This window comes from Chionomys nivalis, chromosome 12 (assembly GCF_950005125.1).
Source record: "Chionomys nivalis chromosome 12, mChiNiv1.1, whole genome shotgun sequence".
Classification (NCBI taxonomy): Eukaryota; Metazoa; Chordata; class Mammalia; order Rodentia; family Cricetidae; genus Chionomys; species Chionomys nivalis.
In genome coordinates, this window is record NC_080097.1 from 55,788,618 (window position 1) to 55,860,166 (window position 71,549).

A 71,549-nucleotide genomic window follows, 5' to 3' on the forward strand; every position below is an offset into this window, starting at 1 on the left:
TGATGCTCATTTATTGAACCTCTTCACCTAGTAAGGAAGTTGTCGGGTCGGTGTTGCCCTCAAAAAGGGAATAAAGAAGTTGGCACACTATTGGTTACTTGTGATCAGAAACGAGAGAACATCTTCATAATGAGCGTACCTTGTCAGAAAAACACATAGTGGTTGACCAGCTAGGCAGCTGAGACCTGCCCAGATTCGCACGGCCTTGTAACTCACTGTGGTACTCATCGGTTAATTCAGAGGTGCCTTCCGCTAACTCGCTTTGCTCCTTTTCGTCTGTTTAGGAGTAGACCTGCGCCATGGACTGGGGGGCCCTGCACACAGTCATCGGCGGCGTGAACAAGCACTCCACCAGCATAGGGAAGGTGTGGATCACGGTCATCTTCATTTTCCGAGTCATGATCCTCGTGGTGGCTGCCCAGGAAGTGTGGGGTGATGAGCAGGAGGACTTTGTGTGCAACACTCTGCAGCCAGGGTGCAAGAATGTGTGTTACGACCACTTCTTCCCGGTGTCCCACATCCGGCTCTGGGCTCTGCAGCTGATCTTCGTGTCTACCCCAGCGCTGCTGGTGGCCATGCATGTGGCCTACTACAGACACGAAACCGCCCGGAAGTTCAAACGCGGAGAGAAGAGGAATGAGTTTAAAGATCTGGAGGACATCAAACGGCAGAAGGTGCGCATCGAGGGCTCGCTCTGGTGGACATACACCAGCAGCATCTTCTTCCGCATCATCTTTGAAGCCGCCTTCATGTATGTGTTCTACTTCCTCTACAATGGCTACCACCTGCCCTGGGTACTGAAATGCGGCATTGAGCCCTGCCCCAATCTTGTAGACTGCTTCATTTCGAGACCAACCGAGAAAACGGTGTTTACTGTTTTTATGATTTCCGCATCTGTGATTTGCATGCTGCTCAACGTGGCCGAGTTGTGCTACCTGCTGCTCAAGCTGTGTTTCAGGAGATCCAAGAGAATGCAGGCGCAGAGAAACCACGCCCTGAAAGAGAGCAAGCAGAATGAAATAAATGAGCTCATCTCAGACAGTGGTCAAAACGCAATCACAAGTTTCCCGAGTTAAGCATTTCAAGGCAAGTGTAGGTGAGCCCTGACAGAACATATGTCCTGTCTGTAGACAACAGCAATCTGACCACTCCCTCTAGGGCGAGAGTTTGTCTATAAAGACTCGTAGCAAATAGATTCTCGAGTTCAATTTTTGTAGAACACCTGAACTATTCACACACCACCTAAGTCGAAACTGTGGTCCGTCTCTGAAAACAAAACCCTGGTGACAAATGAACCTTGAAGTCACCTTGACAAGTCCTATGCGGACGTCTGACTTAGTGGATATTTCCTGAGAATTTATATAACTTGTCATAGAGAATGATTTATCTAGAAATTAATAGTTTCATCAGTAAGATATTTTTATAGGGTTGAATATTTTAGTTCTGACCTTTGAACTTATATAAAGTATTTTTTTATGACTGGCCTTCCTTACCTGAAAAAAAAATACGCAAAGTTAGCTTTACAAGTGCACCCCAAGTTTCTAAAGTTTGAACCTGTAAAGGGTCTAGCATGCATCTATGCTGTTTCACACTGTCCGGGGACAATTTTATGAACTAGAGTGTCCTTAAGGTGGGGTGGGTTCATTGGACAGTATGTGTTGCTGCTTGCCAAATACAGATGGAATTGAAGAAAACGGGACAATTTTCTAACTGGCCTTCTCTACCTATGGTGAACAGTGCAAGCATGAATGTGATCACCCCAATAAAGCTTGACCTTGTCGCTTAAGCCTGTGTACACTGTGAGTTTCTGTTCCCTCCAGCCCCCCCCCATCATCACTAGAGGTGATGGGTTTTTGCTGAGGAGGTACCAGTAGCTATGGGTGTAGGTACCTGGATTCCAAGAGGCATGCTTGTCTGTTAGCACCCTCAGCTTGGAGAGAGGAACTAATTGTAGGAATTGGGAAATGTCTTCATGGTCAGTTCAGCCTTGGTGGTACTGTAATCCTAGCACTTAGGAGGCAAGAAAAGGTCAGCATTGGCTACATAGTGAGTAAGTTTTTGGCTAGCCTGGGCTATATATTAAGACCCTCGTGTCATAAAACTTATAAAGAGAAGTGGGGGAGGGAAGTCCTATACAAATATCTTGTTCCATTTTGTGATATTGTAACAAAATGCCAGAAACTGGGTGACATGGAGGTTGGAGGGTTCTAGCATCTGCTGAGCACTCGTAAAAGTCTTCTTGGCCATCAGAACATGGAGGATAGCTTCATGGGGGGAGTGGGTGTGAGAGGGAGGATCACACACAAGGCAGAAAGCAGGCCTGTGAGTCAGGGGTGTGTCAGGTTGTGATAAGCTTAACGCAACCTCCTCTAGGGGTTCCCAGAAGACCCGAATCCATCCCTTCTGAGGGCGTGCTCCCGTGACCTAAGTGCCTTCTGATAGGCTCCTCCCACAGTTCCTGCCACCTCACCATCACCCACCAGCTACCCATGTGCAGTGCTCTCCAACCGCACCCAGCCTGTGGCAGCCTCAGAGGAAGCTGACCTTGTAGGACTGGTCACCCGAGCCCTTTGGTCCTCAGTGACTGGGCACCGGAACCTCACACCCAGGGATGGGGAAATGTCTTTCTCCCAGGGATTTCCAGATTGGACACACAGGCCTCCCAGTGGGTGTGGGTGAGTCAGGGCAGACTGGTCGCTCTGGAGAATAATGAAATATGAGCACAACCTCTCTGGCAAGGGCTCGTTAGCACGCTGCTCAACATGTCACCATCCCAAATGACTAATGGCATTGACTGGAGGTCACCTAGTCAATGACAAAACAAGCATAGGAGGGCTTGACACGACACTCCAATTCCTAAAAGACCTGTTTTGGAGCCTCTCTCTAGAAGAACAAAGGACTAATTCTCGGATTCCTCATGGGGTAAAATAGATCCTAGACGTATTCCATCCATAAACTAGTTAGTGCTGATATAGAAAACAAGAACCAATCTTTCAAAACAACACCACCATCCCATCATTGTGAATAAGATCTAGTGAGCTTGTATACGTCCTGATTCCCCTCTGGTATTCCTTTCTTTTGAATGGAAGAGGGGTTTTTCAGGGACAGGCACTACAGCCTTGGGCACAATCCCAGTCTGCGTGGAAGAAGGGCTTCCCACCTTGCTCTTGAGACCACCTTTCTCCCACACGACAGTCTGGTCCTCCCTCCTTCCCTCCTCTTCCTCCCCTTCTCCCCAGCTTTGAGGTATAATTGATATGCATAGATCTGCATATATTTAATGTGTCTACTTTGGTGTCCTTTGAACTCTGTAAATAACTTAAGATTCCATCACCGATTCAAGGTAATACATGATCTAGTCTTCCACAGATTTCCTGGTGTGCCTTTATTTTTGTGCAAAGAGAGAGAGAGAAATTTAAAAAACAAACATGAGGTCCACCATCTGCACAAATGCAGAAGGGCACAATATCACCTTGTTTTGTTTTGTTGTTTGTTTGTTGCTTTTGGTTTGAGGGGGGTGTTTTGTTTTGTTTTGTTTGAGACAGGATTTCTCTGTGTTGCGGTAAACTAATCCTCTTGTACACTGTAAAAAATTTGTCACCTGAATTGGTTTAATAAAACACTGATTGGCCAGTAGCCGGGCAGGAAGTATAGGCAGGGCAGCTAAACTAAATATGATGGGAAAGAGAAGGGCAGAGTCGAGAGACGCCAGCCAGCCAGGAAGCAAGACATGCCACTTGGCAATACAGAGATTAATAGAAATGGGTTATTTTAAAAGTAAGAGTTAGCTAGTAACAAGCCTGAGCTATCAACCAAGTATTTATAAGTATTATTAAGCCTCCAAGTCAATTATTTGGGAAGCCACCATAGGGTATTTGGGAACAAGAAGGCAAAAAAGAGACGTCCAATCACACTGTGTAGTCCTGGCTGTCCTGGAACTCATGCTGTAGACCAGGCTATCCTCAAACTCAAAGATCCACCTGCCTCTGTCTCCCAAGTATGGAATTAGAAGCATGTGCCACCACTGCCTGGCTATAACATCACCTTGTTAACTGTAGGCACACAATGTGCCATAAATCTCTAGTAGAACTAAATGTCTATGATCACTGAACCTTCATAACCATTAAACTATAGTTTCCTCAGGTCTCACCCCAGCCTTGGATACAGCCCTCATCCTATAAGACTATTTTAGCCACCTCATAGAAGTGGGATTTCATGGCACATGTCCTTTTGTTTCACTGAATATAACATTCTTCAGATTTGTTCATGTTGTAGCATAAGCTAGGGTTGCTTCCCTTTTAAGGCTGATAATATTCTACTACACATATACGATAAACATACGTACCCCATATTTTCCTTCATTGATGTGTCACAGCTATGACAAGACATCATCTGACATCTCTTAGGTCGCCTGTGTCAACATAGCAAATCAAAACCACAGGTGCTAGAGAGGAAGTGGAGAACCTGGAACCGCTGCATTGCTGGGGAATGTGAGCAGCGCAGCTGCCGTTCTGTTTAGTGCTCAGCTTCCACCAAGTATCAAAAACAGACCTGCTGTCTGGTCCCGCAGCTGTCCTGGAGTGTGCACTTCTAAGGGCACACCTGTCAGGGCAGTGGAATATCAAAGATATGTTTGCACATGGTCCCCAAGAACCCAGAGATGGAAACAGCCCTCCCTACCAGTCAACACCTTCCTCTCTGCTTGTCCGTGTCCTTAGAGTCCCTCCCCTCCAGCCATTGTACCTTCCTCCCCCCCCCCCACCTTTGCCACTGTTCTGAGGGGAGAGCATCGTTCCTCTTCCTCGACCTATTCCTCGGCATTGAATCTGCACCCATGCCCTCCACCGAACCAAAGCCAATCTGAACACCAACTCTAAGGGCTTCTCAGCTGGTCTACTAAAACCCTTCAACCTTTTTCTGAATTCTGGCACGCTGGCCCACGGGCAACTATGCCTCTCTCTTCTATTAACTTTTCCTCCTGTCTCTCTCTTCCCACCAAGGGACTGCTCAGAACCTCCCTTCCCTCACCTGACATTCTTCCTCTGCAGTATCAGATGATTATAGATTCTGCATCTGGTATTTGCCCGACAGGGTAAAAAGTTCAGCAGCTTTGCCCAGGGTCACAGTGGAAATGAGCAGAGAGGAAGATTCGCACCAGGTCCCTGGTCTGTCTGCAAAGTGCGGAGCTGCTCACAGGTCTGGAGAGACAGACTGAGGTGAGAAGATCGGTTCCAGGTCGTCCTCAGCTACGCCGCAGTACAAAGCCACCCTGGGCTAAGTGTGTCCCAGTCTCAAAGCAGAAGAAAAACAGAGCCCACCTGACGTGTGACCTACAGCTGGCTAACCTTCTTCTACGTGGCCCACCTGCTTTTCCCTCTCTCTGGATAGCCCTGAGGGAAACCCAGACACCTCATTTCATTTTTATCTTATTATGGATCTTTTATAAAACAGGAAAGCAAGCCATAAAATGACCATTCTCTGCTCCTGAGAGCTGTTACAATTGTTTCTCAGGGCAGTCTTTACATCCCATAGTGTTCAGTTATATCCCCTGTGCACACATTGAGGAGTCTTCTTTGTGGGTACTCTTGCTCCATTCCGACACCCCTCTCTTCCTCTGGGAATTTTCCTTGTTCTTTATTAGCACGGCTGGTACTACCATTTTTTTAATGTTTGTACAATCTGACCTTTCTGCCCTTCACTTTCAGCTCGCCTGCATCACTAAGTGGGAGTCATGTCTTATAGATAGCATGCTACTGGGACATTTTAAAGTGCATCCGTCAATCCATCTTTAATTAACAGACTTAGACCAGTTATACCCAATAACATGGTTGATATTTAAGGCTGAAGCCTGACATTTTTTTTCTTTTGTTACATCAGTCTTTATTTTTTTTTTCAATCTGTGCCTTCCTGCAGTCTGCTTATGTGCTTTCAGACTCCCATTTTGATTTATCTAGTGCTTTTGTGTGTATCTCTGAGTCACTTTGTAAGTTACTCCACACGCCCCGTCATATACGTGAACGGTGTCAGCATCTTAGCAGCCTGGGTGACACACAGAGGCACCGCTTCCCACCACGTTCCTGTCCTCCTCCCCACTGACAATTCCTCTTTTCTCTCTTCCACGTTTAGAGCCACGTCAGAAGGCATTATTCGTTTGGTTTCCACTACCAAACATAATTTTAAAACCACGAGGAGAGCCCTTCACGTTTCTCCGTTCATTTGCTTCCGTGTTTGAAGACTTCTTTTGTCGTTCCCTTCCTGTGTGGAGAATGTCATTTGGTCATTATTTGCTGTTTTTAGGATAGGGCCTCACTATGTGGACCAAGCTGAACCGGATCTTGTTGTACGGCCCAGACTGGCCTCAAACTGGGTACTCCCACTCCAGTCTCTGAGGTGCTCAGATTACAGGTGTGCGCTCCGCTCCCAGGCCTGCTTTACCTTCTTTCAGGACATCTTTGCTAATGACAAACTTCCTCTGATATGTCTCCACTACCTCTTCATTCATAAAGGGTTTTGGTTTTTAGATAGGGTTTCCGGACATAGTCCAGGCTACACTCAAACACTCAAACGTGTTTCTGCCTCTACCTCCTAATTCCAAACGTGCACCACCTTGTCTGGCACCCGAAGACATTTTTCCTAAGAAAGGAATTGTATGTTTTTTTTTTTTTTTTTTTTTGGTTTTTCGAGACAGGGTTTCTCTGTGGTTTTGGAGCCTGTCCTGGAACTAGCTCTTGTAGACCAGGCTGGTCTCGAACTCACAGAGATCCGCCTGCCTCTGCCTCCCAAGTGCTGGGATTAAAGGCGTGCGCCACCACCGCCCGGAATTGTATGTTGAGTTGGAAACAGTGCCACTGCTTGTGACCCTGTCACCTCTTACAGGAAACCCTATTTGCCTGCCCCGTCCCCGTCCCCGCCCCCATGAGGTGGCTTCCCTCCTGGTTTGTTCAAGATTCTTTATTCTTGATCTTTAGTTTGGTAAGTTTAATTATGATGTCTTAGCATAATTTCTTTGGGTTTATTCTGCTTAACTTTTGCCTCATGGCTCTGAACTTAAGCCTATTGCAATAGGTTTCAGCAAATAATTTTTCCTTGAACTTTTGCAGTCCTGCTTCTGACACAAAAACACCGGGGCATGGCTTACGGTAAAGAAGGTGCCTGGAGCTCTTTTTCCCAGTCCGCATTCTCCCTCCTTTCAGGTGGAAGACTTTCTACTCTCCCAGTCCTCTAACTTTTCATTCGAGCACTTCACGGTCCTCCGCTGAGCTTCCCAACTGCTGCTGGGAATTGAATGGACCATACCAAACACGTGGGGCCCGCCCTCCACCAATGAGTTGCTTTGCCCATTTCTTTGGGGGAGGGTTTCTTCACCTGCTCCAAGGATGTTTGTAATTGCTCACTGAAGCATTTGCATTCCAGTTGTTTCAATTCTTTGGTGCGTGTGTGATGTGAGTGTGCGCGTGCACCCTTAATTTTTACAGAGTCTCTCACTGAACCTGGAGCTCACTGACTACTCAGTAAGCCCCAAAGATGTACCTGTCTCCGCCTCCCCAGCCCTGGGATTGCTTGACTTTTTACAGGAGTGCTAGAAATTGAATGCAGGCCTTATTGATTTTTTTTTTCCCAATTTATGTTGAAAACTTTTGGATCGTAGTATGACAAGAGCGTCCCAAAGGCATTTGGAGTTATTTTAGCCAGCGTTCTCCGAGATCACTCTGGAAGGCAAGGACAGGGGGCTCCTCCACACTGTCAGTTGGAGGGACAGGGTACTTTGTTTGCACTTAGCCTCCACGGACAACCAAGGTGGTTGGGGACTCCGTGCTGCTGCTGAGATGAAACTAGAGTTCCAGCTCGTCCTGTGGTCTCCACCAGCACCATGGTGGAGATCCCAGCTCTCACCAAGCCCACCCGTAGTCCAGACTGACCCGGGAACGTGGAGCAGAGAGGCCTGGGTTCCAACTGGGATGAAAGTCCAAGCTTGTGCATCAGCTTCCCTGGCACACTCAGGGTGCAGAGAGCACCCGGGACGGTTTCACCCAGATCCTCTGGCCTTAGACTGCTGGGCTGGGAGCTTTTCTGGAGTAACTGGTTCAGCAGTAATATCTAAAACTGCTGTATCTCACGGGAGCCTGGTCGTGTCACTAGAAGCAGAAGGCTTTTCTGAGACTATTTCTAATTAGTTCATTAGGAGTTTGTGGGGGGTTAGTGCCTTTGTCTTCACCCACGGGTGTTTTGGATCGCTGACTTTCCTGCCTCCCTGTCCTCAGCACAATGCTCTCTGATCTCTCATTCAACTCCCCACAGTCACTGTGCTCCAACTTCTGCTGTCTGCTGCCTCCAGAAGCCACTTACTCTTGCCTCTGGGCGTTGCAAAAACTCTTTCTGTCCTTGGAATGTCCTGCCTGCCTGCCCCCTTCTCAGCCTGTCCTCTGGACCAGTTCAAAGTCTGCACTGTGGAGGCTTTTCCTCCGCCATAGGAGGGCCGGCTCCTACCTCCCCATCCTTCCTTCCAGGCTGTTCCTAGGCTATGTGCGCATTCTGGGGCTCTCCCTGCTACTTGAGGGCCCTCCTCTTTGTCCCCCAACATGCTCTTCACAGAATGAGCAGCCATAAACACGTGTTGGACCGATCTGCGCCTGGAATACCAATGCTTTCGCTCCCAACTTTGTGACTGCCTATTGAGCAAGGAAGAAGGCTCATTAGCTTCCTTACCATAGACTCCAAGACCAGTAAACAACTTCCGTCTGCCAGCAGCACAGTCACCATGGTTTCTCCCACCCTCTAGGAGTACTAGGTGAATGCTGATTGACAAACAGAGGAGGATTGGCCAAGACCTTTTCGGGCTGTCTTAATAGGAAGGGGGGAGCGAAAAGTTGGTGCTGCAAAAGAATGCCTTGAAACTATTTCGAGGGCAAAGCACAGTGGGAAACCAGGCCTGGCAGCCAAGAATCTCTTCAAAGATAATAACGTAGGAGCAAAGACTCCATCATCCACCATCCTGAGAAACATGAAGATGCTTGTCAGCCTAAACTATGTCTTTATATCATTTATCAGACAGGCAATAAAATAACCTTTCTCACTTTTCCTAATAATTTTGTATATTTATGGACTTGGGGTTTACTTGGGGTTTTGATTTTTGGTTAGCACTAGCTGTGTTGTAAGAAATTTTTATAACTCTTTGCAGTGTTCCTGAGAGGCTATTCTCCTATTCAAGATTCATTTTTAAAAATCTTTACTTACTTCTTATTTTATATATATATATATATATATATATATATATATATATATACTTTTTTCTCTTTTTTTCACCCTACAGGTTCTTTGCATATACATGTGGCTTCCAGTTTTGAGTTTTTATGGGACTCCAGTGTGCAAATGAATGGATCTCCGTGTCTATATCTGTCCCTTGGCCCTTCTCTTGGGCCCTTTTCCTGCTGCTTGTTTTGTTCTGTTCTGATGCGTTAGTTTTTGTTTTATCTAATTATATTTTGTTTTATCCTTATCCCTTATAAGCCCGTTTGTTTTCTAGTGAGAAACAGAAAGGGGGTGGATCCAGATGGAAGGGGAGGTGGGAGGAGCTGGGAGGAGTGGAGGGAAGGGAGACCATGATCAGGACATATTATATGAGAAAAAAATCTATTTTGAATAAAAGAAAAAAACTTAAAAATGAATACACCTTGAGCGTCTCTCCTGACACTCCTGACGCTCCATCAGACAGCCCATGCTCAGGAAAGGGGAAGGGGAAGTCGAGCATGTGGCTCATGTCTGGAATCCCAGCACCTGGGAGGCTGATCAGGACTGGGCTACATAGTGAGTTCCGGAACAAGCTAGGTGAGAAAAGAGGGGAGGAGAAACCCAGAGGGAATGGGAGTTGCTTCTGGAACCTCTGAATAGTCACAGGAGAGAGACGCTCCACATTAGTCAAAAGTGGGTCTCTGAGCTGGTTATGATACTGTGCACAAACCTGTAATTCCAGCACTGACAGAATGATAATGGGTTCAAGACCAGCCTGGCCTACAGAGCGAGACCGCATCTCAAAAGCATTAGTGTTTGAGTCATCCCAAGTACCAGAGATAATCTTGGCTAAAAACGTGTCACAACTTCTCATCCATGTACCAGAGATTTGTGACTTTGCGTGGGAGGAAGGGGTCGTGGTCTTACGGGTTCTCCAAGGTAGCTCTGTTACAATTGTGCTGACTTGGTCTAGGGATGCTCTAATAGAACACCACAGACTTCAAGGCTTAAAGGCAATGAAGATTTGTTCCTCACAGTTTGGAGACCTAGGTGGTTCATGATAAGGCACCCTCAGATTTCCACTAGTCTCTGGTGAGGAATGTCCCTTACTTCAGTGATTTGTGCCTGTGTCCTCACATGAGGGGAGGGATGGGCATAGGATGCTAATTCCTTTCCATCTTAATACCCCCTAAAACTCTCACTTTGTTAGGATGTCAACATGTGGCTAAGGTGGGGGGGGGGCTGGTCACAAGGCACTGAGTCCAGTCACCAAATCACAAGAGTCATGTGAGCAGAGACACAAGCCAGAACTTCCCAGATCTCCTGATCAGAATTTCTAATCTCACAGCCAGAAATGCTCAAGCTCCCCAGGGCCATCCTCCTGCGGGTGTTAAACAGACCCAGACACCTGCAGTTTCCCGTAAGTTCTATGAAACAGCGGCCCCCTGAAATGTCCACTCTGGAAATGTGTCTTGTTCATCCCCAGGGTAACAAAAACAACTGTTTAGACTTAGACACTGTAAAGTGATTCCGATCTTCACAGCCCAATGGACTCAAAACATTAGTTTGATCTCTCACAACTTAGCCCCTTCAGGGAGGGGGGTTGGGAGGCGGCATGTGGCCACCAAGAATGTATGTCAGCAGCATTAGGCTGGTGATAGACTTCCAGCGATCAGGAAGTTCTTTCAAACACCCTGCACGGTGCCATCACTCTCTTCCAGAGCGAGGCTAGGGCAGACTGCTAAGCTCTCCTGGGCCTCCTTTCTCCTCGGCTATTTATCTTACCCCATTCTGTGTCCTTTGCTGCCCTGGCCCTTGTGGCTTACCTGCCAGCAGCCGGCTTTGTTTTTAGGGCTATCTTCTTTCTCTTTCTTTCAGAATGTTCTCCCTTATCTCCTCTGGTCCCACATAAGGTCAGGAACCAAACTCATCACCAGACAAGAACTGAGTGTCCCCATTTGCTCTGTGTCTTAACAGGAAGTTAGTCCTGCCCCCGCTGTGGTGCGGAGAGAGGCAGGGAGAGAGCACAAGTGCCTCCTTCTCAACAGAATATACAGCCCTGCCACCTGCCCCGTGCTGCTGTTACACCAAGGTCTCTTTCTCAAGCGCCCACCACGATGCTGCTCCAGGTATCATCTACCCTACATGGGTAATGTATACAACCTCAACTCCTGAAGAGCAGATACAGGTGGCCAAAGCTGCCGATGGTCATCAAGTTAACAAGGGGAAGGACTAAAGACTGATGAGAGATGGAATGTGGGAAAGGGTGTAGCCAGCATGCCTTGGTTTTCCCGAGGAAGACCTTCCAAGGTGCTGTTTACGGTTGTTAAATGCCACGTCCCAGTGTCCTGGTCTGCTGAAGAAGGCAGAAGAACGCTGAGAGCAACCTGCCAGGCGGCTCAGAGAAAGCCCAAGGACACTTTCTTTCCCAGTCTGAGTGCTTGCCACTAACTCCTGATCCGTTATCAAAAGTCCATTCTTCTTTCCTATACTGTCAACACATACCCCTTTTGATCCTGTGACCTCATTTAAACACTTTTATCTTTACTTCCTGTCTATATCAACATTGAGTTTCACTCATTCTTTGTGTGAAATTTCTTAAGGTAGAAATGTAAAAAAAAAAAATTTAAAAAAAAAAGAAAAAAATTAAAAAATAAAAAAAAGAAATGTAGGTGACCACTGTTCTTTTTTAGATACATACATGTAAGACAACATTTTATTTCTCTGCATTCTTAAAGTGCACCCCCAGATTTTTTATCCCCGTTTTTACTTTTATCCATTTGAAATATTAATCTCAGCTATTCTGTAGAGTGAAGCAAAGGATTCCAATATCAAGGCCAGTATGTGCAACACAGGGAGGTCGTGGCTCAAAACAAAATAAAATAAAAATAAAATACTTTAAATTTCTCTTATAATTATTTCTTTTATTCATGTGTTGTTTCTTACTCAAATGTTTGATAACTTCTAGACACATAATTATCTAATTTGGTTCTAAACAAATCTATATGGCTTCCCTTCCTTATAATGTATTGAGATTTGTTTATGAATCAGAATTTTGGAGGAGGACAGATGGAGTTTGTGGGAGACAGTTATGCATAGATAGGCTTACGAGAGTGGCACTTACAATGTTCCACAAATATAAGTGAGGTCGTGTTAGTTGATCGGGTTTAGATATTCTATGTTCTTAATAATTTTTTGTGAATGTTTCCTATGAATTCCGATAGTCTATGAACTCAGATTTGTCATTTTCTCCTTTGGTATTTTCAGTTTTGCTGCTAGTGTTTTACAGCTTTGCTACGCAGTGAATCCACTCAGGATGGGGGTCTTCATGATGAAACAGCCCTTTCCCCATCTGCAGGACCTTTTCAATTCTGTGTTTTACTAATCCAGCACTCCAGCTTCCCTTTGATTTGGATTGATATTGTCCTCGTTCTCCACCCTTTTAATTTCCATGCATCTGTGGATCTACTTCTATTGACTATGTCTACTCTTGATTGTGGATTTCGTTTTCTGGCTTCTTTAAACACCTTTCAGTCTTACAACAAATGATGGATATTTCACATAAAACATCTCCAGGGTGTTTTGCGTTTTGGTCCCAGTGAACACAATTCTTTTTTTCTGTCAGGTATTAGAATGAGAACCTGGGCAGTCAGATTTCAAGACGAAGGTCGAGTTGAGGCTGAGTCAAAGTGATAAAGTGAAGGCATCACTGAAGCCTGAAGCAAATAAGGACCCTGGGGCTCCTAGCCAAGCTCACTATTCCGTCCTACACACACCCCGTGGAGTGATTTATCGCTTTTGCCTCATCGGTGCTTGAACGAGAAAGCGGTTGACACAGACTAAATATTGCTTGATGCTTACTGCACAGTCAGCTCTAACGCGGTTCCGGAATTCAAGCACCTTCAAGTTGTCTAATTCTGTTTCCCAGTCAGATACCAACTGCCACTTTTCCTGTGAAGTGGGAGACGTCACCATTGCATTTGCGCCTGGTTTCTGTCGTTGTGACAAAATACCTGAGAGAAATAGCATACAAGAAGGAAGTGTCTCTGGGCTCATGGTTTCAAAAGAGTTATTTCAGGGAGTTTTGTAAGGTTTCTATCAGCATATATAAATTATACGTAACATTGTGACTAAGTATGATTTTGTATATTGTATATTTTGGTAACATTTACACACCCCTTACCTTCTCCTTGTTCCTGTCTCACACCCACTGACCCTCCTCTTCTGAGCTTAGTCTTCCTTCCACTTTCAGGTCTCTTTGGTGTTTTTGCTTTGGAGAGGGGTTGTTGTTGTAATTGTTGTTGTTGTTCTTATTGTAATTGTTGCTGTTTGCATGTGTGAAGAAATGAACTTCATTAGAGTTACTTACAGGAATATTTATAAGGCTGATCACAGGAACATAGGAAACTTACCAGTAGCTGTTCCCTTAAAGAAAATGTCTCTCCCTCTCCATCAGTCATTAACTGTCATGAATCCTGAGGGAAGGGAGAGGAGTTTGGGAGGTCTTATCAAGTTGACTGCATTGCAAACAGAGCATCATGGCGGTGAGCACTAAATGAGGTCACTTCTTAGGGGCCAGGAAGCAGAGAGAGATGGGCAGGGAGAGCTGGATGTCAATTCAGTGAGACTGGATAGCCAATGAGCTCTGAGGATTCACCTTCTCCCCTCACCCATGCCCTGGAATTACAGCTGTCCACCGCCACCACCAGTGGGGGTCCCAGCTCAGGTCCTCTTGCTCTCGTGGCCATTCTACTAACCAAGCCATCCACCCTGCCCAGCTCTTGGATTCTTAACTTTGTTTCTGCTTCTATTGAAAGGAATCAAAAGTACTTTTTTGGCTAGACTGGTAACACCTGCTTATTATCCCAGGATCTGGGAGGCAGAAGCTGGGGTGGGAGGCACTGTAAGTTCAGGGTTAGCCTGGTCTACATGGTGAGTTCCAGGCAGTCAGGGATACCATAACAAGGACTCATCTTAGAAAAAAAAAAAAAAGCAAGAAATCAAGCAAGAAAGAAGAAACCTTCTCCATGGACTTCTACAATGGGGTAAGCATGAAGCATCTGCACACGTGGGAATACCCAGCTGTGCTCAAATGATTGGCTCACTAACCTGCAGCAGTTTGCACCCAGATATTCCTTCATGTGTATGCGTTCCTGTGTGTCACTTATACAATCTAAATTTAGCCATGTTGCATTTGCAACATTGTTTCCTTCGATAAATCATAAGCACAAAAACTTCTTTCAAAAGCCTAGCAGAGGCCAGTCATGATGGTGCATGCCTTTAATCCCAGCACTTGGGAGGCAAACGCAAGAGAATTTCTGTGACTTCTAGGCCACCCTGGTCTACACAGAAAGTTCCTGAATATCCAGGGCTACATAGAGAGACTCTGTCTGAAAACACAAAATCAAAATCAAAAGTCAAGCAGCCCAGTAGCCTGGACTACTATCATGGAATGGTCCCATCTAAGAGTAATGCCAAGACTCTGCCCACTGCTCAGCACCATCTTCATGTATGTAAGCTACATGCACACAGGAGCCCCGCATCACCACCACCAGCAGCCTAATTCTCCAAATTTCACCAACACATTCCTTTCACATTCAGGAGATGACACAAAGGGTCAACACTTGCTCTCTTTTCCCAGAGCTCAATTATCCAATGCAAACCTAGATGTTGAACATCTCCAAGAAGGGGTTGGGAAGACAGTCCAGGGGGTAAAGCACTTTCTGTGCGAGCATAAGGACCTGACTTTGAGTCCCCAGAACTTATGAAAGCCCAGTGTTTCCACAGCAAGTAGGAAGCAGACAGGAAAATTGCTGGAGGCTGCTGAGCAGCTAGCCTGCCTCAGCAAGGTAGAAGGCAAGGACTGAACCCGCTGGCTGCTCCTCTGCCCACACAGCTGTGCCACATGTATGCCCACACACACACAAACTCTCACATGAATGTGCATATATACACTTGCCCACATCATATGTATGCACATATTTCCATGTAGTTCTTTACATACATAAATCCACTAAACTGTCTGGCGGGTGACAATGCTATTTATCAAAAGTACTACTTAAACTCCTTTTAAGACAAACTTTTATTTAGTAAAAGACCTAAAGGCTGGGCATGGTGACGTACACCTTTAATCTCAGCATGAGAAAGCAGAGGCAGGTGGGTCTCTGCTAGTTCTAGGCCAGCCTGGTCTACATAGCAAGCACCAGGTCAACCCTGTCATAAATAAATAAATAAATAAATAAATAAATAAATAAATAAATGTGGGGGTGGGGGGGGGAGAAAAACCTAGCCATATGTTGCTGTCTCTCAGCACAGAATAGGGAGTCCTGGGGAAAGAGGTCTAGTGGTAGACCAGATATCCTTTTCGGACCTGAAGAAAGTCCTTAAGCTGTCTGCCCACAGCACATCTTGCCATCTAGGGGCCTGTTGGGATTGCCACCTGTGAACTTAAGGTACAGTCGAGGTGGGAGGTAACATCTGGAGCCTCCAGGTCTCTCCTCTGTGTTATAAGTCTGTCTCCTTTGCAGTTACTGTCATATATCTTGTGTCCCTGGAAATGGAACAGAACAGTGGCTTTCCACATTTGCTTGTGGCAAATACTGACAGCAAAAAAAAATATTCACTTTACACTGGATCTGGGAGTCTGCATGCACAAATATCTCTCAAAGCATTGCTTACCCTTGTTAAGAGCAAGGTATTCTGATAGTCTCTTTTTATTTTCTCATGTCTGCGTAAGGAAGAAGAGGGGGAGGGATAGGGAAGAGGAGAGGGTCGAAAGAAATAAATTTATTTCCCCGTCTACTCATAAGATCAGGACCAACAACACTAGAGAAAAATAAATGTAAAATGTTCTCCGAGTTCAGGGTTTCCGAGTGAGTCTTTTTAGTGCCATCTACTGAGCATTCCGGGTATTACAAGCATTTGTGTTCGATTCTTTACTCTGGCCTGAGATTTCTTTTCCCCCTTTTCTTTTAAGAACATTTCTCCCAAAGTGGAAAGGCCTCTCAGTTTAAGGAGAAGTTTAAATGAATGGCTACCATACACAAAAGCTCTATTTCGAATCCTCAAACCAAATACTTCATATTCAGTCCTCGAAAGGGGGAGTTTTCAGGTTGCAGAACACACCAGCAAAACCATGGCCTTGGGAAACAAAACCTTAAATTTAGAACACTGAATTGCTATTGTCTATCCAAACAATCAAGAATCAATAATCCATTATCAACCCCGACTATAATTTTGTTCTACAATAGCACATGAGCCCCCCTCCTCCCCCCCACTCTAGCTTGTTCCAAAAACAATTCAAAATACTGTAGGACACAATACTGTTGTCAATACAAAGTAGAATACAGAAATCTCATTGGCTCCTCTGTGGGTGATGCAGAATTTCCACGCGGACTAGCCACTGTAACACGGAGAATCTAAATTTCGGCGGAAAGGAATGTTTCCTACTTGCCAGCAAAGGTAGTTATGGTTGCTTCATTTCAGAGTAACGTATGTGTGTGCTTTTGACCCAAACCTGTTTGGAAGGACCTTTGCGATTCTTCCACCGTCTGCTTAATCAACCACAGAGGAGCCCCATCGGTGTGTTTGCGAGTGAGTCTGGGCCCAGCCATGCCGCTGGGCCTCTCCCACCACACTCTTGCAGCTGAGACACAGGTATTTCGATTTCACCGGAACATCTGCGCCAACATTAAGACAATAAGGAAAACAGAACTGCTTACAGCAGACTGCGCTGCTCAAAATTGGAGATTTAAATGTCTTCATTTGGAAGAGGTCAAACGGTTGAAAGCCTGCAAGGCTTCCTATCTTTACACTGACTGTAACAGCTGGCTTCTTCCTCCTAAAGGACTTCAGCTTCATCCGTTTTAGAAAGCACAGGAATGGCCTGACTCGGAGATGAATATAGAAACAAGGCTTGAAGATGCAGCCCTGTAAGGCCAGCCCTGAAGACGCGGAGACAGGAGTGTTAAATCATGTCATCCTTGGCTGATAGGGAGTCCAGGCCCAGCCTGGGCTGCAGAAGTTGACTCAAAACAAACAAAATAACAACAACAGAAATTGTAGTGAAAGTGTGTCCTATATAATAATCGCCCACACAGACTGGCAGGGTCCAGAAGAGCCACCCTTGCCGTGACAGTACATTATCAAACGTAAGTCGTTATTAATTGTCCAGGGAAGCCAGAGGCCCTTCAGTTTCCAAATGCTCTTTTGGGAAGAGCTGGATATGATTTACTAAGCATGCTCATAGGATTAATGTTTCAATAACAAACTCAGGAAAAGAGCATGCAGCCCAAAGGACTGATGTCTCTCCCAGAGATGACTGATGGGCCCAGTTTGCCTGAAAACTCGTCAAGTGGTGATTCGGGGACTCCAGACACTCACAAGGCTTGTCTTGTTCTGAAGCATTCTCTGCCATCGCCTTCATTTGTTTTGTAAGTCAGAAATGTGAGGCGTGTGTGTGTGTGTGTGTGTGTGTGTGTGTGTGTGTGTGTGTGTAGAGAGAGCATTCTTCCCAGGATTCAAGACACTGCCCCGGGAGGGAGCTGACAAGCAGTCATTCATCAAAACGACAAGATGTACAATTTATCTTGCACTGATTCCTTGAACAGTAGCGAGTTCTTTGGAGTTTATTTACAGAAAGCAACTGTAGAATTAAAATACCAAGTAGCCTAAACACTAGCCTTGCCACATTTCAACATCATCAACAAAGTCCAGCTGAGTGACAGCAAGCTAGGGTTCGTGTTCTCAATGCTAACCAGACAGAAGAGCAACACTTGCCTGTCCTGACACGTGGATGTGACAAAGTGCAGTGCTCAGAGCTCCCCACTGGCTAATCATGCATAGCTGCTTCATAGGCCTCTCCTCACCCCTCACCCTTCACCCCTCACCCCTCTGGCCTTGCTGGCCCCTTCATTCAAGACCAACCTAGAAGATATCATGAGATTCTGCTTAAAGCCAAGTCAAAAACTGTCCTCTGTCTGGTTAGTTTCTGCACATGAATGAGATGAAGGGGAACTTGCTGGCCGCTGGTTAATAAACTCCCGTTCCCTCCCCACCATGTCATGGGGCTGAGCTTATCACAGGCCCATACGCTAACAGGAAAACACGAAAGCCAGGGTGAGCAGAGGGGGATTATTTCCGATGCTCACTTTTTCAAAGCAATGCTCGCCATGATTCATTGGATGCACATCTAGCTTCATTTAGAGATAATCTCAGCCAAACCTGTCCCAGCTCTTTTCTAGCCTCCCCTCTCTTCCCCCCTCCTCTCCTCTCCCCTACTCTCTCTCCTCTAGGGTATGCGCATACACAAATAAATTTAGCATTCCCTGCCCTAGAGGAGCCTCTGGTCCAGTTGGGAAGAAAACATAACACAAAGAAACAAGAGAAACTGGATGAAACAAAATAAAATCAAGAGCTGAGTTCTCCGTGGGGACTTTAGAGATGAACTATAAATCCTAATAGTCCCAGCGACTGTGACAATCAGCCAAAACAGAGCCATTGTGCAAATCTGCAGAAGCAAGCTAAGGAACTAGAAGTTGACCCTGTAATCATAATGTAGACACCAAACCCGCAGGAGAAACTGCTCAATGGGGAACGTGAGTCAATTCTCATCTCCAGCTTATCTTTTTTACCAGCTTCATACAGTGATGCTAGACTCGCCTCTCATTCTCACTGACCAAGAGTTCCTCTGGACTGAAAACTGCTACCCATGTGAAGGTACAGACACCCTTCCACCTGCCAACTGCCACCACCTCATCACCTCTTGGCTTCTGTCTAGATGTGCTCAGGCCAAGGGAGTTGTCCCACCCCAGCTGGCTTGGCCAGTCATCTTCAGAAGCCAATTCAGCACCTCTCTCAGAAGAGCAGTCTGAGGATGGGGTTTTGTCTCTTCAGTACACACTCCCTGTTAGGTTAAGACTTATAATTGGGGTAGGAGTAGGAGCCTCAGGTAAACCCCTCATCTGCCCCCAAAGGCCCACAGCATTGAGCCAGCTTTGCAAACAAAAGCATGCACCTTCAGCTAAGGTTGCTATTCCTTAGAGCACATGAGCCTCGTCAGAATGAATCACTACCACTTCCCATGTACAACTGATCTGAGGAAACTCTGTGAGGACGTGAGGTTCGCACCCCAAACCTGGCTGCTCTAGCACTCAGGTCGCTGGTAACTGAGCAGGGTGAAGTTGGCCTAGGTGTCCCCAGCACAGCCTGCCCTTATCTGAAGCTTTGTGAATGCCCACTTTGTTTCCTTTGCCTCTCAGAACTATCCAGAGAGTCAAGCAACGTGAACACGGACCTCACAATCGGCATCCAGTTTGGCGGGGAGAGAACTGAGGTGTAGACCCAGGCTGCTCAGAGTCTTCCCAGCAGCCTGGGCTCCTAGAGGGACGGGCTTGCCTGCCTCTCTTTCCTTCCTGCAGATTCTGGACGACCCTTCCTTGCAATGATCTCAGGTGTGGAAAAGAAAACACAGCACCCTCCAGAGGCTGGGACACGTCCACTTCCAGGCCAGGCTGAGACTTCTAGGCCAGTCTTGGAGACTCACCTCTACACCCACCTGGCCTAGCCGCTGGCACACTGTACAAAGCGATCAAATTATATCGGAAATTCAGGGAAACAGAAGCCAGAATTTGGCCAGCCCTATTGGCGCCCCCTGTCAGTCTGCCTTAAACACAAATTCCAGATGCTGGTTGTGCTGCGGGTCCCCTATGGGAGAGGAGCCTCATGTGCCGCTGGAAGCTGCGGGCCTACAGAGTTTCACGTCCTCGGAGTGCCCCTTTTTTCTAATATATATTTATATTTAATATATTTAATAAAATTATATTTAACATAGATAATAGATTCATATTTAATATAAATAAATATAACATATATTTATAGTACAGTGAAGTGTCGAACACAATAGCATGCTCCCACTATGAGAGTAGTAATCAACTCTCTTTCAACACCACCCAGTCCCCCAAAAACCAGTAGCCGGGGCTTGCAGCTTTGCGACCTAGGTCCTGGGTGGCGACGCGGGGTCTGCAGGCTCCGTTCAGGACGTGGCACTAAGAAAGTCTGGAACGCTGGGATCGGGGGAGGGGTGCTGGGGCTGAGGCTCGAGGAGAACCTGCGGCTCCCGGGCCCGGACCGCTCTGGGTGCCCGGAGAGCCCCGCCCGCGGAGCTGGGGGCGGTGGGCTGCTCGGTGCCGCCTCCTCCGCAACTTTCTCAATCGCTCCGGGGTGAGAGAGGCGGGGTGAGGGGTGCGGTTAAAAGGAGCGGCGGCCGACAGGTGTCCAGGATCGCGGCGCTCTGCGCGCTCAGCTCTCCCAACTCGCAGCCAGCCGGCGGCGCTCCCGCCTACAGAGCGCAGCCTCCGCCGGGACCAGCGGCGACCAGCTCCAGTTCAGCCCGCGACCCACTCCGGACCAACCCAGGACCGGCCCGAGACCCACGCAGGACCTGCTCCTCCCAGGCAACAGCGCCTCGCCTCCTCTCGCCACCCAGCGCCGCGCGCTCCTCGGGACACAGGTGCGACAGCTTATCCGCGCCCCGGAGTCCCAGCGGTGTGGCCCGCGCTTGATCGCGACGCCCCGCCGAGTCTGGAGCGCGAGTCTCGGCCAGTAGGGACGCGTGAGGTGTGAGGCCGGGTGCGGGTCGCCGGGTCCTGGGAAACCGAGGCCCGAACGCCCTACGCCGTCCCCACGGGTAATCACCACCGGCGGATAGGGACCCGAGTCGCGATCGCGTTTCTGTGGCTGGAGCGGCTGGCCGGGCTGGGGATTGAACCCGGCTGCTCCCGCCGCGCTCGCTGCAGCGCACAGGGCAGGAAGCGTCAGCACTGCCTGAGCCGGGAGGTCCCGCACCACGCGGGGCGGGGAGGGACGCGGGGGCCAGGCCGTTCCAAGCGCGACTGCGACGTGTTGCCTGTGGTCCTTTGCTAGAATTTCCCACGAGGCCTCCTGGCCGCGTTGTCTGCCGCCATTGAAAGTTTTTAACTAACCGAAAGCTTAGCAGGAAAACTCGATTTCATTTGTTTAAGCTGGAGGCCTCCGTGGGAAGACACTGACCTTTACCACCTAAATCACTGGGGTGACGCGGGCGACCGCCCAAAACGAGCGTCCTGTAGCCGCTCCCGTGGGCTAGGGGACCCCAGCCTGCACTTGACGGGTGACTTTGATTGCTTCTCATTTTTCTTAAAAGCTTTTGAAGGGCTTGCGTTCAGGTGGGGCTCTGCAGCTGAAGGGAAGCGTTCCGACACAGACTCGCAGATGTGTGCTGCTGAGAAACGTGTCCATTGGGACTCTTGCATCAGCCCCATGGTGCTGCCTCACTGGAAGGGAGCATAAGCCTAAATGGGGCGAGTTGCCCCGGACTCTGGGACTGTCCTGAGAAGCCTGGCACAGTCCTGACTTCATTTACCCCGGAGTCCTTTGGGAACTATGGGCAAAGTTAGTTAGATTGTGAGAAAGTTGGAGGCTGAGATGGGGACAGCATATGGAGGTGTTCCGCCAGCTCCCCAAAGTACCCTTCAAAGCAAATAAGGGTCTCTCATATAAACATAATACAGATTATAAATAAGGAGAAGCTTAGCTTCTCCTTTTCAGGAGTTAGTTAAGGATTGACGATCCCCCACACTCTGACAGTGCTCCAGGAAATCTGCAGGTGACCCAGGCCAAGTGGGGACCTGCCTGTGACCTCTCTAGTCAGAGGCCAGGAGATCACCTCCTACACCACAGTTAAATATTGACAATTTCAGCCTGCTGTCTAGTACTGCAAGCCCCTTGTGAGATCAAATTTTAACCTCTCCCTTGTCTTGAAAGGGCCATTAAAACAAGCAGCTTCAGCCAGATGTGCCAGGGTCCACACCTATGACCCAGCAACTTGTTTTTCTCATGGTGTTTTCTCCTGGTCTTGTTTGTTCAGTCCTGCCAACCTTTTTCCCTGATTTTACTTTGTTTTGTTTTGTTTTTTATTTGGGTTTGCTTTGTTTTTCTCTCTTTTGGTGCTTTGTTTTTGTTTTTGTTTGTTTGTTTTTTGAGGCAGGATCTTCCTCTGCAACCCAAGTTTTCCGTAAGTTAGCACAATCCTCCTGCCTCAGCCTCCAGAGTTCTGGGATTATAGATGAGTAGTACTAACCTCGGTTTCGTGGAGTTAGAAGCCAACCTGAGTACCATAGCAAACTCAAACTTAGCAAATACTTTAAAGTAATTTTTATAAACAAGTGAGGATTTTATTCTGAAGTTCATTTTTCTCCACTGATAATAACTGGGTTAGTCTATGGATGCTATACGCAGGCAAAGGTCCTTGTCCCACTCACCCTTGAGTTCTGTATTTTGGGTCAGGTGTGTGGATGTTTATTTCAGTCAGTGTCCTGATCTCGACTCAGCGAGTAGACATGAAGAATAGAAGGTCTAATTCCAATCTGATTGTTTTGTTAAACTTAGAACACTGTTGTTTTTAATACTTTTGCTTGTTGGGGACAGACTACATGGAGCTGTGAGACCGTTCAAAGAGCGACCAGCTTCCCTGAGGGACTCGGAACAGTCTGGGTATAAATGGGTCAGGGCTCAACCTGCTCAGCCACTGTTTCTTCCTGTGGTGTTTGCACTTTCCAAGCTGCCTAGGACTCAATGTCTCACCAGTGTGTGTCAGCTCCTCTGACCAATGCACAGTTGAGTGGGTCCCATGAAGACCTTGGTGTTCTGCAGCAGCAAGTGGGACTTTCACCCTGAGCCGACTTAGGGGAGACAGGATGCAACCTGCCTACAGCAGGAGGGCAGGGAAGCTTTTAAGTAAGAGCAAGAGGGTTCATTACAGTTTGGAAGGGGTGGAAAGCAAGTGACTCATCAGGACAGTAGGAGGGTGGGATCTTGTCCGAAGAGGGGTTGATTGTGACAGGCAGGGTGGAGCCATGAATCAGTGAGGACAGCTCCTTCCCTGGGATGAAACAGAAGATCATTCCTTCATCCAGGACATAGTTAATACACCCCGTGTCACCCACGGCAGCTTTGCTTCTGAGCTGATGGTGAGATCTTTGGACCAGTAGCTGGGGAGCCACTGAACTAAATTCCCTGCCATTTTTCATAATTATTTATTTTAGAATCATGTCTAAGTTAAAACCAGAGTTCATAGTAGCGAAGCTCGCTTGCCACATGTATCAAAACAGATACAGAACATTAGTCAAACAGTTCCGACCTGACAGCGGAGTCATCAACCTGCTTGTAAAAACCTAAGCGCAAAGAGTTTTTTTTTTTTTTTTCCCTAATCCTCTTACACAGAAGAGGAGAGCAAGGTTTGTAGTGAGAGGTTAAGTTGAAGAATCTCAACTGTAAGTGTAACCATTAGGAATGACATATCACCTTGCCTCCCAAACCCGTGCATATTCAAATATTTTAAAGAACTGGTTTCAGCACTGGGTCATGTGGAATTTCACAAATCCTGTCATCTGAACTGGGCAGCTGTGCTCCTTGAGGTGAAGTTGGTCCAACCTCTTATCTATCACTGCAAAGCTCGGGGCTGCCAACACAGCCCGCTGAGTGACCTGTACGGAGATGGGAACATGTGAGGTGAACTTAGCCAGAACACAGTTTTGCCTTTAGACTAACAAGTACTTAGCTTTGGTGTACCCCTGTACCCACATCGTGGTTACGTGCTAAAGACTGGATGAATCCCTCGGCTGAACAAGTGTATTTTAGAGAACTGTACTAGAGAGCACACAGAAACATGTGGGAGATGGTTTGGGAACCACACCCTTAACCCTATGGCAAAGTAAGTTGTATTGTCACCACCCTAGAGGAGACTGTACCCAGAACAGAGCTAGGACCTGGCCAGACCAGTGAGTGATTCCTGTCTTGTGTTCATTTGTCGTTTGTAGTGCTACCTACCCAGAGGACAAGATGGATTGGGGCACGCTACAGAGTATCCTCGGGGGTGTCAACAAACACTCCACCAGCATCGGGAAAATCTGGCTGACCGTCCTGTTCATTTTCCGCATCATGATCCTCGTGGTGGCTGCCAAAGAAGTGTGGGGGGATGAGCAAGCCGATTTTATCTGCAACACGCTCCAGCCTGGCTGCAAGAACGTGTGCTACGACCACTACTTCCCCATCTCCCACATCCGACTCTGGGCCCTGCAGCTGATCTTCGTGTCCACGCCAGCCCTCCTGGTAGCCATGCATGTGGCGTACAGGAGACACGAAAAGAAACGCAAGTTCATGAAGGGAGAGATAAAGAATGAGTTTAAGGACATCGAAGAGATCAAAACCCAGAAGGTCCGTATCGAAGGGTCCCTGTGGTGGACCTACACCACCAGCATCTTCTTCCGGGTCATCTTCGAAGCTGTCTTCATGTATGTGTTTTACATCATGTACAATGGCTTCTTCATGCAGCGTCTGGTGAAATGCAATGCCTGGCCTTGTCCCAACACAGTGGACTGCTTCATTTCCAGGCCCACGGAAAAGACCGTCTTCACGGTCTTCATGATCGCAGTGTCTGGGATTTGCATTCTGCTAAATATCACAGAATTGTGCTATTTGTTCATTAGGTATTGTTCCGGAAAGTCAAAAAGACAAGTTTAAAGTAGTCCTGGCTGCTAGAGCAAAGATTGAGCAAAAGGATGAGGCAACCTGTGCTTAGCTATCAGAGCTCAGCCACCAGCATTTCCCAAGACAAACTTAAATGCCACCATCTGAAGTCCCCCATAGGCCTCACATGAAACTCCAGAGGCCTCCATGGGGCTCCCTTCCCCCAAAGCTCCAAACAAAGGCCCAATTCTACGCCTGTATTAGTCGGTTCTAAAGTTAGTTCCGCTGAGACCCCGTGCTGGTAGCGACTATTCTGGTAGGACACATTCACAGTTTAAACAAAGGATCTCACACTGTCTGTCTTCCTCAGAGGACAGGAGAGACAAGCCCAGTCCCAAGGAAGGTGCCCAGAAAGTTCACTGTGCCTCGCTTAAGGCTCCCTTCCCCAAGTTGCCCCCAGTTAATGGTAAAGAATCTCCACTCTGTCATTTGCTTTGATAGTTTAAGTCTGCAATAGTGGACAAAGTTATTTAATGCTTCAAGCACTGTGTACTTTTTTTTAAAACAAAAACCTTAAAATAAGATAGGTTCTTTTGTTCTCAAAGTGATCTGGAACCCATTATACATTCCTCCTATTTCAAAGGTTCAGTTTGTGATATGAGCGTGTAACCAGATCTCACAAGGTCTTTAAAACGTTGGTCTTTTGGTTATGGGGAATCTGCGGTGTGGCTGAGAGGCCATCTATGGTGTTCATCTTTTCATCTTCGGTGTGTTGAGTACAGGGCAGCAGTCTCACAACCTTCTCCCATGAGACAAACTGAAAGCTTTCCTGCTGGCTACTGACCAGAAGAGGCCTCGCTTAAAAAGCCCAAGTGTCATTTTGCATAAGAGACAGATAGGATATGCCAACCACTGCCACCCGCTCTGAGCCTAACCCAGCCCCTCCCTCCCTCCTGGCATTTGCCCGCTCTAGCTGTGGGATGTGGCCGCCAGCATCAGGAGACATTGACTTCATGAGTTCGCTTGGGAATTTCACTGCCATGGTATAATTTAATGGTGCAGAAACAAAATGGGGTGGAGGCAGGGAGATAACTTTTTTCAAAAAAATCAATGGAACTTCTAGACTCTAAATTCTGTTGATTGAAACTGAATTTTTCTACTTTGGAAGTCTGTTTGCTACCCTCTTCGTCATTGGCTTTCTTAACTGGAAACAGAAGTATGGCTATCTGGAAAGACTAGGAACTAGAGTTTAGGTCACTATGTTACTCTTCTAGGGCAAGTTGAACCTTAGCATTGCCATTATGCTTAATGTGTTTCCCACAAGATGGCACTCAACAGCTCCAACAGGGGGCATTCTTACTGCCAAGAATGGCATTGGGAAGACATTTTGTAACAATGAATAAGAGTTGTGGTTTCATGCTTGTCACTAAAGTAATTTTGTAAACTCTTAAATGTCATTTATTAAAATATGATTATTTTGTATACGTTAAAATTAAATAAGGTTTTTAACAGAATGCCAAATTTTAACTTAATCAATAGTAAGTCTTTCTTTGGGGGGGGGAGTTGCTGTGTTTTATCTTTGTTTTATCTTTATCACTGTGTCTCCCTGGCTGGCCTAGAACACAAAGATCCACCTGCCCTGACTCCCAAGTGCTGAGATTAAAGGTGCACACCTCCATGCCCAGCTATAGTAATTTGTGTATACATACATTTCATAGTTTATATTTTGCAGTATCCCCTGAGTTACCTACCCACTGTCCTGGGGTCCTTCTGCCTAGTTACAGAAAACTCCCTGTGGCTTGAAACATTGGTAAAGGTGGAGGGGCAGAGCACTGCTGCTCAAATCCTTTGCACCTCTAAGGGGCTCAGTGAGCCCCATCCTAAGGACTGTGAGGGGTGGGAGTTAGAACAGAGCCTGCAAATGCTAAGCCCCAGGAACAGGATCAGTCCAGAAGAATCCAGTTTAAGAGGTTCTTGGGCTCAGTGTGTACTTGTCGCTAAAGCACCTGTCTCCCATGTGTGAGTCCCCAGATTGGAGTACCAGCACCGCAGAAATAAACAAATAACACTCTTCATGTTTAAAAATTAAAATAGCATCCACGGTGAAGTCTTCAACATGAGAACCGTCCTCTGTGGAACTTTCCCAAGATGTCCTTTGTGTCTAAAAGAAGGTGGCCCATGAGACAGCTTTATGTCTCCTCGGTGTCTCTTCCCATGGGACATACCTTGTCAGGCAAGCCTGTCCCAGTTAAGTGACTGCCTACAAACAGTTCTCCCTGGACAGCACCAACACTTCCGTCCTTTAAGATACAAGCTTCCTATCGGAGGTTGTCAAAGACATTTTAAACATCAATAATTTTTTTATGGGGGACCATACACTCTTCACATAGCTTGAAAAGCATAAAACTCACCCCACTTCCAATCAAGTAATAGACGTGAAGAGTCTCCCACATGCCAGCGTGCCCTGTCCATACCCTGTTAAAAGAGCCCACAGCTTTTTAAATGGCTAGTTCCACTCCCACACATTATGAAGATTATCACTCTTAAGGTATTAAAAGACGGGGCCTAAATAATTACAAACCACCAGCAACCACTTCATAGGACAGACAGAGGTCTGGCCACAAGCTTGGAAATTAAAGCTCGACTTTTGAAATACGATTATCCTGAACTAGCAGTGGGCAATGCGTCTGTGGGGAGCAGCACTCTACGAGAGTGAGCTCTGAAGGTCAGAGGCGGTGCCCCTAACCTGTGTGGTATTCACTGACAAAGGAAACATGGTGCCATCTGCTGAGGGACAGCTTAGGCCCTGTAAGTGGGGCAGCGGGGTTCTGTTGGTTTCCTGGGCCTACGCTGCCTCAGGTAGCAGGGTTTCTAAGATGACTCAGCAGAGAGCAGCTTGCCCATGCTGAGAAGATCACAGCCCGTAGAAGGGAGCTCCCTGCTTCCCCTGGCCTCGGTTTCCTCACTCATAGTGGGCTTCTCAAATACTTCCCAAGCCTGGGGAAATCAATGGGGTGATTTACATAGACGCTGTCCTCCCCCTAGGACAGGAGTGTGATACTACCATAGTCTCTCCCACTCAATAGACCCTGAGGGAGATGGTGAATGACGTCTTAGAAAGGAATGTCTCCAGCAAAGCTCAATTAACTGGGTGCTTGGGAAAGTGCATGTTGACACTGAAATAAGCATGGCATGGTGGCCTCAGAGACCAGTCACCCCAGGAGGGGAAGGCGGGCTGGGAGCACACACTGTAGCAAAGACAAGTGACAGCTGTGTCGTTCCGTAACTCAAGAAAACCAATGGCTGGAGAGTAAGCAGCTTAGTGCCAAAATGCCTCACACGGCCTACCACGCATGAGCAGTAGTTCCAGTTCCAGTCTTGGATAAAGTAAATCGGAATGGTGGGTGGAGATGCAGGCCTGTAATCTCAACACCTAGGAGGTGAAGCCGGGAGAATCTGAAGTTCAAGGTCATCCTCAGGGATGTACTTAGTTCAAAGCCAGCCTGCATTTCATGAGACTCTGACTCAAAACAGCAAATAAATAAATAAATAAATGGCTAAATAAATACAAATAAGTGACTAGAAAGGAGAATCAGTACTGACTGCAACAAAGGCTGATACAAGTTTGTCCAGTCAGGGTCTCTGTACTACCTAACAGACAGAGGCCAAGTCTTGCCCCCTTTCATCTCCACGGCAACATAAAAAGCCATAGGCCATCACCTTTATTCCCGTGGAGGGGCACTGGGGGGTGTCAAGAAGGCGCAGCTCGGAAAACTGTCGAGATCAAAGGCTAGTAAGTGTAGTCCAAGCTCATGGAGGTTATGTGGACTGGCCTGGAGTTCCTCTAGGCTACTTCCCTCCCACACCTAACCCTAACTCCACAGTCCCCCACCCACATCTTTTGTAATCCTGCTGGAGTCCATGGTGTAACCACGGCCTTACAAGATTTCAAAGTCCATTCCTCACATCCTCATGGTGTTTTTTCATCAACTGATATTTACTGAGCACCAACCAACTAAGTACCAGACACTATTAGTCCCTGGGACTGAAGCTGATTTTTAAAAAAGTTGAGCCTTTATACTGAAGGAGGCTGGATATCAACAAATCCCAAGATTCTCTCTGCTGTGGGCCAGCGCCACAGCAAAAAGAGAGAGCAGGGAATGTCAGGCATCAGGGAATGGTACCCATACCTGTTAGTGTGGATTGGTCACTTGATGTGGGATACCATTATTGGTTACTGAATAAAGCTGCTTTGGCCTATGGTAGGGCAGAACATAGTCAGGCTGGAAGAGATATATAGAGTAGCTGCCAAAGGAGAAGGACACACGGGAACCTCACCAGTAGGCTACAACTTCATACACAGAATAATAGAAATGCATTAATTTAAGATGTAAGAGTTAGTTAATAAGAAGCCTGAGCTAGTAGACCAAACAGTATTTGTAATTAATATAGTTTTATGTGATTATTCGGGTCTGGGCAGTCAGGAAACGAATGAGCAGTCTCTGTTTACAAGTGGTGCCATGTGGGGCAACTACATCCACACAAAACCTGAGAGAGCTTGGGAAGAAATTCTAGACACAAAAGAACAGAGTTAAACACGGTTTCTTGGTAGCAGCATTTTTTCGGGTGGACTCTGTTTGCTAGAGTCAAGCAGAGCCGCAACTCCTTTAAGAGAAGACTTTTTGACTCAGCATTAGCAGCAAAAATTGTGCAGTTTCTTTAAGAGCCACCTTCCTGGTTCATGCTGGTGCAGTTACAGAGGATTTAAATGGGGTTTGTAAGCAGAATGCTACTAGTTACTTAATGGCAACATAGACCCGTGTGTCACAGAGCTGAGGGTGAGCATACCTCCACCATGTTGGATTGGGAAGGGTCAGAAGGCAAAGCAGCCTTAGTCCTACACATGCAGCTTAGCATTTTAAGAAGTGTTCCTGGTGAGAAAATGATTACAGATGTGCGATAAAGACAGATTCAGATAAAAATAAACCTCTGAACAGGTTACAGTGTGTTTAAAAAATGTATGTAGGCTTGGGACAGAGAGGGAAAAGAGTATAGATAGTTAGAAAAAGAAGTACAGGCAGTTATAGATTAAAGGAGTAAAGATAATAAAATAAATAGTAAAAAGAGGAAACAAGTGAGCAGTCTCCGCTTACAGTCACTCTTGGACGTAACCTAGCGGAAACAGTAACAAGGAAACATCTGCCTCGGGGCAGGGAGACAAAAAGGCTGGGAGTGAATTCTAGGAATCAGGGGATGCAAGAAGATGGTGGGGCCAAAAATAGAGCTGGCCTGTCGACATGAGAACAAGCCAGCCACCAGGAGGATATATGACCCTGAGTCTCTTCCACGCTGCTCCTGCATCGGCCTCCTTGCCACACCTGCTCTGTACCCAGCCTTGCTCTGCCCTCTTGGAACAGAACTATTCTCCCCTTGAGCATTCTGCAGAGAGCTGAGGATAGATCCACGTTCAGCCCAAACTTGATTCCTTGGGTTGATCGTTCTCATTCAACATCAGGCAATTGCTGCATCGGGCCTTAGTAAGTACTAGCCGGTTTAAGCTTCTCCAAGAATGAACAAAACACAACTGTGATCCGCAGGCTATGATTAGGACCAGGAGTTCTCTCCCCAAGCCTCTTGGTGCACGGGTGACCCACCACAGGGGGTGGCACTCAGGATGGTGCCACTCTAGGCGTGATGCTGTTGTCCTAATTCCAGTCCAACCTTTTAACGCACTGTCACCTCTGCTCATTGTTCAATGAGAAGGCAACTGTCACTTGTGTGAATGTTAATATATAGACATATTTTTATTTCAAATTAAATAAACCAGAGGTGTATAAAGGCAGAAGTGGAACCCAGCCTCACTCTTGCCCAGAATTCTCACTTATCCGTAGCTCAGCCTATAAGCTTCCGGTGTTTCCCATACAGTCGTGTCTACAACTCCAACAACAGTGGTTTAGTTTGAATGTCTTCATGATGGTGCCACAGTGCATCTAATAGAAACTAAAGTTCACATTGAAATGTGGCCCCTTGCCTGGGCTACAGCACTGTTGGGTCTGATCCCCTTTCTTGTCTGGACAACAGCAGTAACTGGAGCTCCCAATTAGCCTTGAGATCATGAGGAAACCCCAGCACTCCACAGTGTGCTGTGAAACCCCAGCACTCCACAGTGTGCTGTGAAACCCCAGCACTCCACAGTGTGCTGTGTAACTGCGCTAAACACTCAGTAAAGTGAGTGCATTCATCACAGTTGTTTTGTTTTTCAATACAGGGTTTCTCTGTGTAGCCCTGGCAGCCCTGGAACTTGCCCAGGCTGGCCTTGAACTCAGAGATCCACCTGTCTCTGCTTCCTGAGTGAGTGCTGATGTTGAAGGTGTGTGCACCACCACTCCTCCTGAGTGCTGGTGTTGAAGGTGTGTGCACCACCACCCCTCCTGAGTGCTGGTGTTGAAGGTGTGTGCACCGCCACCCCTCCTGAGTGCTGGTGTTGAAGGTGTGTGCACCGCCACCCCTCCTGAGTGCTGGTGTTGAAGGTGTGTGCACCGCCACTGCCCGGCGAATAATAACATTTTCACTTCAGAATTTCTTCACCTCCCAATGAGGTTGTAGGCTATAATCCTATATTAGTCAAAGACCACCTGTCCTTGTACACTCGTGTATACAAAATAAGAATTTGCATGGTTTATGTTCTCATTTCTACATTTTTATTACATTGATTGATTGATTGATTTTTGCCTGTGTATGGGAGAGTAGGTAAGTGCTATGACTTGTGTGTTTAGGTCAGAGGACAACCTGGTAAAGTCAGTTCTCCACCATGCAGGTTCCAGGGATTGAACCCAGATCTTCAGGCTTGGAGGCAAGTGCTTTACCAACTGAGCCATCTCACCTGTCCTTTGTTTATATACATTTCTAAGCTCAGTTTTTCTGTGATACTTCCTGCTTAGTGATGTGTCTTGGGACTCTTCCCAGGTCAGTATATTTAAATATTTGTTCTGTGTATAATAACTGTCTCCTTGCTAAAAGACAGCTATATTTTCCCCCAGTTTTCACAAAAAACATCCTCCCCCTTCCCTAACAAAGCAGATTTCCCATTTGGAGAGTGAGTCTAACCTGTTCATTTCACCTGTTCTCGCAGGCTTTGGCCTCTGCCTTCTGTTTATTAGCAGTTCCTTCAGACTGTAGAGTATCTGTCAGTGTAAGGAGCGTGATTTCTCGCCGTCACTTAAGACAATAAAAAGTGTCGAATGCGGACTGCCACCAAAGACTCCCTCCTGGTGCCATGTGGGTCACTCACCTGCTAGGTTTGAGTGTGGACTTTGTGGCACCTAGTTTGCAGGCTTCTGTGTTAATACGAGGAGACTGTGGCAGCGTTTTTTCAAGCATTTTGCAAAAGCCCCTGATCTTGTCTGTCATACCGTGAGCCATTTAAAAAGGGCCGTTTATTAAGACCTTCCTGTGATCTCAAGCACGAAGAAGAGAGCAGAAGGGAGTCACCACGTAGGAAGATGCAGAAGTGGCTGCTGTACCGTGTGCATCAGAGGGCTTTGACGGGTGAGCCAAAGCTTACAAGATCTCAGGAGCTAACCAGCTTCATGTTTTGGGCTGAATTCTGTGGGCCCTGGGGAACGGCTTCGTAAAAGCTGACTCGTGAAAGACCACTAACTTTAAGGGAAGACCTGAGACTCGTGGTTAGTTTGGTCTTTTTTGCTTGCTTGTTTCTGTGAGAAGCTCAACTCCTTTCACTAGTTATTATCATTTATAACTGTCTGAAGGAGTTGAACCTGCAGTCTGATGGAAAGCCGCTCTCTCTGCTGCCATCTGCAGCCCATTGGGGGTAATTGCATAGTATCGCCTCCCTGCAATTCCCTTGAGCAGGATATTCCTCAGCCTGAACATTGCCCCCTCCACAGGAATCTCTGTGTTCCCACTGCTCTGGGGTTTGCATTTTCAGTTCATAGATATCTACCTGCTCTTGTTGTGTTAGAAAGACGATAAAAGGAAACAGGGAGTTTATACACAGTATTTCCTCACAAACGGGACAAACGAAGACAGTCCTAGCCACTTCGTGTGGCCTCGTGGCTGTTCTTAGCCTCACACAGCCTCTGAAGTCGGCTCTTCCTCTGGCTTCGATTCTAAAAGTCCCACTATGGATCATAACTGTAATGAAGCCGGCCTACTTCTTTCTCACATTCCCTTACACTACTGTCAATAGCTAACATCAAAGCGGTACCTCTCTAAAGAGCCAGCATTCTTTGGTTTTCTGCTGTCTGGGGTAGGGAGTAGAGCTCAGGGCCTCACACAGGCCTTGCATGTGGCCTACCCCAGCGTCCTTTATCGTCTCAAGGGCAGAAGTCACCACTCAAAAATCCCAGCACTTGGGAGGCAGAGGCAGGCCGGATCTCTGTGAGTTCGAGACCAGCCTGGTCTACAGAGCTAGTTCCAGGACAGGCTCCAAAACCACAGAGAAACCCTGTCTCGAAAAACGAAAGAAAAAAAAAATTCCAGGCCTTTCACAAATGTGACATTTACTTCTCAAGACCTTAAAAAATGAGCCTGAGAAAATTCTAAATCATAATTGCTCAAGAAAACATTTTTTTCCTACTTACCAAACTTTTTCCAAAAAAAAAAGTAATCTCAGTTGAACAGATTTGTAAACCCCATTTCAGAGAGTCCCTGCTAGCACCTACCCAGGTGTCCATTACCAAAATGCGCTCTATCCGCAGAAGAGAATCCTTCCACTCTAAAAACGAAGGAGAGTCTGGCTCGTGTGACCTGGATGAACTTTGAGGACATCAGGCTAAGTTTAAGGAGGCCAGATGCAAAAGGACAACCATCCTGGTGTTCGTCACACAGCAGTAACGTAAACCTCACACTTAACAACAGTAGAGATGACAGTTTCTTTAACTGTTCTTTCCACGATGCTTTCATGAGGAGAGAAAGATCTCTTTTCTCTGCGCAAGCGTCAGTAGATGGTCCACGCTCGCTGAGATGTAATCTGACACATCAGAGAGCACCGTTGACATCTCTGCCTTCCTTTATTAGTGCCTTGCTACACCAAACCCTAAAGCCCATATAAATGAACCATGAGCACTAAACAATTAAAACAAGTCAGAGCAGGAAGCTAAGGCTTGCCCAGCCTCGTGAAAAACAACCACCTTCCAGTCTGGTCAAGTTCTCTAAGGGAGAAATACCAGAAAATCATCCTGCCTCTCATTCATGAGACAGCCAGAAGTGACCTTTGCACATCTCAAAGCTACCAAGAGAATTCTTGGAAGACTACAATGAGTAGAACATTGTGAGCAAATATTATTCTCAAATAATATTGATTAAAATGGGGTCTTGCCCCCATGGCAGCCTTCCAAAGTCCCAGTTCTCCAGGTTCCTGGTTTGTTAAGCCCACAACAACTAATTTCCCAAATCTGGAATGGATTCATGTTTATGTTTATGTCCGTGATCTGATTTGGAAATCTCTATTTCTATCCAATCGAGAAACAGAAGTTTTAATAGTCTTAAGAACTTCTATATCCACAAGTATGTAAGAGATTGCAACCACCAAACATAGCCAATTACCTGAGTTTAATTCCTTCACCCCAACTCCTGCAAGTTGTCCCCTGACCTCTGCACACAGGCTAGAACACACGTGTGTACATGTACACACAAATAAATAAAAGTAATAAAAGAAAAATTTGAAATCTATGCCTGAGCTTCCAAAATAACACTCCCAATTCTCCTGTAAGTGGCAACCTGAACCTTCCCCTCCCCCCTCCTTTACCTTCCCCTCCCCCTCCTTTACCTTCCCCTCCCCTTCCTTTACCTTCCCCAACCTCTCCTCCTTTATCTTTCCTTTCCTTTCCTCTCCTTCCCTTTCCAATATTTTTCTTCCCTTTCTTTTTCTTGTCTTTTCTGGGAACAAACATTCTACCACTGAGTTACCCCCAGCCCTGTTTTATTTTATTTTTTTACTTTGAGACACAGTCTCACTAGTTGCTTGGGCTGGCGGCCTTGAACTCACTCCACAGCTCAGGTAGGCTTTGAACAATCAGTCCTCCTGCCTCAGCTTCCTGAACAGCTAGAATATTGGCCTTTGCCATCAGGCCCCACTAACAATTAAGTTTGTATGGAAAGCAGGATATGGACACCTCTTATTGCTAGCACTTGCTTATTTGCTAGCTTGCCTGCTTGCTCGCTTGCTTTTCCTCTTGGCTCATTCTGCATTCTGGGGCAGGGAGAGGAGGGGATGGGGTCTGGGTGCAGTCAGGGCAGTGGTACTCAACCTGTGGGTCAGGACCCCTTTGGAGTCACATATCAGATACAATGCACATCAGATATTTACATTATGATTCATAACAGGAGCAAAGTTACAGTTATGAAGTAGCAATGAAATAATTTTATGGTTGGGGTCCCCACAATATGAGGAACTGTATTAAAGGGCTGCAGCATTAGGAAGGTTGAGAACCATTGAGTTGGGGTGAGAGGGGGCCAGGGCATATCTATGCTATGTTATGGGAGAGTGAGGATGAATTCTTTGAAAGAAAGAAAGAAAGAAAGAAAGAAAGAAAGAAAGAAAGAAAGAAAGAAAGGAAGGAAGGAAGGAAGGAAGGGAAAGAAAGGCATGATAAATGTTCACAATTAATTCTATGAGTTACTTGTGTTTGTCCAAAATGTTATAAAATGACATTATTCCATTTATCTATGCGACTGAGTAGAAAAGCCCAGACAGTTTATGAGAAAGCTTAACTGAGTCTCAGGATGACTTAATGGAAAAAATGTGAAATCAGCTGGGCTCTGAAGGAGTTAGGAAGCCTTCTAAACTCACGCCTGGAGCCTTGTAGGATTAAGGAGGCCATGCAGACAGAGTGAGGAGGCCACATCATGTATCATGGTGGGGGGCAATGGACCCCGACAGTGCTGAGTCCTGAGCAGAAGGTTGCTGGGCGTGGGGGAGCCTGTCCATCATCACAGCCCTCCTGACTGGACAGCAGGAGGATCAAGAGTTCAAGGTTATCCTTGACTGAATAGTAAGTTTAAAGCCAGCCCAGGCTACATAGCAGAGGGCCGAGGATTACAGAGATGAAAAATGCTCATGCCTGAGTGGTGGGAAACAGAAACGAAGTGACCAGGGCACCCATGTTGAGACTGAGCTAAAGCATGTTGAAAATGAGTCCGGTGCAAAGTGGGGAAATAAGGCAGGGCATTAGAAAGACTCGGCAGGAATTCGTGACACATGATCAGGGCTAAGGGCTAGGGGCAGGGCTCAGTGGCAGAGGCTCTGCTCAGTGTGCAAGACGCCCTGTGTTCCACCCCAGCACCGCAGAACACAAAAACCTCAGGGCTAGAAATATGCATGAGGGCAGGCATCCTACGGGCTTCTGTCTGGGGGTCATGAGTAGACACAACCTTTGAAAGCAAACAGGAGAGCAGGCAGGAGAGGTGGCAAGGTCTGAGTTCAGAGTGAGAATGCCAGGGACCAGGAAAGAGAAGACAGAAAACTGAACTCTGAACCTTCTCTACAGTCAGAAAAGGCGGTAGGATCCCACAGCGCTACATTGTAACAGTACCAAATGTTTTAATTGTTGGGTAAAGCAAGGGACAATGGCAGGGAGTAGGGACTATCCCTGATGGGACCCTTAGGGAGCCTGGCTGAGGCAGCTACAGTGAGTGACAGCCTCCCTGAAGAGAAGCTTCTAGAACTGCTAGCCCAGCCACAATGTTGGGACAGGTGTACCCTATAACTGTCAATCATTAGTTAAACCACAGTGAGACAGGCAAAGTCCGGCGAAAGGCAGGTGCTGAGGGCATTCTGGTTAGGAATGGTGCCGGAGGAGCTTGTGGACCGAGCTCAGGCAGCAGGAATGAAGTCGGAGGTGAGGCTGGGGGCCACTCTGTCGAGCTAGAACTAGAGGACACTGGTTAGGCAGATGGACATCTGTAGTCCATAGCACTGCAAAGCAGAATCACAAAGAAATACGGCTCGTAGCTCTTTGGGTGGCTTACCAGAAGGACAGGATAACCAGTGCCGATATGTGGGCACAGAGGGACCCTTGCACAGCTTTGGTGGGAAATGCAAATAATACAGCCGTTGTGAAAGCCGCATGGGAATATCTCAACAATGAAAAGTAGCGGGGAGTGCAGTCCTGAAGGGTATGAAATCGATATGGCAGATGGCAGACACATTTGCATTTCCATGTTTACTGTAGCTCGACTCACAGACAGAGAATCAACACATGAGTCCACCCACTGAGAGATGGGTGAAGAAAAACACATTATGAACACACAGTGGACAGAGCCCGTGAGATGGACTCAGCACGTAAGGGCAGCCTGCCACCAAGCCTGATGACCCAGGTTCAATTCCTGGAACCCACACGGCATAAGGAGAAAACACTCCCACAAGTTGTCCACTCACCTGTGTGCCACGGCATGCACAGACATACTTTTAAAAGTATGTACAGGCCAGGCGGTGGTGGCACACGCCTTTAATCCCAGCACTCGGGAGGCAGAGGCAGGTGGATCTCTGTGAGTTCAAGGCCAGCCTGGTCTACAAGAGCTAGTTCCAGGACAGGAACCAAAAGCTACGGAGAAACCCTGTCTCGAAAATCCAAAAAAATAAAATAAATTTAAAAAAAATAAAATAAAATAAAAAATAAAAGTATGTACAATTTGTGTGTTTATATATCAACTAAAAATAAATTTCTAGGAATGGAGGCACATAGTCTATGACTTGGGAGGGGGTAAGTCGGAGGATTAAAATTTTAAGGTTGTCCTTAGCTGCAGTGAATTCGAGAGCAGTCTGGGATACATGAGACCCTGTCTCAAAAGCATAAATAAATGTATTGATTTATTTCAATTTAAAAACAATTATAAAACAGAAATTCTGTCCTTTGGAAACACAGATAAACCTGGAGGACAATGTGAAGTGAAATAAGCCAGCCACAGAACAGCAGCTATTGAGTGAGGTCTGAGAACTGTTTCAAGAGATTCATTTAACAGAAGTAGAAAATGAGGTACTAGTCACCAGATGCTGGGGACTGTGCGGTGTGGGAAAGATGGGAAGGTGAGTCCAGGATGCCACGCTACACACAGTACAGTAGGCGACCGACTATAGCCACCTCTTCTGGGACTGGTACACAGCTCAGTGACACAGCACTGGCTGAACAAGCTCTAGGCCCTGGGCTCTGGCTAAGATAGAAAGAGAAAGGGGGAAGGAGAGAGGGAGGAAGGGAGAGGCAGAGAGAGAGGAGAGAGAGAGAGAGAGAGAGAGAGAGAGAGAGAGAGAGAGAGAGAGAGAGAGAGAGGGAGAGAATCTTTGGAAGTAGTTGGAGAAGTAGATTTAGAATGCTCTGGCTATCAAAAACAAAACAAACAAAAACCTGGTAACTGAGATTAGAGTGATCTTGTTTTGATCTCTGTACTGTGTTTACTGTTTACATGTAAGGAAACAACATGTAGCTGATAAGTGTATAGTTATTCTGTCAATGAAAAATAAAGTAAAACTAAAATATGAGAGGCAAAGCCAGTGGCTGTGATCAGTAGCAGGATCAGAGTCCTGACCTCACTGTTCATGTCCATGCTCACCACCTGCCTGGCTGTGTTCCATGCTCACCACCTGCCTGGCTGTGCTCCATCCACACCACCTGCCTGGCTGTGCTCCATCCTCACCACCTGCCTGGCTGTGCTCCGTGCTCACCACCCGCCTGGCTGTGCTCTGTCCTCACCACCTGCCTGGCTGTGTTCCATGCTCACCACCTGCCTGGCTGTGCTCCGTGCTCACCACCTGCCTGGCTGTGCTCCGTGCTCACCACCTGCCTGACTGTGCTCCACCCACACCACCTGCCTGGCTGTGCTCCGTGCTCACCACCCGCCTGGCTGTGCTTTGTCCTCACCACCTGCCTGGCTGTGTTCCATGCTCACCACCTGCCTGGCTGTGCTCCATCCACACCACCTGCCTGGCTGTGCTCCATCCTCACCACCCGCCTGGCTGTGCTCCGTCCTCACCACCCACCTGGCTGTGCTCCATCCTCACCATCTGCCTGACTGTGCTCCGTCCACACTATCTGCCTGGCTGTGTCCGAGCTCACCACCTCCCTGGCTGTGCTCCGTGCTCACCACCTGCCTGGCTGTGCTCCGTGCACCCCACCCGCCTGACTGCGCTCCATGCTCACCACCTGCCTGGCTGTGCTCCGTGCTCACCACCTGCCTGACTGTGCTCCACCCACACCACCTGCCTGGCTGTGCTCCATTCTCACCACCCGCCTGGCTGTGCTCTGTCCTCACCACCTGCCTGGCTGTGTTCCATGCTCACCACCCGCCTGGCTGTGCTCCATCCTCACCATCTGCCTGACTGTGCTCCGTTCACACTATCTGCCTGGCTGTGCTCCGAGCTCACCACCTCCCTGGCTGTGCTCTGTCCTCACCACCTGCCTGGCTGTGCTCCGTGCACCCCACCTGCCTGACTGTGCTCCATGCTCACCACCTGCCTGGCTGTGCTCCGTGCTCACCACCTGCCTGGCTGTGCTCCGTGCTCAACACCTGCCTGGCTGTGCTTCGTCCTCACCATCTGCCTGGCTGTGCTCCGTGCTCACCACCCGCCTGACTGTGCTCCATCCTCACCACCTGCCTGACTGTGCTCCATCCACACCACCTGCCTGTCTATGCTCTGCCCTCACCACCAGCCTAGTTGTACCCTTGGCCCCTACCTACACCCTTGCTATGCTTTTGAGGGTTGAATCCAACCACAGGACTTTTAGGGTTTTCCCCTCTCAGTCAGCAGCTCCTCCACACACAGGGCCCAGGGCACCTGGCGCTCTCTCTCTCTCTCTCTCTCTCTCTCTCTCTCTCTCTCTCTCTCTCTCTGCCCAGCTCTCCACACTTCCAAGGCAGCTCCTGGTTCTGGTTCTACAGAGGTGTGAAGCAACAAGATAGCTTGTTTCCAGAGGGCTTCTCAAAGCGATTGGGATACAGACCAGATGGAGGGTTCCTGCCCCTTTCTGCCGGTGCACACAGCCAGAAAACATGAGCAGAAGCCCTGTCATAACCTTTCCCAGAGAACTGGAAACAGGGGAGCAATACCTTCCCAGCCCCATCAGCTCCCTAATCAAAACAAGAACAGAGCCAGAGGTGGAAGTGGGGCACGGGCTAGATCAGCAGCAGGGGAAGTTCACGGCCTGGGTGCAGCTCCCAGCATCCACATGGTGACTCACGACCATCTGTAACTCCAGTTCCAGGGGATCTGACCCCCTCTTCTAGCTTCCTTGAGCACGGGGCACGCACACAGTGCACATATATGCACGCGCACATAGAATAAAAATGAATAAAATGTTTAAGCCAGGCTGGGGTACATAATGACACCCCGTCCAGAACTAAAAAGCAAACTGAAAAGTATCACTAATGGTAACACTGGGCCCAGCAACAGTCTGAAAACATCAGCTCTGCCACAGTGACCCACGCAGAGCATCAGAACATTGGAGCAATTGTTGTCAATCAAGGTCACTCTTATTCCGCCACAAAGGTCAAGGAACTGAAAGGCATCAACAGCTTTTAGCACAATGCATGGTAGTTTATCTGTGTGGCCCAGACCCTTGATATTAAATGTTACATTTCCTCACACTGGCTTGAGGCTAGATCATTTGACAGTCCATGGAGAGGGGCTTGGGCACCAGAATGAAGGTCATGGGCACAACACCTGCTTGGGGTCCCTGTTGAAGATGGTGGGGATGAGGCAGCTAGAGGAAAGGATCACACAGTTTCACTTCAGGTTTCATGAGTGAGGCTCTAGGGCCACGACGTGGCTGGCTTTCCTCTCTCAACATCCAAGGAGTAAATAAGGTAAGGGTTCCTGCCAAGTGCCTGATCCCTGTTGCCTGGGTGACCCTTCCTCCCGTCTCTCCTCCTCCTTTAAATGCCTCCTGTTTTGAGGACAGGAAGCACAGGTCTCAGGTGTGCTGAGGCTATTCAGGCTTTCGTGAACTCACTTCACGTGGTACAAATTCTTCACCGCAGAAAGAGGTCACCTGAACAGTGGCTGCTTTGCTTGCTTTCACAACCATTTGGATTCTTAAGATAAAATGCCCCAAAGTCCACTCAGTCTTAAAACAAAAAAACAAAACTGCAAAAAGCCACTAGCCTCTCTTCCCAGAAAGAGAGCCTCCTTCTCAGAATTTAGAATGCCAACCCCAGGGTCACTCAGAGCCCAAAAGCTCTCCCCCATTTTTTAATTGACATTGCAATCTAATCACAGGGTATATTTAAATCCTGGGTTGGATAAAAGGATACAGAAATAGTCCAGTAAGCTGTCTTTAACTTGGACAGACAGCCCAGGTGGGAAAGACAGCCATTTGGGGAAGCCTGACCAGATTTCTATCACACAGCAATTTGAAGAATTTATCATGGACGTCAGTAAGCGCAGCTAATATTTGCAAACTGCTCTGACTGCCTCACCCCGTCCCTTCATAGCTTAAGCCCTGTGACAGACAGCCTTTTGCATCTGAAGCTATTATCCCAGGTTTGCAGATGAAGAAACTGAGTTCAGAGCAATTTACTTCCCCTGAGGGATGACAACTTAAAATAATACAAAACAACTTCTAATACTAGACACCCACATGCACACAACCTTTTTAGTCTTCAAACTAATTTAAATGATACCGAGATAAGAAAGTGATTGGCAGAGTCGCAGACACACCATGCGGGCCGTAGTGAATTTAATTGTCCCTTTTCTTTGCCAGTTGGCATTTCTAGAACACCCATAAAGTGGGTGTGGCCTTCCCTGTGTTACAGCCAAGTAGATGCAGGAGAGCCAGAGGACTTATCCAAAGAAGACATCGACCCAGCCACCAGGCTGGAATTTGAAAGACCTGAATCTCTTGTGTTTTTTATGATTCAACTGAATTGTGTGCCCAAGAAAGCTTTTTCGTAACTAGTAAATTATTTTAAACACCTCCAGTATTTCAACAGCCAGCACTCAGCCTTAGATAAGCGCATTCCTTGAGTACAGCGTGGTAGCAGGGCATCAGGTGTGGCGGTGCACACCTATAATCTCAGCACCATGAGCACCACGGGAGGGAGAAGCAAGGAGGGCCAGAGGTTCAAAGTCATCCTGGCCACAGAGGAAGTTTGAGGTCAGCCCGGGTTACTTGAGAGACTCTGTGTTGCCAAGAGAGAAAGAAAAGAACGGAAGGGAGGGAAGGAGGGAGGGAAGGGGGTAAGGGGGGGAAGAAAGGAAAGAGAAAGAAAGAAAGAAAGAAAGAAAGAAAGAAAGAAAGAAAGAAAGAAAGAAAGGAAAAAAGCAAGAAAAGAAATGGTTTGATTGCACAGTGCAAGCCAGGCTGGTAAGAGGCTCTGAGCTTCATCCCCAATTCTGACAATAATAATTAATTAATTAATTAATTAATTAAATGGTATCAGGCCAGTGACTTCAACTAAAGCTCCTTAGAGAGGGAGTATTTTAGCAGTCAACAGGAAGCAGACTCAAAAACCGTCACCACTGCAGGGTCAAGAGTACAAGTGTTTGAATTCTGAAGTACTGAGGCCAAGACAAACAGCAGGGGAATGATCTTTCAGTAATCCATACGCATTACTTCCTCTTCAACAGAAGCCAGAAGCAGGCAGCACCCCTGAGTTCCAAAGAAAAGGAGCCCATGCACTGCTTGTAAAGTCTTGGCAGGCACTAGGACACCCCTCATTTCAGACTTGGGGTTGCATGATTCAAGGTGTGGAAAAGAGGCCATAATTACAGGCATTAACGGGGTGTTGGGCTGGTATGGGTGATTCAGCTTCTTATTTCTCTCTGAGTTGGTGCCAAGACGGGGTCAGGACTGGTTTGTCGTGGGGCTTGAGAGCCTCACTCCCACATCTGATGAGGAAGCACAAGGGCCTCTGGACAGGGAAGGACCGTGACATTGCAGACACTGAAGGAGGAAGAGCTGGGTGGTGGGAGCTAGGGGGCAAGGTCATGGGTGCTCAGGCCTGAGGGTCCTGCGCCAGCACTGACTAGGCCAAAGCAAACGTAGCCAAGGTGTGTCAGTACCAGCTGAGGGGACAAGGCCTGGATGAGACAGCTAGAGACGAGGCCACCAAGATGAGAATGACATAGGGTATGGGAAAATTGCAGTAGCCATGGGTTCACGACCCGGAGAAGATACACAGCCCGTGTCCTAGTTCTGCTCCCGCCCTTAGTCAAGCAGTCAGAGAATGTAAGATCCCGGAGGCTCCAACATGAAAAGGGATGCGCCTGTCGGCTTTCCATTCCATGGGATTAAATGACACCTCAGCTTCAGACGGGGCCCCACCCCTATGCACTCGTACTGCAAAGGCGTACCCTGATTGAATAACACCCATTGTCCTTTTTCCTTCTTTGTGTCCCTCCCTGCCCCCACCCTGCAATCCCCCTTTCCTCTCCTGCAAAGCTGGGTACCCTCTACCCTCCTCTGGGTGGTACTACCCTCAAGCCCGGGGGCATTTGGTCTGTCCTTAGAAAAAAGACAGCATCTAAAAGTAGGTCGTTAATCTAGTTTAGAAAGAGGCATCAAAAGTTACCTTTCCCGCTGAGCATGGTGACACACACTTGTAATTCCAGCCCTCGGGGAGGCCAAGATAGGAGGATCACAAGGTTGTAGGCAGCCTGAGCTAAATGGTGGAACCCTGTCTCAAAAATAATAATAATAATAATAATATAGGGGCTGCGAAAATGGCTCATTTGGTAAAGGGTTTGCTGCACAAGCATGGAAGGCTGAGTTTGGAGCCCAGCACCCACCTTAAAAGTTCCCACACATTGTGGTACCTGGAGAGCATTCCTAGAGCTCATTGGTTGTCAGCCTAGCCAATCAGTAAGCTCCAGGCTTAGCAAGACAGTCTGCTTCTGGTCCTTCATTGGTTGCCAGCCTAGCCAGTCAGTAAGCTCCAGGGTTAGCAAGACAACCTGTTTCTGGTCCTTCATTGGTTGCCAGCCTAGCCAATCAGTAAGCTCCAGAGTTAGCAAGACAGCCTGTTTCTGGTCCTTCATTGGTTGCCAGCCTAGCCAATCAGTAAGCTCCAGGGTTAGAAGACAGTCTGTTTCTGGTCCTTCATTGGTTGCCAGCCTAGCCAATCAGTAAGCTCCAGAGTTAGAAGACAGTCTGTTTCTGGTCCTTCAATCATCAGCTGAAAATTCTGGAAGGAGGAAAGGCAGAAAGTCAGCTACCAGCCAGACACAGAGGAAGCAAGATGAGAATGCCTCACTGAGAAAAGGTACCAAGCCACGTGACTAAATATAGACGAGAATCATGGGTTAATTTAAGTTGTAAGAGCTAGTTATTAATAAGCCTGAACTAATAGGTCAAAGAGTTTATAATTAATATAAGCCTCTGTGTGTTTCTTTGGGACTGAATGGCTGAGGGACTGGGCGGGACAGAAACTTCCATCTACAGGAAGGATGCCAAGTATGGAAGATCGAAATCCACTAAGGTCAACTATACATGCTGGGCAAGTGAGGAAGCCTGCCTAAGAGGCAATGCCTGTCCTCAGGCCTGGAGCTCAACCCTATCCACCAGACCTAGTTAAAGACCAGGGTCAGTGTTTCACAGTGGAACCCCACCACACCCTTCCTAGATGTCAAAGGTATTCCCTGAGACCTTCCTGACTTTCCTCAGTGCCTTCATTTGCCCAGCTTCAAACTGACCGTGTCCTGAAAGCTCCAAGTCTTCCTCTTCCATGGTGGAGGCTCTGATGTTATGTGATGGGCTGCCAAAATCCCCATATGTGGCACAGGCCTCCACAGCCACCGTCAACCAGCTCAGAAGGAAGAGGTGGTTGAGATCAGTCCTGGGCTGAGGAAATGACTCAATCATGCTTTTTCTCTTGAAAGTGACCTGCTTCCCACATGGTAGCTCATTGTCAACAGTTTGACCTGTGGGTACCATTTTCCCATTGCCCAGGGATTTGGGGTGATATGCACCCTGCATTCTCTGACCAAAGTATTTCAAATGAAATCTAAAATGGTTCTGACCATATAAGTGGAACATTAAACCTAAAACCTGTTCCATTCCCATCAGTGTTTACACAAGTAATTCCCTAGGAATGCACCAGCCTAAGCATGAACCACAGCCCCGGGATCCCACTGTCACATGGCAAATGCCCATCAAAGTTCGTGCATTCTCGTGCACACCGCTTCCACCCCCATCGCTGGTACCATCAGATCCTCCTCCCACACTGATGGAGGAAGGCCATTGGTTAATTAATAAAGAAACTGCTTGGCCCTGATAGGTTAGAACATAGGTGGGTGGAGTAAACAGAACAGAATGCTGGGAGGAAGAGGAAGTGAGGTAAGATGCCTCAGACAGACGCCATTTCCTCTCCTCTCTGGGGCAGACGCAATGAAGCTCCGACCCAGGATGGATGTAGGTTAGAATCTTCCTGGTAAACACACCTCGTGGTGCTACACACATTAATAGAAATGGGCCAAGCAGTGTTTATATGAATACAGTTTGTGTGTTGTTATTTTGGGGCATAAGCTAGCCAGGCAGCCAGGAGATGGGTGGCAGGAATGCAACCCGCAGCTCCTTCAACACCACACCCTGTGCACACACATCCTGGTGGTCTCTCTGCCTCTGGCCCTGGCATGAAACATCTGTGCTCCTCACCTGGCCTTCCTGCACCTGCTCCTGTCTGGGAATTAGTCTGGGATGGTCACCTCTGCCTGGCTTCACACTCCAAAAGGCCAGGGGCCCCTCGCACAAGTGCTATAGCAAGACCCTGCTGCTATTGCTTCTAGACCTAAGAAGGGAAGAGAGACCCAGTTCTCAGTCCATCTGAGAAAACAAGACTGGAGATTCAGGTAGAGAGAAAGCCTTTCCAGAATTTTCTGCTGCCTAGAAAGCAAATTCCCTCCTCACAAATCTATTACATTCTGTCCCCAGTCTATGCTCCCATTGTTGAAAAACAAATCTCCCATAAACTCTAATGGCCTTCCCTTGTTAAATTCATTCATTCATTCATTTGTTCATTCATTCATTCGTTGGGGGCATATGCCACAGCATATGTGTGGAAGTCAGAGAACAGTTGGCAGGAGTTGGGTCTCTCCTTCCACCATGTGGGTCCCAGAGATGGACTCAGGTCACCAGGTTGGGCAGCAAGTGTCTTTACCCAGTGAGCTTTCACTCCAGCCCAAACCTCATGTTTCCGTTGCTTCTTGAGTAAGGTACTTCACTGCTGGGCCCATGGGAATGTCCCATTGTCTTTGGTGTGTGTGTTAATTGGGGTCAGGGTGAAGGTTAGAGGTTAGGGTTAGAGTCATCACCAGGCAGTGGGTGGTGTTAAATGTAATATTCACTTGTTGTATGCTTGTCACTGTCCAGCTCAAGAGCATCTTCGTCTTCTCAGAGAGAAGCTCTGTAGGAACAGCTCACCCTTCCTCCCACCATCCTTTCCTCCCCCATGAAACTCTATTTGGCTTGTGACTGGCTCATTTCACTTAGCATGATGTTCTCAGACTTCACCCACGTTGTGAGATGCGTGGTCTATAAGGGCCATAGAATGATCTGTGATAGTCATGTTTTCAGTTTTGAGTGCGTGAGTTTATAAAGTTTACAGAGCAATGAAAGGTAAACAGTAACCAGTGAGTAGAGATAGACTCTAGATAGCAAAGCATTATCAAATTAGCCACTCACACCTTGAAGCAGAGACTGGAGTAGCCCACTTGAGAGAGCAAACAAAAGATAGCGCCATCAGATTGAGGGCTCACAACATGTTTGTAACACCCAGCAGAAACAAACTGCAGAAGGCCCATCAAGACAGCCAGCTGGAGTTCCTGATTGAGCCTCCCAGGCCAGGCAGAGCATCCTCTTGGGTAAGGCTTCCACGTTAAAAATTCCAACAACAAAATTAAAACAAAAACTAAACAGCAGCAGATAGCTAACATCATCAAGTCAGGCACTTAAAACCATCCCGCAGAAACTAACAGTGAATCAGAGTTAGTTGGGTAGGGCTTCCCAAATGAGAGGGTCCCTGAGAGTCTCCTCTTCAGTCTCTCCACGGAAAAGCCTCCAGCTTCCTGTTTCCACTGCGGACATTTCTGTATTATTGCACAAATATCAGTAACCCCTGTTGCAATGGTGCACTTCCTAGCTGCTCTCAAGGACATTTTTTAAATAATATTTTTTCTTCTTTGAGAGTTCCATATAGTTAATACAGTGTACATTGTTCATGTCCACCCACTGCTCTCTCAACCTCCTCCAGTGTCCCCAACCCATCTCACTCCCAAATTCACATACTCTTTTTATTTTATTTTTATTGCTATTAATAGCCTCAAGTCCAATTAGTGCTACCCATGGGTGTGAGATCGGCCACTGGCATATGAACAACCTACCAGTGGCCATGTACCCCAAAGAGGGCACTCTCCCTCCCTCAGCAGCACTCGGCTCCCAGTGGGTCCTCCAATAGGCTCAGAGCCCTGGGGAACCCTTCTCCATCCACACTGGAATTTTGACTGGCTTGATCTTGTACAGGTCTTGTTCCGGAAACCCCAGCTTCTGTGAGTTGGTGAGTGCTGCAGCTGTGTTGTGTCTGGAAGTCAGCACCTCCTAGCTCTCCTCCCTACGTACCAACCCTTATGCTCTTCCCATTGTCTCTTCCGTGAAGTCCCTAAGTTTTGGATGCTGTGAAGTTGGTAGAGACGACCCAACCACACCTGAGCACTCAGAGTTACTTGTATGTGGCACTTTGATCTGTTATGAGTCAACCAGATGATGCTTCAATACTCTTCACTGCTTGATCATTTCCTTTCTCTTGTTCTGGAGTTAGAGGGTCAGTCCGGTTTTGAAGGACACAAGGTACAGTCTCCTTGCTCATAGTCTGCACTCAAGATCTTAAAAAGCACAGGACAATTTACAATACACTGTACGTTACAGTGTATCCTCGCTACTGTAATGTCAAGGTGACACAGGTTAGAGTCATCTGAAATGAAGGAACCTCAGAAAGTGTTCCATGAGATCCAGCTGTAAGGCATTTTCTTAATTAGTGATTGATGGGGAGGACCCAAACCATTGCGAGCATGGTCATCACTGGGCTGGTGGCCCTGCATTGTATAAGAAGGCAGACTGAGCAAGCTATGAGGAGCAAGCCAGTAAGCAGCACCCCTCCATGGCCTCTGCATCAGCTCGTACCTCCAGGTTCCTGTTTGAATTCCTGTCCCGACTTCCTTCAGTAACAAACAGTGGTTTGTAAGCTTAAGCCAAATAAACCCTTTCCTCCCCAAGTTGCTTTGGTATTTCATGGCAGCAGTAGTAACCCTAACTAGGACCCAGGGTCTCAGAATTTCCAGCCTTTTTGAGATTGGGTAGTGTTGCATTATGGATCTAGTTCACCTTTTCTTGTCCATTCTTCTGTCAATGGACACGTGGTTTATGTCTTCGTCAGGGTTTCTGTTGCTATGAAGAGATATCATAACCATGGCAACTCTTGAAAACGAAAACATTTCATTGTGGCGGCTCACTTACACTTCGGGCAGATGTGGTGCTCGAGAAGGAGCTGAGAGGTCTTTTTGTTTGTTTGTTTGTTTTTTGTTTTCAACACAGGGTTTCTCTGTGTAGCTTTGGAGCCTGTCCTGGAACTCACTCTTTAGACCAGACTGGTCTTGAACTCACAAAGACTGGCCTTCCTTTACCTCCCAAGTGCTGGGATTAAAGGCCTGCGCCACCACCACCCAGCAAACTGATAGTTCTTACATTGACTCATAGGCAACAGGAAGTGAACTGTCTCACTGGGCAAAACTTGAGCATAGATGAGATCCCAAAGTCCACCTCCACAGTGATACTTCCTCCAATAACACTGCACACTTCAACAAGGCCATACTAATCCACTTCCTTTGGAAGCCTTTTTTTTTCAAACCACATTGTTTGCTTCCACAGTTTAGCTGCTTTGAATAAGCTATGAACATGGGTGAGTAAATATCACTTTGAGGCCCTGGTCTTTCTTATTCTTGTGATTATATATATGTTGAACAAGTATATATGTGTGTGTATATTATATAGGTCATGTATTCTCCCTGTATTTACGTCTTTGAGGAACTGAATGTTTTCCACCACCTTACTCTTTATATTTCCATTAACAGAACACAAGACTTCTATTTGTCTTAGGATTTTGCTTCTTCGGTAGTCTCATGTAGCCAAGGCTGAACTTGAACTTCTGACTCACCTACCTCTACCTCCCAAATGCTGGTATTACAGGCATGTCCCACCATGCTGGGCATGGATTCCAATTTTCTCTAAGTTCTAGTAACACTTGTCATTTTCTGGTTTTACTGCTGTCTTTTGTTTGTGTTTGGTTTTGACACTAGCCATCCTTCTGCGGAAGAGGTGGTATCTCATTGTGGGTTTAATTTGCCTTTCCCTAATGATTCCTGAACTGAGTATCTCTGTGTGCTTCTTCGCCATATAGAGACCTTATTTGGAAAAATGTCAAATCTTTTGCCCATTTTTCATGTGTGTGTGTGTGTGTTCACATGTATATGACATGCGTGGGAATACATGTGTGTGCCTGTGAAGGCCAGGAGTTAATGTCAGATGTCTTCTTTGGTTGCCCTTTATTTACCGACACAAGGTTTTCACTGAATCCAGAGATTTTTCAATTCTCCAGCTTCCCCTGGGGACCGCCTGCCTCTGCCTTCAGAGTGCTGGGATCACAAGTGGTACACCATAGCCACTTGGCTTCTCTATGGGGGCCGGGACTCTGTATTATAGTCCTCTGGTTTGCACGGCCAGTGTTTTATCCTCTGAGTCAGTCATCTCCCTGGCCACTTTGGCCATGTTAAAAATTTAGCTGTATGTTTTGACGTTTTACAGTTTTAGATTGCTATCCTGTACCAGATATATTGACCTACACAAATTTTCTCCTTTCTCGGTCTTTTCCCCTGTTGACAGTGCTCCTTGAAGCATTAATCCTTCAATTTTCACAGTGTTCTGTCTGTGGTTTGTTCCCTATATTTTTGGTATCACATTGGAGAAACCCTTGCCATAGCCAGTGTTGTCAATTTTTGCTATATTGTAGCTGGGTATGGTGACACATGATTTTAATCCCAGAACTTGGGAAGCAGCAGAAGAGAGACCTCTACTAGTCTGAGGCCAGCCTGGTCTAGATCATGAGTTCTGGGTCAGCCAAGGCTACAGAGTAAGGACTTGTCAACAACAACAACAACAACAACAACAACAAACTATTGTTTCATCTTCTTTTTGCATCTGAATTTCCAACGTTAGTGTGTTAGTCAGGGTTCTTTAGAGTCACAGAACTTAGGGAAAGAATCCCTATATGTATATAAAAGGGGCATTCATTGGAGTGACTTACAGGCGGTAGTCCAGCTGATCCAGCCATGGCTAGCTGTGAAGGAAAGTTCAAGAATCCAGTAGTTGCTCAGTCCCACAAGGCTGAGTGTCTCAGCTGGTCTCTATCTTCAATCTTCAGTCCAGTGAAGGAAGGGGTGCACTAGAAGGCGAGGGCAAGCGGGCGAAGAACCAAGCCTTCCATCTCCCATGTCCACATATAGGCTTCTAGCAGAAGGTGTGGCCCAGATAAAAGTGTATCTCCCCCTACTTCAAGATCCAGGTCAAAGGCGAGCATCTTCCAACCTCAAAGGTCCAGACTAGAAGAGAATTCACCCATTTCAAATCAAGCAGAAAAATTTCTCATAGGTGTGCCCTCCCTTTCTGGGTTAGAGTTAGGGTTGTAGTTTATCCCAGATAAAGTCAGGCTGGCAACTAAGAATAGCCATCGCAATTAGTAATAATGTAATTTGTTCAAAACACTGTCCTTTGCTTGGTGTGATAGTCTTGTCATCCGTCAAAGTCACATGGCCATGTGCACAAAGGTTTCTTTCTGAGCGCTGTTCTGATTCCTCAGTCCGCACGTCTGCTTTTATATCAGTACCGCACTGTTCTGACGGCTCTGGGGGAGTCTTGAAGATGGCTTTGTTCTGCCTTTTCCAGACGACCTACTAGAAATCTGTGTAGAATTCAGATGAATTATTAGAAGATGAATTTTTTCAGCTTAGATCTTTGCCTTTTCTGTGAAAGTATTATGCCCCTTCTTTGGGTCTATTCTTTCTTTCTTTTTTTCTTTCTTTCTTCCTTCCTTCCTTCCTTTCTTTTTTTCTTTCTTTCTTTCTTTCTTTCTTCTCTTTCTGTCTTGTTTGGGTAATAAGTTATAAACTCAGGCTGCACACATGCTAATCAAGCGCTCTAACACTCAACTATATCCCTATCTCTTTTTACTTTTTGAATTTGGAGACAGGATCTTGTTAAGCTAATGAGGCTGGCCTTGAACGCATCCATAGCCCACACAGGTTACTTAACTTACACTTCTGTCTCCACCCCCTCAGTAATGTGGATGGCAGGCCTGCACCATCAGGCAGCCTGGGCCTTCCTGTAGCGAGCTGCGTGAAGCCACATCTGATAATCAGCTCCTAATTATAGCTAAGACCTGACTTATGCTGTGATCACGCAATGATTGTCAGCTGCTTGCATATGCGTGGACCTATGGGCAGTGCCCACCTGGCAATCCGGGGTTGGTTGCCCATGCCTACTTAAGGGCTGGGAGAGGTTTGCCCAGGGTGAGAGGAGAGGGGAGAGAGAACGCATTGTCAAAAGGTCCTGAATAAACTGCTTAGCAAGAAGAGCTCCGGTGTGTCGCGTGTCATCCTTGCTGGATGAGGGGGCCGCGACACCTTCCCTCTCCTCCTGAGAATCAAGCCATTTCAACTCCACCTCCACTTTCCACCTCCAGAGTCTCCAGGACTGTTCTGATCCACTTTGAGCTCTGGGTCCGCTGTGCCCTGAAGTGAACATCTATCAGTTTTTCTTGTAATAGCACAGTTTTCTTCTCTTTTATGAGACAAAGTCTTGCTGCATAGACCAGGTAGGCTGGCTTTGGACTTGTGTGATCCTCCTGCCTTTGCCTCTGAGGTTTTCATCTTTAAAATATTAACCACAGGGATCTAGAGATGGCTTAGTGGTTAAAAGCACTAACTGCTCTTCCAGAGGATCAAGGTTCAATTCCCAGCACCCACATTGAGGCTCACAACTATCTCTAATGCCAGTTCTAGCCTCCAGCATGCACCAGACATGCACACAGCATACAGACATATGTCCAGGCAAAACACCCATACACATAAAATTTAAAAAAAAAATGGATCTTTATTAAAAATTCACCATGACCAGTAATCAACTTAAGTCTAAGTTAATTCTTTTTTTTTTTTTTTTTTTTTTTTTTTTTGGTTTTTTGAGACAGGGTTTCTCTGTGGTTTTGGAGCCTGTCCTGGAACTAGCTCTTGTAGACCAGGCTGGTCTCGAACTCACAGAGATCCGCCTGCCTCTGCCTCCCGAGTGCTGGGATTAAAGGCGTGCGCCACCAACCGCCCGGCGGTCTAAGTTAATTCTTACAGAGAGATCAGAGATTCTTCGAGACTCTTGGGAGGGCATAAGGTCTCATATTGCCCAGACCTCCTCCAGCTGTCTATGCAGAGGACAGCCCTGATGTTCTTCCGGCCTCCACCTCCCAAGTGCTGGGATCACAGGTATGTCTTGTCACAACTGCCTCATTAGGTGGTGAGGATGGAATTCGGGTTTTCGTAGGTGTTAGGCAGGCATCCTATCAACAAAGCTACTCCTCCAACACACACACACACAAGACTAAGAGTTCTTTCCCATTGTCACATCTTTAAAACGGAGAGCTGGGTCTCAAAATTGCTGACGTCTGATCATGGCCATAGCTTCTATTTTGCTGGTACATGAGGGGTCCTATGTTGTCCAATCCACACATGGCCTCCAGGCACAGCCATGACTGGGGTGGCAAGGGAATGAAGAAAAGACAAACTGCCACACAGACAAGAAAACTAGGTGTTCTAGGCCATCTGCTGGAGAAACCACAGCATCCTGGAAGCCTAGTATGTTTATTGTATACAGTTGACAGAGAGGTGGGATTATTGCATCCGATTGAGCGAGGAGGTGGGACTTCCGGTGAACAGGGGGCGGGCTTATGATGAACAGCTAGAGCAAAGGGACAAGATAGGCTAATATCAGTAGGCGCAGCCTCTGTAGGGGAGCAGTCTTCAGGCCATAAGTATCTATAAAGCTGTGAGGGGGTGTTATTGAGGACATCTCTGCACATACTAACAAATCTACACATGGACCAGAGAAAGGCTTTGCCGTTTCCCTCTGAGCCTCACCCTGGAGATGAAGATGGGGGAGCTTTGCTGCTCATTCCTCCATGGGTCTGAAGCTCTGGGGTCCTTGCCATGCCCATCCTTGCCCCCTATGGGTGTCTTATGATCAACGGTACGTTGGTTTTCAACGAAACATGGTACGTGTTTGCTATGTTTACCTATTTACGGCAATGCCTCAGTCATCTGTGGCTCCAAGGCTGCAGAGCCAAGGCCTCGCTCTAGGTCTCTGTGCTCACAAGGTATTTGATGAATTGCTAGGGACTGATTGATGAATTATAAACTAGTGATCACACTATGTGAGTTCCTAGGCAAACCCCAGAACAATAGTTAGGCCAGATAACATCTCGTGCTCGCTGGGCCACAGCACTGTGAGGACTTACCTTGCTTCACTCTTAGAGGAAGAAGGATGTGGGAGTCCTGCCTCTTGAGAACTCTGACAAAGCTCTCACCTCTCTTCCTTGTCAACAGAGGCTTCTGTAAACTGAAATCCACATAAGGCAAACGTACTCTGCAGCAGGGACACCACAGAGGGGATCCTATCCAAAAGTGATGTCAGCTTCTTCCCCAGGAGACCTGACGGCTTTGTCTATCTATTCAGGAAATGTCGCCCTTCTATAATCTCAGTGATAGCTGACACTTCTGACCAGGCTGTCCCTGCACATCAAATAAAGTGACTCTGATGAGGAGAAAATGAAACATGTCATCTTGTGAAGGCGGATCTGAGTCTGAGGCCAGGCCGGTCTACAGAGCAAGTTCCAGGCTGGCCAGGGCAACACAGAGAAACTCTGTGTGTGGAAGGGGCGGGGTGGGGTGGGGTGAGGAAGACAGTGTCCTCTGGAGGGGACTTGGAGTTCCTGCTCCAGGTTCATCCAGTGTGACTGCCCAGGGGCAGACTGAGCCCAGAAGCACGTACTCTTTTGTTAGCAGTGGCAGGACTAATAGCAGAATGGCCGTCCTCGCAGGCACACAAGAGAGTGAGGAGGAGGCTTGATTTTTATTGATTTATTTATTTTGGTTTTTCAAAACAAGGTTCTCTGTGTAGTCCTGGCTGTTCTGGAACTAGCTTTGTAGACCTGAATAACCTCTAACTCAGAGATCCACCTGCCTCTGCCTCCCAAGTGCTGGGATTAAAGGCGTGCACCACCACACCCGGTTCTAGGAGCCGATTTTCGTTTCAGATTGTTTCTTCTCTCTCCAGACTAAGCAGGAGGCTTGATTTGCAGCAGATTCCTTCAACATTTGAGGAATCTGCTGATGATCCAGTGACACAGCAGGGGTTTTTGCAAAAAAAAGAAAAAAGAAAAGAAATGAGATCAATAATAAAATATTGGGGTTCTTCTTCACCTCATAAGAACCAAAACTTTTGCAAGTTACAATATAAATGTCACAGTAATGTCAAGGTGCTCTACAAGTTCTCAGAAAAGGTTGGTCTGTCGCTTAGTGGTGGAGCACTTACCTCAGTGGTGGAGCACTTACCTAGTGGTGGAGCACTTACCTCAGTGGTGGAGAACTTACCTCAGTGGTGGAGCACTTACCTCAGTGATGGAGCACTAACCTAGTAGTGGAGCACTTACCTTAGTGGTGGAGCACTTAACTTAGTGGTGGAGCATTCACCTTAGTGGTTGAGCACTTACTTTAGTGATGGAGCACTTACCTTAGTGGTGGAGCACTTACCTCAGTGGTGGAGCATTTACCTCAGTGGTGGAGCACTTACCTCAGTGGTGGAGCACTTACCTTAGTGGTGGAGCACTTACATTATGGTGGAGCACTTACTTTAGTGGTGGAACACTTACCTCAGTGGTGGAGCACTTACCTTAGTGGTGGAGCACTTACATTATGGTGGAGCACTTACTTTAGTGGTGGAACACTTACCTCAGTGGTGGAGTACTTACCTCAGTGGTGGAGTACTTACCTCAGTGGTGGAGCACTTACCTTAGTGGTGGAGCACTTACCTTAGTGGTGCAGCACTTACTTTGGTGGTGGAACACTTACCTCAGTGGTGGAGTACTTACCTCAGTGGTGGAACACTTACCTTAGTGGTGAAGCACTTAGGAAGGGCCAGAGTTCCATCCCAGACTGTAATGAAGAAAACTATTACTCCTCTTTACTGAGAAATCCATTCCCCTGTGGTAGTTTGATATAAAATGACCCTCACAAAGGGAGTGGCACTATTAGGAGGTATGGCCTTGTTGAAGGAAGTGTGTCATTGTGGAGGCAGGCTTTGAGATCTCATATATGCTGAAGCTACTCCCAGTGATGCAGTTCCCTTCCTGTTGCCTTTGGGCTCAGACATTTAGTATTATCCTGAAGAATACCTCTATCGCTTACCTGACAGTCCCTGGGAGGATTAGTGACAAGATCTGGTGTGCAGAGGGTTGAACTAAACTCTGTGTCCTCCCATCCATAGCGTCAGGAATGGGGTAAAAGGAGAGGAAGAATCCTGGGTGGAAGGGTAAGCACAAGAACAGAGATGAAGACAGGAAGCAAGGACAACTCCCATCCTCATGCTCCTGAATCTGCAGATCCAACCAGCTTCAGGTTCAAACCTCAGAAACAGAACTGCATCTTCCCCGAACATGCACAGGCTATAACATTGGTTTTGTTCCCTAAATGATATGCTCTGAGCTCTCCCTGGCAGGTACATCATGTTAGGCACAGCAAACCATCTGGAGGGAAGACACAAGAGGGTACTATTTGAATACTCTTCAATTTAACATAAGGGCCTTGAGAACCCATTGACTTCAGTACGGAGAAAGATCTAGAAAGCATGAGTGGGGGTTAAAATACAGCAATAGAAGACCAGGAGCTAAAGAGTCAAAGAGATCAGAGAAAGCAATTGCTGAGCACAGTATGGCAACAGTTTCCCTGAGCCAAGCACAGGGTGAAGTGCTGTCTACCCCTGTTTTGTGCTTCCCAGAGCGGTGAAGGTCTCTTCAAGCACACTATCCATGCCCAGGGTTCGCCCGTTCCTAGTGGTCTCCTTTGGTGCTCTGGGCAGAGTCAGCTCCGCTTTCAGAGCCTCAGGCCTCCCAAGTAGGTGACTCAAAGACTGAGACTTCTCCTCCCCTACACCTTTAAGGAAATGGCTCACAAATGTACTTGACAGAATTCTAAAACCAAATGGATCATCCGGTAGGTGTTGAAGGCTGGGCACACTGTGCTAATGCAAGTCTTAATTAATCCAGAACTTGAGCCGAGCATGGTGGCTCACACCCATAGTCCAGGCACTTGGAAAGAAAGGCAGGAAGTTCAACACGAGTTGCAGGACATCCTGGCTACATGGTGCATGCACCCTCATGCCAGTCTGGACTACAGAGTAAGATCCAGCCTGAAAGAAAAGAAAGACAAGCCGGGCGGTGGTGGCGCATGCCTTTAATCCCAGCACTCGGGAGGCAGAGGCAGGCGGATCTCTGTGAGTTTGAGACCAGCCTGGTCTACAAGAGCTAGTTCCAGGATAGGCTCCAAAACCAAAGAGAAACCCTGTCTCGAAAAACCAAAAAAAAAAAAAGAAAAAAGAAAAGAAAGACGATGATCGTGATGATAAACTTGACTCATCCCTTCCTTCTAAAGGTTGTCTTCAGCGTCCCTCCACAGATGAGTGTTCCTGGCCCCAGCTATCTCTACCACCTTCTAGCTAGGCCATGACTGTGTGTGGAAACCAACTCTCTGAGGGTATGTGTCATGGGCTGAAGTAAGAGCCATTCCCCGGTAGCTTGTCCACAGGTCCTAAGCATCCCAAAGCTAAAGTTCTCTACCACTCTCTCTCTCCCTTTCTGCAGTACTGGGGATTGAACCAGGGCCTTGTGTGTGCTAAGCAAGCACAGTCTACCACTAAGCTATGGCCTCACTCTACCCACTACCCTCTTTGGTTTTTTTATCTTTTTTTTTATTGATTTTATTGAGCGCTACATTTTTCTCTGCTCCCCTCCTTCCTTTCCCCTCCCCTTCAACCCTCTCCCGTGGTCCCCATGCTCCCAATTTACTCAGGAGATCTTATCTTTTTCTACTTCCCATGTAGATTAGCTCCATGTATGTCTCTCTTAGGGTCCTCATTGTTATCTAAGTACTCTGAGATTGTGAATTATAGGCTGGTTTCCTTTGCTTTATGTCTAAAAGCCACTTATGAGTGAGTACATATGATATATATCTTTCTGGGTCTGGGTTACCACACCCAATATGATATTTTCTAGATCCATCCATTTGCTTGCAAAATTCCAAGATGTCATTATTTTTTTCTACTGTGTAGTACTCCATTGTGTAAATGCACCTCATTTTCCTTATCCATTCTTCTTGAATTTCTTTTGATACCAGATAGTACATCAGAGTCTTTGGAGGTGTCAACCATCGTCTTCAGCTGCTAGCATGATGGCAGCTAGAGAGATAAACCCATTCCTGCACTGTATTTACTCACACGGTGCAACCCTGCCAGGACCTGTCAAGGTCCTTTGGGGCTGTGGTCTTCTCCAGAGTCACCAGCAGCACGGGTTTGGAAGAATCCTTCATGGTTGGCATTGGAAGTTCTCTCAAAAGCAGTTCACAGAGCCTTGTGTTCTGTAGTTCCCTCTGGACCCCAGCTGGTTTCCTCCTGTATCCGACCCCGCCCCCCCCACCCACAAACCCACCACAGCCTCTCCCCCTTCCCTGCTGCTCTGGCTGCTCTGAACTGCGACTTCTGCCTTCACTGTGATAAAAGGCCTGCTGTCTCCTGAAAACAACAGAGAGATGTCTGTCAGGCCACCAAGCCTGTCCCCTTGAGTTTGATCCTCAAAGGTCACAAGGTAGTAGAAGGGAACTGAGTCTCTCAAGTTGTCCTATGACCCCCACATGTGTTATGGCACACCTGCACCCCATGCATGCACATACGCGTACAAACTCACATACACACAAAAATAAGTAAATAGCTGTGATGAAAAGGAAGTAAATAACAAATGAAAATGAATGCCATTGTAAACCCACCTGAGATGGCTATTAATGGGATACCGCCCCCGCCATTGTAAACCCACCTGAGATGGCTATTAATGGGGTGCCGCCCCCAGAAAAGAATGCTATAGTTTCCTGGCTTAAATTCACGACTGAGAACACAGAAGGAAATGGCTTCTGGTCAGTAAACCAAAAACCTGATCCAGAAACAAGAAGTAGTAACCACGTCTTCAGGGAGGGTAAAATGTATGAAGGAATAAACCTGTCTGGAACAAGTAGATAATCCTATAAAAGGGAGAACAAAATGAAACTGAGCCCTTCCCCACGGAAAGCAGTGCAGTCAGCACAAAAATCTAAATGTTACAGGTAAAAGTAGAAAGATTTTGATACAGAACACAGCAGGGAGATTTCATTATCTCAAAGAGAATTCCCTAAAATGAGCACTAAGAACCCTGGCTGCTCTCCCAGCACCCACGTGTCATTCATAACCATCCATAACTCCAGTTCCAGGGGACCCAGTGCTCTCTCCTGGCTTCCATGGGCACCAGGCACACATGCGGTGTACAGACATACATGCAGGGAAACACCCATTCCCACACACAACACACTAAACAATGTCTTAATTACATTAATTAAATAAATAAACAAACAAGTAAACAAGCGTTTGAAGATGACTTCAATACTTTATAATACAGAGCATCAACAGAAGACAACACGGAGTGGGGAAGCTGAGCTAGAACAGACAACACTTCACACAAACAATGAAGTCCAGTGTACGAAAGACATGCGCCAGCTGCTGCACATCAGAGACAAGCAACCCAAATAAAAGCTGGGAAATATCTGAGCAAGCATTTTAGAGAGGAGGGCGGCACACGGACGTGATCAATAGCAGGACACTTTTGTATGCAAGTACAAGGCTCCAGCCCAACAAAAAAAGCAAAGAAACCCTGATATTTTAAAAGGTGTTCTGGGGCTGGAGGGATGGCTCAGCGGTTAAAAGCACTTTCAGCTCTCCTAGAGGACCAGAGTTAGGTTTCCAACTCCTATATCAGGTGGTTTACAACCACCTGTAGCATAACAAACACACCTAATTAAACGAACAATTATCTTTTTAAAAGAGAAGTAGTGGGCTGGGTGTGGTGGCACACATCTTTAAACCCAGCACTTGGGAGGCAAAAGCAGGTGAATCTCTGTGAGTTCAAGGCCAGTCTGGTCTACAGAGTGAGTTTCAGACAATCCATAACTATATCATGAGACCATCTCAAAATTTTTTAGAAAGTGGTATTCAATTTCACTGTTAATAAACAAACACGACAGGCAAGATGGATGAGTGGGTAAATGTGGGATATTTGTACACCATGTAAAGATGTGTCACTATAATTAGATTAATAAAGGGCTGAGAAGCCAATGGCCAGGCAGGAAGATGTTAGGTGGGACTTCCGGGGACAGAGAGGACTTGGGGAAGAAGGAGGCAGAGTCACCAGTCAGACGAAGTGGTAACAGGTTTGACAGTACATAATAAAGGTAACTAAGCCATGCAAAAGAACGTAGATTAAAGGATAAGGATTAATTTAAATTATAAGAGCTAGTTAGGAACGAGACCAAACTAAGGCTGAGCTTTCATAACTAATAAGAAGTCTCCATGCCATTATGTGGGAGTTGGCTGGTGGGACAGAGAAAGACTCCTTACAGGTAAAGGCACCTGCTGCCAAGCCCAACGGCCTGAGTTCAATCACCAAGCCCCACATGGTGGAAAGAGAGAATCAATTCCTGAAAAGTTGTCCTCTGACCTCCAGAAGTGCCATGGCTCATGCATGTAAATACATACGTACATATGCATGTGTGTGCACACACACACAAATGGAACTTAAAATACACAAAAAATGGTAACAAAACATATTACAGTGTGACAATGTAGTGCAGGTATGGAACAGAACCCTGTAAACTGTGGTGAAGCAAACACATGCAGAATGTAACTAGAAAGCAGTATGTCATCACTTAGGAAACCGTCACAAAGCCTGCTGGTCAGCAGTTTGATCCCCACAGAAGAAGCGCAGCAGATGTGCACAGAGGCTTGTGATCACAGCATCTGTAAAAACAAGAAGTCCAAGTCCTGCTCCAGCAGGAGCAGAGTGGATAGAGTCACCGAGACTGTCACAGTGTTGTTTGTGATCCTGGGTGGTCACAGCTGGGGTCTGGGCAGTGAGGACTGTTCCTATTTCTTCATCTTCATCTTCTTCACAGGTGTCCTTACTGAACAGAGCAAAGAGATGCTTCATCTGCCTTGACATCTTCCTAAGCAGAGCAAAGAGAAACCATGAGTATTCGAAGAAACAAATAAATGTAATGCAATCCGAAATGTGCTTAGCACATAATAAATGCTCAATAAAACTGGCCGTTGCACTGGGTATGGCGGTGCACACCTGTAACACTCACACGTTGAAGGTTGAGGCGGAGAGAAAGTAGAGTTCAAGTCAGCGTGGATGCCATACTGAGACTTGTCTCAGATTCATAGCATCCTGCCAGACCCCGAGGAGCTGTGTGTCCCGTGTTTATATTTCTTCCTCACATCCCGAGGCTAGCCAAGTGACTGACCCTGTAACAACTGCCTCTCTTCACGTATGCTCTTTGAGATGCTTGCATCATCATGGGAGGGAGAGGTTTATTGGGCCCCACCCCCTCCAACGGTTTTACACAGTTATTGGTTGATAGAAAGAGGGATAGGCCTTTCCTCCCAGGGTGTAGCCACTGGTCCTAGAAACAATCCTAAAGGAACTCACTATATCACCACAAAAAAAAAAAAGAAGGAGGAGGAGGAGGAGGAGGAGGAGGGATGGATGTAGAGGAGGGGTCAATTAGGATACAGGAAGGGAATTAGAGAAAAATGGGAGGGGAGAAGTAAGGGGAGGATACATATAAATATGATCTAAATGTTTGTTTACATTATGGAAATGTCATGTGCTGATTTGAAAGAAAATGACTCCCCCAAAGGGAGTGGCACTATTAGGAGGTGTGGCCTTGTTGGAGGAAGTGTGTCACTGTAGAGGCGGGCTTTGAGGTCTCATACATGCTCAAGTCACACCCAGTGCGACAAACCACGTCCTGTTGCCTGCCCAAGATGTAAGACTCTTGGCAACCTTACTTGCCTGCACGCTGCCGTGTCCAACCATGATGATAATGGACTGAACCTCTGCACTGTAAGCCGCCCAATTAAATGTTTTCTTTATAAGAGTTGCTGTGGTTATGGTGTCTCTTCACAGCAAGAGAAACCCTAAGACATGTCATAATGAAACTTATTACCTATAATTAATACAGGTTGTTTAAAAAAAATTTAAAGAAAAATAAACTGAGACGAAGTCTCCCTAACTGCCCAGGCAGACCTTGAAGTTGTGGTCCTCCCTCTGCATCTCCTGATTGGAGCCTACGCCACCTATCCACGCCTCCTCCGTTTGCAGACAGGCAGTTCAGCCAACACCACAGCAGCAGCTCTGTAAGATAACCACGGAGCCGAAAACCCCTACGACTAAGAATCGCCATGATAACCCTTTCTGCGTCTAGACAGGTCCACAAACACAAACGCCCTATGACGGTCCAGGGAAAGGGAGCAAGGCCATATACAGCCTGGGTGTGAGACAGTCCATTCTGCGAGGTTTGCACGGGGAAGGAACTGCCTGGAGGCCCCGTTCTCAGAAAATGTGCTCCTCGGGTTGCATGGCCAGTGCCACGCAGGCTTGGGGCAGCGAGTCATGCCAGAGCTTTGGCGGTGTCCTTACCAGCTGTCTGGCTTTGGGCCAGTTTCAGTAGATTCTCTGAACCTCTATTTCCTTAATGGAAAACCAGGGATCTTGGCAACCCGAGAGACTTTCTTGAATAAAGTCTGAATAAGTTCATCTGTGTAATTCCTCTGGCCGGTGCCTGATGGACAGGAAAGCCCTCACCAGGCAGGGGTAACAGAGCCTTTCTCTCTGCGCTGGAGGCCGGTTAACTTCCTTTGGGGAAGTTAGGGAAGGGACTTTTGTTTTGTTTCATTTTGTGTTTCCCTGGCTGGCTCTTACTATAGAGCACACCAGCCCTGAATTTACAGCAGTCCTTCTGCCTCAGCCCTCCAAATGCGGAGATTACAGGCACGCACTACAAGGCATTTGTATTGTAGTCTTATTAGATAAAGATGTAGCTGTGAATTAATACTTTATAATCCAGAATAAGCAGTTGTTCATCCTTCTGCGGGCAGAGATGGGCACAGCTCAGCACAATGGATGTTTTCAGCACAGAATGCGGGACCTTCCCACCTCCCCCAACACCAGCCCAAAGCCTTGTATGAGCAGATGTCCAGTGCATAACTGGACTGGTTACAGATGTGCTATTAGAGACATCTATATCCCGCAAAGCAACGAGACACTGCGCACTGTCAACGAGTCTAAGTAGCTAATGAATGGGGCTGTCTACACTGCTTTTAAACAAACTCAAGTAGGAGGTTTCATGCATCATAAACTTCGGTGCTTAAAGAAAAGACCCATTAAATTCTGTTTTATAAGGTCAAACGCAAGATTGCTGTGTTACTTTGAACTGTCACACTGAGAAAAGACAGACACAGTCAACAAATGGGGCTTGAATTTTCACCACACACACTGAGATTCGCTCAGGGAAGCAGTTACCATCCTGACCACCAGGGGACGCTACAGACAAACACATTTTCACTCTAGTGGCTAATGGGGAAAAGCTCTCTCTCAACAGCCAGGTTCAGGGCGCCTGGCTCCCTTCTAACTTCTGCACTGGTAACGTTGTTAGGACGTGAAAATGTGGCCCAACTCGGAATTCCCGTCTTGTCGGTTTGGCTTATGTGTGCATATTCATAGATTACACCTCAAATTACCCTAAATACAGTTTTGTTCAAATTAAACAAGAAACAAACTTTTACAACTGACAATTAAACCACATAGTCAGCATCTTAATTGTCACCTAGAACATGTGTAACATGGCAGGGTCAGGAGCCGCCATCTCCTTAGTCTTTCTGGTCTTTGCCCATCATTTAAACCGTATATGGTAATAAATACATGTCATTTATAATTGCTCACCTTCCCCATTTTAAGTCGCTATCCCTGTGCTTTAGGCACACCCACACTGCTGTGCAAGTGCCGCCCTCTGTTTCTAGAACTCTTGTTCCCAAACTGAAATTCCACACCTGCCACCAACTCCCCATTTTCTGCTCCATGAGTCCTGGTGACCACCATTTTACTTTCTGTCTCTAAGAATTTTCTGTTTGTTTTTTAAGACAGAGTCTTAAAACTTAACCCTATGTCTCCTGATCGCCCTGATTTCACTTCTCAAGTGCTGGGATTGCAGAATATGCCCCAGACATGACCCCCACAGTCTTGCATGGTGTGCCCCAGGCATGCTCCCCCCCAACAGTCTTACATGGTAGCCCAAGATGGCCTCCAACCCTCAGCCGTCCTTTCCCTCTGCTTCTCAAGTGCTGGGATCAGGGGGTGAAACGCCACTCTTGCCTTCAATTAGAGTAGCTCTGATGAGTTGAATCTTGCAGTATTCATCATAGGTATGTGTAGGGACATAGCCCCACCCATTGGGGGCGTGTTTGCCTCGGGCTAATGTTTACGGATAAATCTGCCGGGCGTGAGCCCAGCAGCCCTTTTTTTTTTTTTTTGCTCCGCTTTTTTAGTGCTCTGCGGGAACCTGTGGTCCTGTAAGTCTATTTCCTTATTAAAGCTGTATATATCTATATAATCTGTCTACATTTATTTGCGCCACCACATTTGGCGTCCCAACGTCGGGCTATTTTGCCCCCGACCCGGCACAGGGGGGGCGCAAGCTCCACCTTTCCCGGCTAGTTGCCTGAGCTCAGGAAGAGGAGGAGGAAGAAGGGGGATTAACTGGTTTTTTGGGATGATTGGTATTTGTGAATTACTGTTTATAGAAAATTGTACTGGTACTGTTTCTTGTATATTGATATGTTAAATATTGAATGTGAGTGTTCCTACCTCTATTTTTGTATGAGTATGCTTATAACTTTGTCTATATTGTATTGATACATCTACCATATTACATTGTACATTTCTACCTCTGATACTATGACATTGTTTACAGTTGAAGATCATTGTCTTCATATATTGCACAGTTGTTTATTCTTTTAGTCTTCAAAGTTAGATAGGTATTGAGAATTATATGTTTGTCATATTTATTTTTAAGTTTATCAGGTCTTTTAGTTACATAGAGATTATATTTAGTATAGATAGTATGATCTTCAGCCTCTTCGAAGAGCTGTAGAAAATGGCCTTTAATCTAACCTAAAATTTCTGTGCCAAAGAGACACAATTACTCCTGGCAACACCACTCTACTCCCGAAAAAACGATGAGCACCAAAGACACTCCACTCGGAGCTTGTCTTCTTGGCAGAACTGGCCTTTGGGTTAAGAAAAGCCCATACCTCAACTTCTGACAAAGATACAGAATATCCCTAAGTGGATAAAACAGGGTTGTCTTATCTTGCCAAGACAGGGTAGGATAGTCCTAAGAAAGTTCCTTGCCTTTAATAATGGTATGCCAGTTATGTTAGGCCTTAGCCAAAGTTGGTTGACTCAACATTGCAAACGAGACTTTGGGTGATTGCCCAGGTAGTCAGTTGTCTCTGTCAATTGTTGCACATTTTGGATATCTCTCGATTGTTAAGTAATCTTTATTCCCTTCTCAGATCTTTGACGGAGTTAAAGATTATATAATTGTAGTTACTCTCTATGTTATTTAGACTCCTTGAGATAAAATGTTTAACAAAAGTTTTGTTCTCAATATTGTTTGTTATATTTATTATTTGTTATTATTGTATATAGTTGTATTTGGTTTGGTTCTATCTTATTTAGACAAAAGGGGGAGATGTAAGGACATAGCCCCACCCATTGGGGGCGTGTTCGCCTCGGGCTAATGTTTACGGATAAATCTGCCAGGCGTGAGCCCAGCAGCCCTTTTCTTTTGCTCCGCTCCACGGGAACCTGTGGTCCTGTAAGTCTATTTCCTTATTAAAGCTGTATATATCTATATAATCTGTCTACATTCATTTGCGCCACCACAGGTATGAACCACACCTGTATGTCCATCAGCCATCCGCAGATACTTGTATGTCCGTCATCCATCCGCAGATACTTGGATCGCTTCCACATATTGGCTATTGAATAATTTTATGCACACGGTGTGCAAACATTCATTGGAGCTACGTATGTAAATACACAGTTGTACTGAAAAGCTGTGAAGCCATCATAACTCTATACTACGCTTCCAGTACAGACAACGGTAGAGCTTAACGTGGAGACCACGAGTCACACAGAGCTCCTGGGATGAAGAAACACAGAGACTATCCTGTACCGTCAGGAGAACAAAAACTACAGAATGAGAATGGTCCTCACAGGCTCACAGATTTGAATAGTTGGTCACCAGGAAGTGGCACTCTTTGAAAGGATCAGGAGGTGTGGCCTTGTTGGGGAAAGCGTGACACTGGTGGTGGACCTTGAGGTCTCAGAAAAGCCTATTCCACGCTCAGACTCCATCTCTTCTTGTTGCCTGCGGATTCCGATGCAGGTCTCTCAGCTATTCTCTAGTAAGGCTTCCATACCCCTCACCACGACAATGGACTCAACCTCTGAAACTCTAAGTGAGCCCCAATTAAATGCTTTCTTTTATAAGGGTTATTGTGGACACGGTGTCTCTTCACATGGCAGAACACTGAATAAGACAGATACTAAAGTCCTTGAAACCTATACTAACCCTTCTCAGTTTGAGAACTGTGTCTAACCTGGTGCTGCAAGCCTGTAATCACAACACTCAGGGGATGTTAGCAAAAGAGCAGGACGCCAAAGTCAGAGACCGTGAGATTCTGCCTTACATTATAAAGCAAAAACCCAGCTGGGAGGCTGTGGTGCACGCCTTTAATCCCAGCACTTGGGAGGCAGAGGCAGGCAGATCTCTGTGAGTTCAAAGTCAGCCTGGTCCACAAAGTGAGTTCCAGGACAGCTGGGACTGTTTCACAGAAAAACCTGTCTCAAAAACAAAATCAACAACAAAAACCCACAAAACAAACAAACAACAGGCGAAGTCACACAACCAAGGCCACTGTGCGTGTGTGCAGCTCCAGGTTCCAGGGGAGAGATGCCTGTGTGCCTTACAGCTTCTTTTCTTTCTCTTTGGAATGAGTTGAGTTCAGACCCGAATAGAAAAGAATTCTTCCAGAGAACAGAGCACATTGCTAACCCAAGTAGATCCAAACTTCAATAAGACAATGGAGGTTTCTACAAAATGACCAGAGTCCTGAATTTTGCCTTATTCCTGAAATGAATCCTCCACTCATAAAGGGAATTTTGGTTTCATTTTCAAAATTGCTGTCAAAATTCATTCAACTATTAGTTTTACTAACTATCCCTTAATGTCCTAGCCTCCTGAAAGACCCTGGGGAGCCAGAGGGAACAGGAGGCCTGCAGACATTGAGCTGAGTGCAGCATGGACAGTGACCTGATTCTATTGTGCTGTGGGCTCAACCATGCTCTAAAAGCCCAGGCGAGGTCAGGCAGGAGCCCGGAGCTGCTAGGCAGAAGCGCATGGGCGCTTCAAGCCCAGTGCTGGGCTCCAGCCAAACGCCACCCGGTCCTCTCCTGCAGACGCCCAGAAGTCCCGGCCACCGCCACGTCTCAGGAAGATCACGCCTCATAGTACCAAGTGGGATGCAAGTACCGGGGAGGATGCCAGCGCGTGGGAGAGTGCAGATGCGGGATTAGGGTGAGGGATGTAGTAGGTGCGGGGTGCAGATGAAGGTTCCGTTGCCTGATACAGGTGAGGGATTCAGGAGCCTGCGAACTCTAGGAGGAACCTCAAGGGACGCGCAGAAGCATGGGGTACGCCACGGAAAGGGTGGCAGAGCAGGGTGGGCAGCGGCAAGGACGTGGCGCAGGTACAGATGATGGCCTGGGGCGGAGTGCTCAAGTAAAAGGCTCCGCACGGGTGAAGGAAGCCTCCTTTTCAGAACTGGCAGAGCCGGCTTCCGGGATGAGTGAGGGTGCTGGAGCGACAGAGCGGGAAGAGGAAGCCTGGGCGCTCTGGGGGCTGTGCTAGAGACCCGGCAGCGCCCAGGACAAAGGGTGTGAGCCTCCGGAAACGTGGGGAATAACTGACCTTCCTTCCAGCCTCCTCAAGATCTGGGCAAACACTTTTTTTTTGTCTTTTTATTATTATTATTTAATTATTTTATGTACATTGATGTTTTACCTGCCTGTATGACTGTTTGAAGGGGTCCCCCGAAACTAGAGTCACAGATAGTTGTGAGCTGCCATGTGGGTGCTGGGGATTGAACCCAGATCTCTGAAAGAGCAACCAGTGCTCTTTAACTGCTGAGCCATCTCCTCTCTCTCTCTCTCTCTCTCTCTCTCTCTCTCTCTCTCTCTCTCCTCCTCCTCCTCCTCCTCCTCCTCCTCTTCTTCTTCTTCTTGCTCTCTCTCTCTCTCTCTCTCTCTCTCTCCCTCCCTCCCTCCCTCCTTCTCCCTCCCTCTCCCTTCCTCCCTTTGGGTTTTCAAGACAGGGTTTCTCGTAGCTTTGCAGACTGCCCTGGAACTCACTTTGTAAATCAGACTGACCTTGAACTCACGGAGATCCACCTGTCTCTGCCTCCCCACACGCTGGGATTAAAGGTGTGCACCACCACCACCCGGTGAGCCATCTCTTGATGAATAGCCAAGACTGGGTCCAGGTGGTTTTCCCGGAGATACTGTGTCTCGGAGCGGGGGTCCCAGCCGTTCAGATACTGAGGTCAGGTCAGCTTAACTGTTGACCCATCTCCAGGCAGTGGTATCGGGTGTCTGCATGGCCTCTAGCTGTGATAAAGTCATAGGATTAGTTAGAATTGAGGTGAGCTCAACTAGTTTTTTTTAAGGATAAAAAAAATGGGGGAGGGGGGTTCGAGACAGGGTTTCTCTGTGGCTTTGGACCCTGTCCTGGAACTAGCTCTTGTAGACCAGGCTGGCCTCAAACTCACAGAGATCTGCCTGCCTCTGCCTCCCGAGTGTGAAGAACGCACATGGGTCAGTACGCAGCATTTTGCAGTAATCCTTTAATTGGGAGATATGGGGTGACAGTAAATGCGATGACTGGGTGCTGTTTGCTTTCTGTCCGCTCCACATACGGGTGCTGGAATTCACCCTCCCGGTCAGCCGCCTGGGTCCCTGAATATTGTGAAAGGCTCTTCAGCTCTCCAGCTTCCTTTGATCAAGATGCCTCCAAAAGGTGCAGATTAACAGCAGCTGTACAAACAGCCTGACCGTGGATTATACACCTGCTCACCCTTAGAACTCATGACTGTGGAGATTTGTAATCAGTGAGCCCCTCGGTGGAGCAAGAGGTCCTTTTCTAAGTATCAGTGTGTTCAAAGTAAACATCTGTCTGCTGGCTTGGTACCATTTCCCCTGGCTCAGCAGTTTTGGCACCTGTTGTTGCTATGCCCAGACTTCTTGCCCCCGAAAGAGACCACCAGGGATCCAGGACTTGGATGCAAAAGCAAGGTTAATTCCAAAGTACCAGCCTAGGCAAGAAACTGGTCCAGCACACGCAACACAGTGAGGGCGAGGAGCTGCCTTCCAGAAATTACAGAACTTTTTATAGACAATCTTGCAGGACTACCAATTCTCACCTGATTTGCATACCCAGACCTAATTGAGGACAGTAAATTCAAAAATCATGATATCATTATGTAATGGACATGAGTATATTCTCGGTTGGCCCGTTCCTATCTGTCCTTGGGGTATGTAGATGAAGCATACTCTGGACACATTTTTAATTGGCCAGTTCTTGGCTCTCCTTGAAGCAATGCTCTCCCAGTTGTTACCAGCTCCTGCGATGGCCCTTGTCACGTATGAAGTGTTTTTCAAAATAGCCTAGCCTAGCCGGGCGGTGGTGGCGCACTCCTTTAATCCCAGCACTCGGGAGGCAGAGGCAGGCGGATCTCTGTGAGTTCGAGACCAGCCTGGTCTACAAGAGCTAGTTCCAGGACAGGCTCCAAAACCACAGAGAAACCTTGTCTCGAAAAAAAAAAAATCCCAGCACTCGGGAGGCAGAGGCAGGCGGATCTCTGAGAGTTTGAGGCCAGCCTGGTCTACAAGAGCTAGTTCCGGGACGGGCACCAAAGCTACAGAGAAACCCTGTCTCGAAAAACCAAAATAGCCTAGCCTAAACAGCGTGGTTCAGGCAGAAAGCAATAGGTCATTCTGACCGGTTTCATTTCTTTATGATTGGCATGAGATGAGAGCATGAGCTGACTGTCCCTTGTATTGTGAAGTAGTTCCTAAAACAGGTCCTGTGGGGAAACAGAGGAAGAAACTTCTTCCTGGTGGTAACTAGGTAACTGCAGCTTGCTTTGAAACATTGTACCACGGCTCAGAAAGTGAGGTACTGGTAAGTTCCCTTTCACTTGAAAGTAGCGACTTTTTTGGTAGAAATCCACCCACTCTCACAAACCACTGTCTTCTAGATGCCATGTGGTAGAATGTTTAGCTATGAGGCTGCCATCGCTAGTAGGCGTCACAGGTCTTTCACAGAGCCGTTAAAGATATTCCCAATGCTGTTTTACTAACTGGCAGAAGAAACCAAGAAGAAAGGAGGAGGAAGACCCTACAGAGAGGAGGATTCCGTGTGCCACATGTGGGCCCTAGGGTCTCTCACATGCCTTGTCGGGTGAACTGTCTTAGCCAGTGGGGTTTTTTTCTAGCCTGATAAGAGAGCCCCGTGGAAGTGGTGACTCAGCCCTGATTTCCAGAGAGAATATTTGAGGGTTTTTTTTTTTCAAGTACCTCAAGAAAAAGTGCCTAAAAAGGGTGTGTGGTGTTGGTGTCGCCCTTCTCCAGTACTAAGTAAGAATCTTAGTTTCTAAATGAACAGGTTTTCATTATTTGCAAAATAAAATCAGTTCTCTCTGTGGCCAGGTGTGGTGATGCACCTGCAGTCCCAACTTCTGGAGAGGCTTGAGGCTAAGGATCCTACCAGCCCAGGAGTTCAAAACCAGCCTGTGTAACACAGTAAGACTGCCTTCAAGAGATAAATCCTGGAGAGGAGCTCACTCTGTGATAGGTTTACCTCAAAGGCATCTGATCAATCCCTAGGACTTATGAGGCAGTGCTGGGCATAGTGTTGGGGAGGCAGACACAAGGGGATCCCTGGGCCTCACTGGCCAACCAGTCTAGCCTGCCTGGTCAGCTCCAGACCAATGAGAGATTCTGCTTCAAATGAGACATTCCTGAGGGTGACACCTGGAATTGTCTTTGGCATAAACACACTACAAGTGCCTATGCACACACATGAACATGACTATACACATATGCATCCTGTGTGTGTATAATTCACAGTGCTTCTTAACCTGTGGGTCAAGACCCCTTTGGAAGATTGAATGGCCCTTTTACAGGGGTTGCCTCAACCTTTGGAAATATCAGATACATTATGATTCATAAAAGTAGCAAAATTACAGGTATGAAAATGATTTTACAGTTGGAGGGTGACCACAGCATGATGAACTGTATTAAGGGGTCATAGCAATAGGAAGGTTGAGAGCCCCTGTAATAGTGTGTATAAAATAGTTGGTATCAATCTGTTATATGAGGCTTTTCTCATAACATCAGTGTTTCCTTGTGTCATTAGTGCACTTAAATTTATATTTAACATAGTTTGTTAGTATACATTTCAGTAGCTGAGGATCGTGTGGATTTTAGTTTTTGGTAATGATGAATGAACCATAGTTTCTCACTCACAGCTGGCTTTATTCTATGGAGAACTGGAGATAATGCCTCTGTTAAGAGTTCCTTTGTCCACAACACAATATACAACAAATAAGGATTTTGCCTGTGAACATAAAAAAAAAAAAATCTGGAGGTGGCTTCATCCAAAACCTGTGAAAATTAGTCAAAATATTTACAAATATGTATTTTATTTTTAATTATTTGTGTATGGGGGCGTACACGTAAGTACAGGTTCCTGGAGGCTGGAGGCATCTGATTCCCAAGGACTGAGTTACAGGTAACCTGTCTGACATGGGAGCTGGGAACTGAACCCGGGTCCTCTGAAAGAGCAACAAGCATTCTTAACCACTGAGCCTTCCATCTCTCTGTACACTTATCAAAATATTTTAGAGAGCCAGCCTCCCCTGGAGACTTAGGACACAGTAGGATCAAGTAGACCTGCAGACACGTCATCGTCTGAACTTGGCTTCTGCGTCTCAAGGAGGTGCTGGCCCAAGCTATAGTCACACACACACACACACACACACACCCGTGTAGCTGACAGAGTTTACTGAGGAACTCTCGTAGAGGTAGGTCCACTGAGCTCTGCCAGGACTCATTACGCTAACAAGTGCTTTGCTTGGTACCTCCCTCCCTAGAACCAATTTGTGCTAAAGACTGGGTGGGTCGGTCCCTCGGGTGAGCAAGCCGCTCTTATTAGATAGCGCACAGAAACATGTTTCAGATGGTTTGGGGACTATATGCTTAATCCTATGGCAAAGTGGATTTTGTTGTCATCTAGAGGAGTCTGTGTCCGTCCTTGCTCAGAGAGCTAAGAGTGCTTGCTCACCCAGAGTCAGAGCAATGACCCTGGGTTCAGCCAGACCAATGATTCTTGTGTTATTTTCATTTATCTTCCCCAGTGCCAACTCCCGTGAGAACAGGATGGTTTGGGGACACTACAGACTGGCCTG

At 46.9% G+C, this 71,549-nt stretch overlaps 2 protein-coding genes across 4 annotated transcripts in view; both read left to right on the forward strand.

Moving 5' to 3' along the window:
- Gjb6 (gap junction protein beta 6) overlaps positions 1-1,756 on the forward strand; it is an 11,127-nt gene extending 9,371 nt beyond the window's left edge. For both annotated transcript variants that reach the window (XM_057786134.1, XM_057786135.1), the window contains exon 3: positions 285-1,756. In XM_057786134.1, coding sequence (XP_057642117.1) covers positions 300-1,076 — 777 coding nt within the window. In that variant the 5' untranslated portion in view covers positions 285-299 and the 3' untranslated portion in view covers positions 1,077-1,756. The remainder of the gene's footprint in view (positions 1-284) is intronic.
- Positions 1,757-20,474: 18,718 nt separating this feature from the next.
- Positions 20,475-26,240, forward strand: Gjb2 (gap junction protein beta 2). 2 transcript variants are annotated; one of them, XM_057786090.1, is made up of 2 exons: positions 20,475-20,737; positions 24,084-26,240. In XM_057786090.1, the coding sequence occupies exon 2, from the start codon at positions 24,106-24,108 to the stop codon at positions 24,784-24,786; it is 681 nt and encodes a 226-aa protein (XP_057642073.1). In that variant the 5' UTR covers positions 20,475-20,737; positions 24,084-24,105; the 3' UTR covers positions 24,787-26,240. The 2 variants fall into 2 exon arrangements, with proteins under 2 accessions (XP_057642073.1, XP_057642074.1); XM_057786091.1 differs by lacking the exon at positions 20,475-20,737 and adding an exon at positions 20,826-20,844.
- The last annotated feature ends 45,309 nt before the right edge of the window (positions 26,241-71,549 follow it).

Bases quoted from the DNA above. Each gene is read 5' to 3' on its own strand.
- Gjb2 (XM_057786090.1), top strand. From the start codon at position 24,106: ATGGATTGGGGCACGCTACAGAGTATCCTCGGGGGTGTCAACAAACAC.